This window comes from Aulonocara stuartgranti (genome assembly GCF_965226115.1).
Source record: "Aulonocara stuartgranti genome assembly, chromosome: 20".
NCBI lineage: Eukaryota > Metazoa > Chordata > Actinopteri > Cichliformes > Cichlidae > Aulonocara > Aulonocara stuartgranti.
The window spans coordinates 36,296,171-36,366,792 of NC_138956.1; the positions used below are offsets into that span (position 1 = coordinate 36,296,171).

At 42.1% G+C, this 70,622-nt stretch overlaps 5 protein-coding genes across 10 annotated transcripts in view; all 5 read left to right on the plus strand.

Moving 5' to 3' along the window:
- Window positions 1-2,565: 2,565 nt before the first annotated feature.
- On the plus strand, window positions 2,566-14,229 carry ccdc135 (coiled-coil domain containing 135; the record flags this gene model as incomplete). The annotated part of the gene is given in 18 exon segments (XM_082518633.1): window positions 2,566-2,632; window positions 3,579-3,660; window positions 4,133-4,271; window positions 4,387-4,512; window positions 5,392-5,586; window positions 5,678-5,830; window positions 6,272-6,490; window positions 6,570-6,704; window positions 7,868-7,934; window positions 8,085-8,213; window positions 8,536-8,664; window positions 9,396-9,610; window positions 9,734-9,946; window positions 10,058-10,168; window positions 10,293-10,388; window positions 13,032-13,178; window positions 14,114-14,168; window positions 14,171-14,229. Coding segments are annotated over 17 exon segments (2,223 nt in total). The 5' UTR covers window positions 2,566-2,632; window positions 3,579-3,625.
- Window positions 14,230-16,241: 2,012 nt separating this feature from the next.
- On the plus strand, window positions 16,242-18,926 carry LOC309696342 (neural cell adhesion molecule L1-like). The gene is made up of 6 exons (XM_082517530.1): window positions 16,242-16,301; window positions 16,626-16,785; window positions 17,418-17,545; window positions 17,635-17,742; window positions 18,099-18,139; window positions 18,443-18,926. Exons 1-6 carry the CDS (start codon window positions 16,274-16,276, stop codon window positions 18,560-18,562), a joined length of 585 nt encoding a protein of 194 aa, XP_082373656.1. The 5' UTR covers window positions 16,242-16,273; the 3' UTR covers window positions 18,563-18,926.
- A 6,673-nt stretch (window positions 18,927-25,599) lies between these two features.
- Window positions 25,600-31,236, plus strand: LOC309697900 (uncharacterized protein). 3 transcript variants are annotated; one of them, XM_082520106.1, is made up of 7 exons: window positions 25,600-25,755; window positions 27,091-27,426; window positions 28,083-28,382; window positions 28,948-29,040; window positions 29,338-29,439; window positions 29,961-30,001; window positions 30,305-31,236. In XM_082520106.1, the coding sequence occupies exons 1-7, from the start codon at window positions 25,716-25,718 to the stop codon at window positions 30,422-30,424; spliced, it is 1,032 nt and encodes a 343-aa protein (XP_082376232.1). In that variant the 5' UTR covers window positions 25,600-25,715; the 3' UTR covers window positions 30,425-31,236. The 3 variants fall into 3 exon arrangements, with proteins under 3 accessions (XP_082376232.1, XP_082376234.1, XP_082376233.1); XM_082520108.1 differs by having other exon boundaries at window positions 29,344-29,439; XM_082520107.1 differs by having other exon boundaries at window positions 28,951-29,040.
- An 891-nt stretch (window positions 31,237-32,127) lies between these two features.
- On the plus strand, window positions 32,128-53,115 carry LOC309697223 (PHD finger protein 20-like). Of its 2 annotated transcripts, none has more exons than XM_082518969.1 (18): window positions 32,128-32,280; window positions 33,454-33,533; window positions 34,488-34,659; window positions 39,870-39,954; window positions 41,020-41,093; window positions 41,200-41,440; window positions 41,566-41,655; window positions 42,544-42,603; window positions 44,004-44,190; window positions 44,275-44,366; window positions 44,458-44,583; window positions 45,756-45,842; window positions 45,922-46,064; window positions 46,332-46,431; window positions 46,846-47,041; window positions 47,131-47,347; window positions 48,955-49,210; window positions 49,803-53,115. In XM_082518969.1, exons 2-18 carry the CDS (start codon window positions 33,454-33,456, stop codon window positions 49,937-49,939), a joined length of 2,343 nt encoding a protein of 780 aa, XP_082375095.1. In that variant the 5' UTR covers window positions 32,128-32,280; the 3' UTR covers window positions 49,940-53,115. The 2 variants fall into 2 exon arrangements, with proteins under 2 accessions (XP_082375095.1, XP_082375096.1); XM_082518970.1 differs by having other exon boundaries at window positions 44,461-44,583.
- Window positions 53,116-57,444: 4,329 nt separating this feature from the next.
- LOC309697498 (protein NDRG3-like) overlaps window positions 57,445-70,622 on the plus strand; it is a 23,759-nt gene continuing 10,581 nt past the window's right edge. Inside the window, exons 1-6 of one of the 3 annotated variants that reach the window (XM_082519432.1) lie at window positions 57,445-57,630; window positions 63,991-64,062; window positions 64,270-64,302; window positions 67,643-67,697; window positions 69,699-69,804; window positions 69,905-70,025. In XM_082519432.1, the coding sequence (XP_082375558.1) occupies window positions 64,271-64,302; window positions 67,643-67,697; window positions 69,699-69,804; window positions 69,905-70,025 (314 nt within the window). In that variant the 5' untranslated portion in view covers window positions 57,445-57,630; window positions 63,991-64,062; window position 64,270. Of the gene's footprint in view, window positions 57,631-63,990; window positions 64,063-64,269; window positions 64,303-66,466; window positions 66,790-67,642; window positions 67,698-69,698; window positions 69,805-69,904; window positions 70,026-70,622 lie in introns of those variants that run through there. The other 2 variants (XM_082519431.1, XM_082519433.1) reach the window with 2 other exon arrangements.

Below are 70,622 nucleotides of genomic sequence, written 5' to 3' on the forward strand. Positions count from 1 at the left end.
TCTTGTCATTGTCCTCACGTTGATGAAGAGGATATTGAATAAACCTTCCATAATACTTGAGAAGTCCCAGATATTTGCACAGTTGACTCACATTTTGTGGAGCAGGCGAGTCCATCACTGCTTTGACTTTTGATGGTGCAGAAAAGAATAGCTGGGGCTAGTCTACAGTGTCTGTGGAGGCTCCTGTGAGTCACTGGTGTCAATAGTTCTCGTGTTCTCATCAACACACATTTGCAGGTATGCCTGACTGGGATCAGTTTTGATGAATTTCTTTCTCTCCAGCCAAACTTGCAAACAAATCATCGATGTGCGGTACTGGGTATTGTTCTAACTCCAACACTGGGTGTACATTGACTTTGAAATCCCCGTAGACTGTCACTGCATCATCTTGTTTCATTACAGGTACTATAGAAGTGGCCCACTCACTCTGGCTGACTCATTCCAGTACACCACCCTCAACAAAGTCTGTAATTCATTGTCGACCTTTGGCTTAATAGCATAAGGAGCAGATCTTGCTTTTACTTTCAGGTAAACGACTGTCAGGCTTACATCTTCACTGTGCAGCCTTCGGACTGCAGCCCAATCAAGTTTTATTTTTTCCATTCACAACTGACCAACCAGAGAACACCACGTATAATGGCAGTTCCAAAACTGACCATTGGTTCACCTCTATACGTTTTTAAAATGAGGTTGGAGGGCTGCAGTGGTAGGTGATGTAAGGTCTTTTTTTTTGGGGGGGGGGGGGGGGGGGGGGGTAATTTCGGAAGAATTATGTCATGAAGCTTGCCAGTTTTGTTTTTAGATTTATCTGTGGTGAATATAAAGTTTTATATTTTAAAAAATCCCTTAATAATAATAATAATAATGGATACTTTATTGATCCCCATGGGGAAATTACTTGTTTTTCTCTGCATTTGACCCATTCACTCTGTGAAGCAGTGGGCAGCCCACTAAGCAGGCGCCTGGGGAGCAGTGTGTAGGGACGGTACCTTGCTCAGGGGTACCTCAGGGTAGCCGTTAAGTGGATATGAACCGCCGACCTTCCGATCATGGGGCGACCACTTTACCTACTGAGCTATCCCTGCCCTTAAAAGTGTTGTTTAGTGTTTCATGGTCATATATTGTGTTCCCAGACACGTCTTTAACAGCACATACTGTTGTTTTTTCCTTTTAACTAGTTAGCCAGAAATCGACCAGATTTATTACTATGTTCAAAATTTTGCAAGCAAAGTCTTTCTACTAAGAGTCAAACCTTAAATACTGTATGTGTAGGTTTAGGATGGAGAAAGGTTCGGGCACGTGAAACACAAGGAGAGCACAGGCAGGAACTTCTGCAACAGAGGAGAGAAGTATCACTGGACTGGGAAACAAGTGAGTGGGTTGAGTTCAGTAGTACTTGTGGATGGTATGTCCTTACCTGTAGATGCAGGCCGACTGGCATAGGAGGGGTAGCTGTGAGAGTGTCCAGGGGAGGAGTATGCAGGTGAGATGGATCCAGGTTCCAAGGGGTCCAGAGGGGAGATATATCCACAGTTGACACGACGGTCAGGAGGGCAGGCTGAGCAGCAGGTGAGTGTGAAATCGTTTGTCTGCAGGTAGACCGATAAGCGCGACAGGAGATCGCTCTGGAGACAACTGGAGATGGAAAAACGTTAATCCAAAAACAGGGGAGCATGAATAACGAACACAAGGAAGTCCGAGTTACCACCAACGGTAGCAGGATGGCAGAGGGTGGCAGGCAGCGCTGGTTTAAGAACCCTCCAGATAATGGCCCGGAAATTAGGAACAGGTGATGTGCTGACAAAACTCCACCCCAGGGGACGAGGACGTGGAACTGGTCTCACACCCAACCAGGCACCGTTTGATCCTTCCATATACTTTTCATTTCTGATTACTTTCTCTAAGAATGTGCTTTCTCTTGTTGTCTCTTTTCACTCAGTATGTAAACTTCAGTATTTATCAATCACAGTTCAAAAGTTGGTTTCTCAAAAATGACTTATTCTGGGGTTTTTCAGCATAATAAAATCCAAAAGGTTTCTGTTTCTCTGTCTTTTTGGCTGCTCCACTTACCTCATACACAGGCCCTTTGTTAGTTCTGATTAGATTTAAGATTTGATAATAAATTAAATTATAGCAAGAATATCTATCATCCAAAGCACATAGATTAAACTCTGTCACTTTGTGGTACATTACACCCACAAAAGCTGAGTTTTAGGCCTTTTACTTCACCTCTGGTTGGAGCTGAGACGAGGGATCTCGGTCTTCTTGACATTTTCAATGCAGGTTCAAAGGGCAATAGCTTCACTTTCCAGGCCAAGCACCCCATCTGTAGGCACACATGTTCATCTTCGAAGTGTACTTTTATATAATTAAAGGGAGGATTTTGGAGTGGCTTGACTATCATACTGAGTTCAGATCAAACTGGCCCAGGAAACAGAATAAATTTGGCATCTCTGTTTCAAATCTTCTGAAGTTTTGTTCTGTTCTAAGCCTATTAACTCCGAGGGTAATTGAATGCAGCTTACCTTCACGTCGTGACGTGTGGCTGTTACCATGGACACGAGGCAACGACAACGAGTGAGGAGTGAGTGTCACGGATGTGAAGTAGCTAAAAACAGCTAGCGGAGCCCGGGTGAGAAAAAGTTTATCCAATTTTCAAAAAGTTTGTTTGTTTCTCACTTTAGTTTGATAGTTACCGGAAATTAAAAAGCACGTTTTAAACGAGGTTACTTCTGTATGTGGGACTGCAGGCATGGTTACCACAGGGAACTAAAACTGAACTGAAACGGAAATAGATGTGAATTTTATTTCAAAGAAAAAATAACTTAAATCTTGAATCTTTGAAAAACACACAGAAAAATAAAAATATAGAGCTGATAAAAACTCAAAACGACATTTTAAATAAAGAAAAGTGGAATTAATGAATAACGGGGGGACTACAAGAACTGTTGGCTTCCATTTATTCTTAAAAATAATTGAAAACATTTTATATAATCGCACCGAAGCTGCAGAGCGTGGCCAGAAGGTCCCACACAAACAGATGCTTCTACCCACGTGATGATAACATGCCCAGAGACAGCAGGGACACCGCCATGAAACTAAACTATTTATTGTATTCAAAGTTTCCTTACATTTTAAAAGTAAATGAGGTGTTGTCCAGCTCAATACGCACTACTCATTTCCAGAGCAGAACTCTGGCATTTTAAAGTTGTGTTTAAGTTTGTTTTTACAGAAGATTTTTTAGCCTCTTTTTTTAAACAATAAGAAAATACTGACAACAAGATCGAATTTGATTGAATTATTTTAATTGGCAAAATTGTTTTAAAAAAAAAAGTAGACAAGATGCTATTACAAGTGCTTCACGTGAGAATGTAAAATCATATCAAACAGGCAGTATAACAATATAAAGAAGGTATAAAATCAAATAAAACATATTACACATGAACGTTACCCAGATGCCTGTCTAAGCAGATGTGTTTTAAGCTGCGTAGTGGGGGAGGTAAACTCTTCCACAGCATTGGAGCTGGTGTGCTTTTCTCATGTTTTTTTTCATGTGTGTGTTTATGTGCAAACTTCAGGCGCACATAAACATAATTAACCTTAATCCAGGAGGAGCACAGCCCTGATGGAGCAACAAGTTGCTGCTTCCGAGAAGCTTCTGTAAGTTCTTTACACTCATTCAAAAACTACACACACAGCTGAAGAAAATACAAGACAAGCAAAGAGCTAGTTGTCTAGACAAGACTGTCAGGGAGTTCTGGAGGTTTCTTCCTGTTAAAAGGGAGTTTTTCCTTCCCACTCTCGCCAAAGCCTTTGCTCACAGAGGGTCGTCTGATTGTTAGCTTTTCTCTTTTTCTCTTGATTACCCCTTTAAAGTCTGAACCATGAAATAACTGACAGAAAAATCTAATTTATTTAAAATAGAGGTTTAGTTTTGTTTGAAATCTATTCTGCAATTTATTAAGATTTTTCTGAGAGAAAAATTCCCACCAATGATGTAGAAGTCTCAAAAGCTCAAATACGAAACATTAGATGTTCAGGGGTTAATGTAGGCTCTTTACCCTACAATGTAAAGCACTGTAGGGTAAAGCTGGTGGCTTTGAGGTCGTCTTCACCTGTTCTCCTTCTTCAGGCCCAAGTCCTACAGGAGCAACTCTCCAGAAGAGATTCGACTGTTAGCCATCGCAGAAAACTTCCAGCGTCAGTACTCGCACTTGTGTCCTGACCGCAAACAGCTGCTGCTCTGTCCTGTAAACGAATGTGGAGTAAAGGTAGGTTTATCTCACTCAACCTTTTTGTCTCTGAAGAACAGATCCCATCGGACCTTCACATCTGCAAACACCCTAAATACTTTCTGCATCGCCGTCTGTCTCTTCTCATATTCAGAAGTTTGTGTCGACGTCTCTTCGTCCAACGCCGACCATCCACTGTGAACTGTTCGACTGGCAGGGCTGTGCCTCTTTTGTGGCCGACTTCCTGTCGTTGGTCCCTCTGGATCCGCCCGTGGAGCTGGTCAGAGAAATGTTTGAGTTTTAGGAGCAAACCAAATATTTTTTGTATTCTGTGGTTGAGAGTTAAAGCACATGTTAGAGAGGACGTCTTTTATTCTGCTGTTTCTGATTTGTGAAACCGTAATTTTCATCATTCAGATAATTATTGCATATAATGTAATTCTAATATGACAGGCTGCTTGTGTTTAGCTGCACATTAACTGCGCGTCATCCTGTCATGTCTGTATGCAGACACCTCACATGACCAGCAACTGATGATGTCACACTCAGAGAAACGTGTTTCTGAGAAGCTGAAACTGGAGCTGGACTTGGTTCTGTTTGTACTCTAACAGAGATCATTTAGCAGACAGATCGGTGCAGCATCTGCAGGGATGAGGAGTGTTTAGGTGAAGAGAGAGTTCAGCCCGAAGGCAAAGAAAGTTCATCTGCACCCAGCAGCCTCTCACCTGCTCAGCTCCATGTCAGACAAACACATGGTCAAGACTTCCTCGGTCCTTGTAGATGAGACCAGAGGAGAAAGTTCAGACTGCTTTAAGCTGATAGAAAAGAAACAGCAACTCAGATTTGGAGTACAGTGACCCAGCCTGTGCTAACAGCCACTGCTGCTGTGCAGCATCTGGACATCTTCACCTGACTGTCATGCCTCTGAGAGACTCAAGTGCAGATTTTAGAGAATCAGGATGTTTTCCACAGCTTCACTTGTCAGACGCTCTTCTTTCTTTTATATACAGTCATTGTTCTGAACATGTTTCAGCTTTTCAAGATGGTGGATGACAAAAGAAACAAGGCTGCAGAACATAATCATATTCACATCAATAAATGCACACATGCGTGCACCTTCTCTCAGTGTGTGTCTGATTGTGCGTGTCTCCCATTGCAGCCGAAGGTCCTTTCCTCTCCCACCTCGGTGCTGCAGAGTCAGAGAGCCACGTGTTTTGAGTATGCCACTCTGCTGTGCAGCCTGCTGCTCGGCGAAGACTACGATGCCTACTGCGTCAGCGGCTACGCCGTCAAAGAGATGTGTCTGCTCGATCAGAGCATGCAGCAGTGCCCCCTGCTGGACCCCGAGGTCAAGGTAAGTGCGTGCAGCGTGCACATGTGGTCGACAATCAGATTGTTGACTGCCAGATGTGAAAGTGACTTCTTGGTTGTGTGTTTGCGTGCAGGCTGTGCAGGATGTGACCCCAGAACAGAAGGACCAGGATGATAAATACTCAGTGAAGCTGCAGCTGCAGCTCAAGAGTCGTTTTCTGGCCGAGCAAGAGAAGAAGAAGCAGGAGGCTGAAGCTGCGCTGCTTGTAAAACAAAAACAACAAGAGGTAAAGTGATCTTTTCTCTACAAGAGCGACTGCATCTATGCTGCAATAAAGGCTCTCATGAGATATGACATTTATAGGCTAAGAGTCACATGCACAGGATCTATGTAAGAACGTCTGTTTACAAGACGAGGTGGTGTTTACCCTGCAACAGCAGCTCATCCTGGGTGCCTTTAACATAAGCTTGTCTGTCTTTTACTTTCTGTTAATTAAAATTAAGTGTAAGATCATATAAAAGCATTTACATAATTTAATTTGACTTTTAAACTGTAGCTATTTTTCCTCCTTTGCGTTTTTCATGTTCATCGATGTATCTCATGTGTTTTCTGTTGGATTTTTGTGAGACTGGTTTGAAGTGTTATACAAATTCACTGAATATTCTGACTGAAGATCAGTAATGATGGTGTATGTTGTGTCATCACTATGAATTCTCTGTGCGAGCAGGAGAAAGATCGGCAGCTGGCCGACCCGCTGCGAGGCCTGCGGGTGCACTGCTGGGTGCTCGTGCTGTCGGGCTGTCGGGACGTCCAGGAGAACGTCTTCGTCGACCCTCTGACTGGGATCAGCTACCCCACCAACAGTGACAACTTCCTGGGCATCGAGAGTGTGTGGAACAACCTCAACTACTTTGTGAACATGCAGGACTGCAGTAACGGCTGTGCTGTGAGTCCATGTGCACGGTTAGAGTCAAAATAGCAGAGGCAGAACGGAGCAGGTTTGATGAAATATTCTGCGTGTGTAGGACATGATGTTTGACCTGGATGATTTGAAAACGTGGGAGCCAGTCTTGTTTGGAGCATCAAGCAAAAAGCAACTGATTCAAGAAGTCCTGAAGAGAAAAGAGGCTAAAATGATGGGCAAAGGGAACCTGGTGCAGGTACCGAATGCATGTGTGTTTCTCTGGGTGTCAGAAAGCAAAAACCTTAGCTGATTGAAATTTGTATGTTCTCCTCAGCAGGCCTGGAGCTCTTCTAGCTTTCATACATATAAGCCCTAATGTCCTGAAAGGAAAATCAGAAATCAAGAAAATCTCTGGCTCTTTGGGGACAAGGTGCATTAAAATGTGCTTCCAGGCTGTGATACACAAATGGCAGCAACAAGCATGGAGCAGGGGTCACCTGTATTTCAGTATATCTGATCCACAGTTAATATCATCAAAAAATACCACATATACCAACCCCAGAAGAAGTCAAAATACTGCTGTAGAAGCTGTAAATAGATTCATGATGTTACGTCTCCTGGCTAGCCTACGGGCTAAGAGGGACTCACATAAAGTCCCTCCTAATTTAAAGCTCTGGTTCAGACTGACATTTATAATATAACAAACTTTTATTTTCTAAATCCCTAATAGAAAAAAAAGGAACTTACCTAACTCCAAAGAAAATCAAATCTACAAAGATAATCTACCTAACGAGCACATAAACGTGAGAAAACGAGGATCACAAAACAAAAGGAGCCCACAGAGACAATCACAGCAGCGTGAGCCTGCAGAACCCAGTGAGTCGGCACGCAGTCAGAATCGCTCCACAGAGCGCTCTGATGACTGATCACCCAATCAGGACAGAGGAGGTGGAGCCTAATGCCTCATTTGGGATTTAACAATAAATACAACAATGTACGACCGAGACAGTCGTACATTTTTACTTCATTAAAGGAAATTTAAAGGAAATATTTGACCTCTCTGTCTGAATGACAAATGAAAGGATGAGGCTCTTAAACAGTTAGTACACACTTACTTCCTGCTATCAACAACTCTGTTAACAACAGTTCTTCTTTCAACATTAGTAATTTAAACACTCAAACGAGACTCTCAGAGTGAAACGCTGGCGTCCTGTGCTGCAAAAGTTATGCTGATATTTTCAGCTCTGTGTTGTCATTTCACTTCTTTTCATTTATTTTTTAGTACATTTCTATTAATTTCCTGAGACGAACTGATTCAGGTCATTTTGTGAATTTAAATTTAAATTCCAGCTCCAGCAAATGAAACACGATTTTACTGTGAATACAATAAATGTCAATTGAACTTTCTTTGTCTCGAAGGAGGGCGGGCCCAACGTTTTGGAGATGCCGAGATCCTGGGTCAGCTACATTGCCATCTCAACAGAAGGTAGGCTCTGTTTGTACGAACATTACCTTGTACATTGTTCACCAGTTTTACTTCAGCTTTAGGAGTTCAAGATTTAACCTCTAGAACCCAAACAGACGTCACCTGATGCTGTCAAACCTGCACAAATACTGCCTCTTCTTTATTATTCAGCCCTGAAGAACCGCTGGCCAGGAGGAAAGAAGGTGATCCGCTACAAACAAGCCCAGCTGGAGAGGTTTGCCACGTCCAAAAGGTTATACGGCGTTGTCACACGACTGATCAAATACAAAGACCGAGGCTGTGAGTGCCAGAGAAACACGCTTTTCTTTTCTTTACAAGGAAAAAAGGGGAATTCATGAGTTTCTGGAAAATCTTTCTCAATCGATTTGGTGCAGTTCTCCAGCAGGAACGTCTCCCAGCAGCGCTCCTCATGCACTCCTCAGACGTTCTCAGATTTCTGAGATTTTCTCAGTGTACTAATCTTTTTAAAGTTGGTTTGTAAAATATGTAGTTTTTGATATTTTTAATAAATTAGACAACTTCTTTTATATTTTTAGTTCGTTAGTGAGATGATTTATGGTTGTGTTGTTTGTAATGAGTAACCTGTGAGTGTGCGTTGAAGGCACTGAGGTCGCCACGGTGAAGGAGTGGTATCAAGGCAGGAGCGACTTCCTGGAGGAGAAGGAGGTGGACAATATCAATAAGATCACCACAGAGCGCTTCAGACATGGAAGAAAACGTCACCTGCTGTGTAAGCTGGCTTTCTGCAGCCGTCCTCAGAGGCGCTGTGTAGTAACATTTTTCATGTTAGGTCTTAATACAGTGCAGCCGAAGGCACCTAAAATACATCTGACAAACACCAGCAGCTGTTTTATTCTAGAAATCATCAGTTTAAGAAAGTTTGACTCAGCTAACATTACAGCTCGGCTCAGGCTGAACATCCTAGGTAACACGATGGCGTCATAATCTGTGATATAGATAAGAGCCGATGGGCCCTTTTTAGCTGCTCAGCGTCTGATTGTGGAGTTTGCAGACAAACAGACAAAGAGAGACTTCATGTGTTATACCATCAGTCTAAGTCGGGGGTATTACTCATTCCAGAATGACTTGTGATTGACAAGCCGTTAGCCAATGAGCATGCAGTTTGATGGTCATACCCGCCCCCTTGCTCATCATCCACTTTCAGAATACCAAAACAGAAACAGCAGTGTTCATCACGAGCTCTCAGTACGGGACTTCGTAGTCCAGTGGGCAATGTTATGATGGCGATGTCTGTCTTTTACACAGTCTATGACTGAGTTTTGGCGTCAGCTGCAAGCTCCCGAGGAGCTCAGACATGCAACTGAACGTTGTCACTTGCTCCATGTGTGAGCCTTCAGCAGCTTTGGAGTGAGCAGGAAAATAGTGACTCATTCTAAATGATAATGTCAGAGAAGTGATGAACGAGTGAGCTGAGAGTAGGTGTGTTTCTTTTTCGTTCAGTTTTGAGGGTCAAATCACTTACTGTGGGCACTGAGGTTGAAATGCACTTCAGCGGTGCTCGCGTTGACGACCTGGTGCGGAGGGTGCTGTCGCCGAAAGAATTAATCGAGCTCTTCGAAGGCCGGAGCGACTTCCTCCATTACCGGCACGTCTACTTCAAAAAACATATCCAGCTGCTCAGCGAGAACTCACACATGGAGGAAGTGCCCATACTGGTAAATGACAGGAAACAAACACGCAGATCACTTCGTAAATCTTCGTAAAGATTGCTTTGTTTTTAAAAGCCACAGGATGCTTATGTGGATGTGTTTGGTTTGTTTTGTTTATTGCTCATTCAGAAAGTGGTAGAGCGTTTCCATAGAAACGGCTCCAAACCAGCCAATGAAGACGTGGCTGAGCGAGTGTTCCTGATACCAGAGAAACTGATTGAGTTGAACTACCACTTAACGGAGGACCGATTGATCCCTTCAAAGATCAGCTTCATCAAGCCACTGGGCTCAGAAAAAAGGAACGCACAGGAAATCTCTCTTGACATGATCTCCACCTTCCAGGTACACGTCGCAAATGCATGACAATACATACAGCAGATATCACAGTTACATTTTTTCAGTCTAAAAGCTTCTAATCTGCCTCTGGGTTCATGCACTCCACTGATACTTAAGGTGGATCTATCTGCGAAGCCGTTTACAGCCGTAACCCTGCATAAGATGCTGGTGGAACTGATGGAGGTTGAAGAGAAGGTGACTCATCATGTTATGTGGTCGGTGAAAGAGGTAACCACACCCTGGATTAAAAGAGTAGTCCCCACAACGCCTTCATTCTTAAAGTTTTCCCAGGGTAATGAGGAAAAGTACCTGTAAGTTCAGTTAAAGATGTTCTGTATTGATGTGTGAACAGATGAGAGACGTTGTGACCCTCCGTGAAAAGGAGACTAAAGAAATGAAGCTGTGGAGCCGAGCAGCTGCCCTCGTCCACAGCAGGGAACAGAAAAAGGTGAGACACCAGCTGTTTCTTTCTCTGCTGCTCACATTCCCCGACTTTTGTTGCCCCCCTTCCACATTTTTGAGATGTGTTGCTGCCATCAAATTCAAAGCAAGATGTCCCAGTGAAATGCATTTGTATTTTATTTGGATTTCACACAACATTCGACCTCCTTCACAATAGGGGATATCTAACAGCTGTTTTTACAATCTTCGACTACTTTAAGAAAGTTAAACATTTGACTCACTGAAAATTTAGTAGATTATATATCAAATAAAGACTTTTACAAATATTTACACACAGAAATGTTGTTTAAAAGAAGACCAGGTCCCTCGAGATTCCAGATGATTCACATCTGTTAGTTTGATTTTTTCTTAAGTACAAGTAACACAATCAGTTTACATCCAGATTGTGCTCAGGCTTGAATCTGGATAAACGTTCATGGCTAAGAACTTCCTGGTATACTTTTTTTTAATGTGTAATAGACAATGATCTGTTGAACAAGATTGTGTGACTGGCTTTCAGAACTTCAGTGTGTAATGTGTAAATGTTCACATATATACAGATCTCTGTACTAGTGATGTGAATTCCAGCTCCTTCGGCTCCCAACCGACTCTTCAGGTTGTTTTGCTGCTTTAATTTATTTATTAGCAACAACAATATACAATTATGCACAAAAGGAATTACTAAAGTTTAAAAAAATGTGGTTTTATTTATATATGTTTATAAATAAATGCAGTGGCCCCAAGAGACAAACTCCAAAACACATTGCCAGCGTTAACTGAACTTCCAAAACAGAGCTGCCTAGATCAAATTCAATTACATAACTGAAAGCAATATGCATTGTTTGTGTATTTATACACACATATTCAAATGATTAAAAATGTTCATTTACCTGTTACTACCACACACCAAATCCAGTCGTTGGTACTTCCTGGCTTGTGTAGCCACGAGGTAACAAAAGCTAAACGCTGCGCCCGAGCGTCCTGGAACACTGCTGTTGTGTTTTCAAATTTGTACGTATTTTGGAGTTTGTACGGGCCATCGTGAATATACTTTTATTTATTTACTCCACATAAAATGTAATAAATAAGCTATATAATGCAAAAAACAACTATTCACATTTAAACTTTTAACTATTTAAATTTTCAGGTTTTTCCTTTTAAACAAATTTAAAGTGAAACAACACAAAATACTGCAAACCACAACACAATAACATATAAATTACAATATGAAAACAAAAAGAAGATGCACGTCCTCTGTCACAGCGGTCCTCAACCTTTTTTGTGCCACGGACAGTTTAATGTAAGACAATATTTTCATGGAGCCTTTAAGGTGTCGCGGATAAATACACCAAAATAAAATGAAACTGCAGCTTTACCTAATGTCAGCGCTACTGTTACTCATTTTATATTAGGATTTAAAAATCTAGCTGGTGTTGGCCTGGGGAGTAACCTTCAGTAATAGTAATAAATCACACACCAATACTACATTCAATACATTACAAAATACATTTTGGGGCATGTATTCTGTAATCTGTAGTGGAATACATTTTAAAACAAACTTCCCATCCAATTCTATTTATAAAGCACTTTAAAATACGCAGCACAGGACCAAAGTACAGAAAATAAGTTAAAAACAATAGAATAAATAAAAAATAAATAAAACACATAATACATAAAAATTAAAACAGCCCTATATTAAAAAAAGAACACAAGATAAAACAGCATAGGCCTTCCCAACACTGGTGGTGAGTCACATGGCAGGGTCAGATGTGGCCCTGCAACAAGGGAGAAGCTGAAAGCAGATTCTTCATTGTCATTCAGTACAGAGAAGGTCCGGAGAGAAGCACAACAGTCTCCACCTATCTAGACCTCCACCTAACACAGTGGAGGCTCTGTCATGGCATGGAGCTGCTTTTTTGCCAGTGGTGTTTGAGATCTTTTAGAGCGGTGGCCCCCAGGCTGTGGAATGCTCTCCCGCCATCATTACCTTGATTGGATTTATTCTTTTAAAAAGCAGCTTAAGACTCGTTTATTAACATTGGCTTTTTTGTATTTCTGTGAAGCACTTTGTGGTTTTTATGCTGTGAAGAGAGCTATATATTACTATAGATTGGCAACAGTTTTATTTTTTAGCATCGCAATCAACCCAAACACGCGGCCAGTGCAGGAACAACATAGGTGGGGAGGAAATCACCCAGTGGGTCACTATCAGTAGTGGACTGGCCTCACCAGAGCCTGGATCTCATCGTTACTGAAGCAGTGTGAGATGGTCTCCCAGAGAAAAGGACCAAAGGCAGAAACGTGGAGTCTGGGGACGGACTTGTTTTCTGAGTCTGCCTCAAGTGGCCATTAGAGGAACTGCAGCTTTTGATACTCAGGCGGTTTCATTTTTCAGCTCTGGAGTTTAATGATGGATGAGGCCCGCTGTCTATCTGTGGAACCTCTTTAATATCAAAACAGCATTTTAAAAAAATGAATTAAACATCTGTCTTTTAATTTGGAGTAATATTGTCTAAATCTCTTGCTGCTGTTATAGGTTTTGATCTTCTTTGTTATTTTTTTTATCTCAGGTGTTTGTTGCAGTTTATTTTCTTTTTTTTAAATGATTCTTGTTGCATCAATCCTTTTGACTATTTGTGCTTTTTTTCAGGAAAATGGTGAACTTAAAAACATTTTGCAGAAGTATCTGTCTGAGGAGATCGACAAAGACCAAGATGTGAAGAAGGAAGGCCTGAATCCAAATTTTGACATCGAAACAGAGGAGAAAATCAAAATCATTCAAGAACAATACATGAAGGTACCAGTGAAGCCTCACACAGTGACTCTGGGTGACCAGTCTTGTTTGCTGCACAGGTGGGCCTGTATAGTAAAATGGTAAATGGCCTGTATTTATATAGCGCTTTACTAGTCCCTAAGGACCCCAAAGCGCTTTACATATCCAGTCATCCACCCATTCACACACACATTCACACACACATTCACACACTGGTGATGGCAGCTACATTGTAGCCACAGCCACCCTGGGGCGCACTGACAGAGGCGAGGCTGCCGGACACTGGCGCCACCGGGCCCTCTGACCACCACCAGTAGGCAACGGGTGAAGTGTCTTGCCCAAGGACACAAACACCGGGACTGTCCAAACAAACTGGCAACCTTCTGATTACAAGGCGAACTCCCAACTCTTGAGCCACGATCGATGGTTCTGTTGTCTGGCTTCATAGAAGTCATTTTTATTTTTGGATGTTTGATAAGTAAATTCAGGTAAATACACTTTGCAGAAACTTGTTACAATCCGTCCAGGTTCTTGTCCTTTGGTGGACGGTAAAACCTTCTCGATGGGTGCCAGAATTCTTTCCTTTGATAAAACCCTGGACAACGTCTCATCTCAGACTAAAACAGTCATTTGATGTACATCAGTGTTTTCTTTTAGTTAGATTTGTAAGTACATACTGTCCATTGATGTAACAGGATCCAGAATCTGGGGTAAAAATGTGCCAAACTGAACATGTGACCCGGCATGCTGCTTTAACGGAAGATAAAGGCTATAACAGCTTGTTTTAGGCAGATAAACTAAGAGCTGTGCAAGATAAACAAGGACTGTTTGGACTGTGAGTCACACAAAGCTCTTCTAGTAAAGTACAACAATAATATGTGGCTGGAAGTCAGAATGGTGACAACAGAAGCAGCGAGGGTTCAAACAAACTAACATGGTTGTTAAAAATGTGTGTTCAGGACATAGCAGAGGTGGAGAAGAGGCAGGAGGGGTTAAAGATGAAATTGGACGAACTGAGAAAACATCGGGAGCGGGACCAGCAGCAGCACTGCAACGAGATAAGAAGCCAAGTTAAAGCCGCCCTGCAGCAGCTGCACATGTACCCACACCCACCTCAGCCCAATTTTCCAAGACACACCCAAAGATTCACGTTTAAAAACACAAACTTATTGTGTGTGTGTGTGTGCGTGTGTGCGTGCGTGCGTGTGTGTGTGTGTTTGTGTGTGTGTTCAGGGATATGCGGAGCGGAGAGGAGACACACAAGGATGTTCAGGAGGATCTCTGCCAGGAACTGAAGCTCTCCTCTCTGACGGACAGCTGAGCCGCACACACCTGTCGCCTTTTTGTTTTAACAGTAAAAACAAATATTGGTGTTTATTCGTTACACAACCAAATGATACAACTACACACGTGTCTGCTTTTGTTTGCTTTGTTTTTCTTCATCTTTTTATTTTTGACATTTAGATTTTTCAGGCCGTGTGTAAGACTTCATACAGGAGGGTCCTCTGTACACTACTGCCTCTAGATCTAATATTTATGGTTGTTGCTACGAAATCAATCAACAAATAAATACAAATCATAATGTTTCTGGGGTCCTGCGATTTCATGATTCAGGTGAAGCAAATATAATCAGGGAAGCAAAATGGAATACGTGTGTGTGAAAGAGAGGGAGACAGATGGAAACATTCAAGGAGTCAAGAAAGTGAATGTGGATGAGTTTAAATACTTGGGGTGGAGCGGGTGGAGATGAGTGTCAGGAGGGATTTGTGACAGAAGGAGAGCAGCAAGAGTGAAAGTTAAAGACCTGCTGTGATGTTTGGTTTGGAGACGCTGTGTCACCAGCTGTCGTCGCTCCCGATTCTTGGATTCTGACCCGGCGGAAACACGACTCAAGACGGGCGTCTCAGTTCAAGAACTTCCTTATTTACCCATGTATAAGAGGAGATGTTCACAGCGTGAAGCCTCCCGCAGATCTGAAGGGCAGGCCCTCGATCTGTCACATGCATACTTTTTCAAAGTTCCTCGTTCAGAGCCTACTTTTCCTGTTATGTAGTACTCTGTGTTCCTGTACCCTTCATACACAGTTTTTATCAAAACATCTCCTTATCTTTTCCTTTTATGGTCTCACACATCAGTTCATCTCTCCTTCTCTGCATGTCCTCATTTTCTATGCACGTGGGTGGCTGCATGTGGGGTCTCTGGATGCGCTAAGCTCTCTAGCTAGTTCAGCTTTTTTTATCTATACTTATCAAGATGTGTTAGTGGCAGTTAGTGCTGCCCTTTGCAGCCAGACTCTAATGCTGCTTCTACACTCTTTCCTATAATGCTGTTTTTTATTTGTAACTACTTGCTCCTGCAGTTGCACAGAGGCCTGCTAGCAGTATAATACTATATACAGTTCCACAGGTGGCACAAAGATGTTGAGATCCTCGGTGTGAGTGAGCAGTACATCAGAGGGACAGCTCACCATCAGGAGGCGAGGCTGAGGGTTACATACAGCCAGAATTTCATTCCAAAAAACACAAATACACACAAATAGTTACAAACTATGGCTGAAAATAAAGGGAAAAATAAATAAAAAATACATACATATTGGACAAAGGATGTTAAAGATGAAGCCGATTGACAGGAGGAAGAGGAAGGCCTCAGAGGAGATTCATGGACGTGGTGAAGGAGGACTGCAGAGGTTCTAAAGGGAACAGCTGAAAGAAGAAGGCTGAGAGAACCAGCATCCCTGTGCCGTGTCAGTTAGAGAACGACGGATCTTTAAGATAAATAAACGTCACTGTTCCTTCAGTGCAGCAGTTTGCAAATAAAAGTCCGATTGCACTGTGAGAATGTATTTCACAGGTTTAAAGAAAATAAGAACTTTAAAGACCCAAATCAGTTTTTCTTCTTTTTAACAGTAAATGTCAACAGGAGTGTAAATATGTGTAACATATAAGGTGGTACACAAAATTAAATTCAGCAGCAGCTCACACACATGACGCACAGATGGATGTAGAGGCGAGGAGCGTGGAGGAGCTGTGGTATTTGGAGGAGGGACTCTTTCAGAGACGTGAGTTCCTGCTTTCCAGTGAAGAAGAAGAGAGGCAGCAGCAAACCATCAGAGCCTCATCATGAAAGTGCGTCACTCCTCTCTGACCTGTGAGTACACTCACCTCTTTGTTCTGTCATGAATGTAAAAATTGCAGCACTGAAAATGGGCACAAACCTTCAGCTACATGGTGGATTTGATTAAAGTCAGACATTCATGATGCTGCCGAACTTTCAGAGTCAGAGTCTGACTTGTTTGGCCTCAACCTTCTCCTGGATTAATAAAAAAATTAGTGCTTGTGTTTTTTGTTTTTTAAGTTGGCCACAAAAAATAAACCTTCAGTTTGAATTACAACTCAGCAGTGCAGCCTTTACAGAAAAACTTTGTAAGCAGATGCTAAAAACACTCTGTCGTAACTTCTCTGTTACTTTCAGATCGAACGGTGATCCTGACGGGTCCCCAGGACGTTCGCGCCCTCCGAGGTACCAGCGTCCTCCTGGACTGTTGTTTCGCTGTAGATCCTCGGCTGAGCAGTTACCAGGTGGTCTGGAGGCAAGGCAACCGGAAACTATCAGAGTCTAGTGTCGATAAAAAGTAAACAAAAGCACACACTCGCTATGTTTCTGTCCATTCTCAGAACATTCTGAACACATTGCTGTGTAAATACTCGGCTCAGATTCTGTCAAAACTGACTGCACAGAGCTTCACATCCAAAAGTGAGACAAGTGAGACAGAGCGAGCCACAAACAAGCAGCAACTGAAGGCAGCTGCAGGAAAGTGAAGGAGAGCATCTCCAGAGAGGAAGCAGCATTTAGTGTGGTTCAAACGTCAGATTATTTTCATCCAAGTATTCAGCTAAATCCTTCAAAATCTGTTAGTTTGTGCAATTACTTTTAGCCTCAGTAGTCACTCTTAGAGAAATTGCTGATTTTTTGTTTCCGGGCACTTTCAGGTGTCACCAACAGTCACTGTTGTGAAACGGCACGGCTCTGCCGATGCTTCGTTTTTATAATCACAATCCCTGAGAAACTCTGCCTCTCAAAGAAGCTCTTATTTGTACCGAGCCATGTTACCGACCTGCTGGCAGTTAACCCAATGAGATGCAACATGTTCCTCCCACTTTCGCTCTTTCGTCTGTTCTAACATCTCCGTGTTGTTGCCATCAAAGTCAACATCAACATTTCTGGATTTGGGTTGTACACATGTGCTTCTCCGTCTGTGTGTAGGTACATGATCTTTGACAACGGTACGCTCAGAGTAACGGACGTCCAATTACACGACACCGCTGAATATTCCTGTGAGGTCATCACGGATGTGGACAAGGTTACCGCCCAGGCCTCCATCACCGTCATCGGTGTGTGTGTTTCTGCATATTTTGTAAAGGACCCTCGGCCAGAGTCTAATATTGTTTTTAATGACTCACCTTCTATTGTCTCACTTTAGACCCTGACAGATTCTCCACAAAAAACTGGCTGATAACCACCTGCACCATCGGGCTGCTGGTTCTGATAGTCTTCATCCTCACATGGTGCAAGCACAGCAAATACAGAGGTTATGTTTCCAGCATATTCACAATGTGTCACAGACACAAAAATTATTTTCAAATGTTCACATTAGTTACATATGTTCAATTAAAAAAAAGAGCTGCAATGAAATACAGTTTATTAATTCAGCAGATTTCAGCAGGAGGTAGCATCCACATCCCACAGTATACAAAAAAGAAACACTGGAACAGTTTTCAATGCTTTTTACACAACGACTCAACAGTCGCTATTTATTCAACTGGATGACGTTTAAAGGTTTCACAGCATAACTGTTACCCCTGCTTTACTGTTGTCCTCCAGCCTCACGTGCACTTTGAATGATTGGTCCCTCTAACAGAGGAACATCCTTTGTTTGTTCCACAGGGTTGAGGACCAGAGGAAACTCAGAGGGCACAAACATGGAGGTGACTTTCTTTCTCTTTGGTTCCTCTCACTGTTGACAGACTGCTACTGTAACAAAGAAATAAAGCAGTCACAGTGTGATGGTTCAGTTTGTAGACTGTTCCAGAAATTACAGTCCAAGAAGGTGAATTCAAACAGGTAGGTGACAAAAATGGCCGCCCAGACGGAGACTCCAACAACAAACAGAGACACTGTTGTCTGAGAGGTTCAACAAGGCAACGTGGAAATATTTACCAGCACAAATGATTTAACCAAGTCAGAGTCTCTTCTTTTTATGTGAAGAAGACAGTTTGTCTCTGTTTCAGGACGTCCACTACGAGAACTGTACTCCAGGTTCTACACGTGAAGACTCGACCTACCAGAGCCTCGATCCAGCCGGCAGGGACCAGGACCAGACCTACTCTACACTCACACACCACACATGAGACTCTCTGGATTCACACCTGGGTTTGTTTCAGTGCCTCAGGTTTAAAGTTTGAACACAAACCCTGAAAACTGTAAATATTGACTCACTTCAGAGTCAGCTTCAAGTGGCTGTTAGAGGAACTGCAGCTGCTGGAACTGCAGGAGGAACCAGCCCCACCAGCCCCCATCATCCTACACGAGTGCCCCGTGGACACTGTGAAGTCTTTCTCCTGCAGCGTGTCATCCATTTGTCTGAGAAGGTGTCTGCAGTCTTCCTTCTCTCCAACACCTCGACACCTCCAGGACCCCGAGACTGACACGAAAAATGTCTTCTGACCCCTCCCACCCTGGACAGAAACAGTCGCTCCCCTCAGTATCATGAAACTGCCAATATTATGTACATGTTATTAAAAACAACAAAACACATTACCTCCCCTGATCAGTCTGTTTTTTGTACACTAAGAAAAATAATTAAATGTTATAGATTTCATATTTTACTCAACCCTAAACAGAGACAACTTTGAATTCTTCTATTTTATTTGAGCGTTTTAAGTGAATCCATTGCATTAAATGTTCATTTGGAATCACTTGATGGATCTGCATCAGACTAATCAGCTGGTTAGCCACACAGAGCTAACAGCAAACCATATACAGTGGGGCAAAAAAGTATTTAGTCAGCCACCGATTGTGCAAGTTCCCCCACCTAAAATGATGACAGAGGTCAGTAATTTGCACCAGAGGTACACTTCAACTGTGAGAGACAGAATGTGAAAACAAAATCCATGAATCCACATGGTAGGATTTGTAAAGAATTTATTGGTAAATCAGGGTGGAAAATAAGTATTTGGTCAATAACAAAAATACAACTCAATACTTTGTAACATAACCTTTGTTGGCAATAACAGAGGTCAAACGTTTACTATAGGTCTTTACCAGGGGCCTGTTCTTCGTACCTCGCTAAGTGAGTTAGCTGGATTAGATTGTTGACGATTTCGCGTGATCCTGGATCGTTCGGTTCCCCGAAGCTCATCCGGGACTTGCTGTCATAGCAACAGAGCCGTAAGCGTAAACCTGCTCGGGAGCAGGTTTACTTTATGTAAACAGGATTAGATCGCGGCCACGCAGGTATGTCCGCTTCATTTATACGAAAGCAACAGTGATATTCCACCACTGTTTCACCATAAATAAATAACATCAATGTAACTAAAGATAATGCAGCACTTGATCCTTTTATTGATGTCACACAGATACATACAGGTCATTTCCTAAAAAAGGGAAATGTACTATTAACATTCTATTACATGTATGTGATTATTACAGATGTAATTCATATTTCAGAGTAGCAATTGTAAATTACTTCGTGTAATCAAGATGAGAGACCACGGCTATAAAAGCGAAGGTGGATTTGGGAAGTCTGTCGCAGCCATGTCCTGTCCGTATACGCGAGCCACCCATTGCGGAAGGTGCAAGATTGATAAGGAGAGTCCTCAGAATTCAGCGTATATTGCGGGACAGACAGGATCCTTTAGCTCAGCGCGACAGTGTGCTCATAGAGAGATATCGATATTCCCGTGAGGATATTATTTACTTAACCAACTTGTTGACGAGGGGGTGCAGGACCACCACCTGTCTTTTTTTCCTCTGCCCTTTTCTTGGTTGCTGTTATGAACAAACTAACAGAGTATTACAGGCCAGTATTACCTTGCCAAGAGACGCAAAGCAATCTAAGAGATAAATATTACCATTCTGTAGAATACTCCTGTATTCCACTTTTACTTGTTCCCATGTTCTTGTGGGTCCTGTTGTGGCTCTAATGTGAAAGGGGATATAATATAACATATTATAATATAATATAATGCCATATGATATTGGACAATATAGTGTCATATGATAGATCTACCCTACCGCCTACTGGTGTTGGCCAGAGGGGCCGATGGTGCGATATGGCAGCCTGGCTTCTGTCAGTCTGCCCCAGGGCAGCTGTGGCTACAACTGTAGCTGCCTCCACCAGTGTGTGAATGTGAGAGTGACTGAATAGTGGCATTGTAAAGCGCTTTGGGTGCCTTGGAAAGCGCTATATAAATCCAATATATTATTATTATTATTATTAAATTACTTACGAGTTTAATTTGTCAGCAACTTTCTGCCAGCCCTCTCTCCTTGCTTTTGCAGCCTTTGCAGTGTTCCCTTGCTTTCTGATTTAACTCTGAAACTCCTGAAATCCCTCACTCAGGAGTTCTTGCTCTGCTGCCGAAAAATACCGAGCCGAGCGCGCTCCTTCGACATTTTCGCCGACCAATCAGAGGGTTGCCGATCACTGTTTCTGCTATCGATGCGTAGCCCCTTTTACGGCACCCAGTGATCTCACATTACTTCATCCAGCTGTACTAATCGTCAACAACAGGTGTGTTCGGGGAACCGGATTAGCGCGCTCACGGTTAGCGCGATGGTTTGGTCTTGGATGTTTCATTTGATCTTGGATGTAGTAAGCGACGTACGAAGCACAGGGCCCAGGTTTGCACACACAGTAGCTGGTATTTTGGCCCATTCCTCCATGCAGATCTTCTCGAGAGCAGTGATGTTTTGGGGCTGTCGCCGAGCAACACGGACTTTCAACTCCCGCCACAGATTTTCTATGGGGTTGAGGTCTGGAGACTGGCTAGGCCACTCCAGGACTTTCAAATGCTTCTTACGGAGCCACTCCTTTGTTGCCCGGGCGGCGTGTTTTGGATCATTGTCATGTTGGAAGACCCAGCCTCGTTTCATCTTCAAAGTTCTCACTGATGGAAGGAGGTTTTGGCTCAAAATCTCACGATACATGGCCCCATTCATTCTGTCCTTAACACGGATCAGTCGTCCTGTCCCCTTGGCAGAAAAACAGCCCCATAGCATGATGTTTCCACCCCCATGCTTCACAGTAGGTATGGTGTTCTTGGGATGCAACTCAGTATTCTTCTTCCTCCAAACACGACGAGTTGAGTTTATACCAAAAAGTTCTACTTTGGTTTCATCTGACCACATGACATTCTCCCAATCCTCTGCTGTATCATCCATGTGCTCTCTGGCAAACTTCAGACGGGCCTGGACATGCACTGGCTTCAGCAGCGGAACACGTCTGGCACTGCGGGATTTGATTCCCTGCCGTTGTAGTGTGTTACTGATGGTGACCTTTGTTACTTTGGTCCCAGCTCTCTGCAGGTCATTCACCAGGTCCCCCCGTGTGGTTCTGGGATCTTTGCTCACCGTTCTCATGATCATTTTGACCCCACGGGATGAGATCTTGCGTGGAGCCCCAGATCGAGGGAGATTATCAGTGGTCTTGTATGTCTTCCATTTTCTGATGATTGCTCCCACAGTTGATTTTTTCACACCAAGCTGCTTGCCTATTGTAGATTCACTCTTCCCAGTCTGGTGCAGGTCTACAATACTTTTCCTGGTGTCCTTCGAAAGCTCTTTGGTCTTGGCCATGGCGGAGTTTGGAGTCTGACTGTTTGAGGCTGTGGACAGGTGTCTTTTATACAGATGATGAGTTCAAACAGGTGCCATTCATACAGGTAACGAGTGGGGGACAGAAAAGCTTCTTACAGAAGACGTTACAGGTCTGTGAGAGCCAGAGATTTTCCTTGTTTGAGGTGACCAAATACTTATTTTCCACCCTGATTTACGAATAAATTCTTTACAAATCCTACCATGTGGATTCATGGATTTTTTTTTCACATTCTGTCTCTCACAGTTGAAGTGTACCTCTGGTGCAAATTACTGACCTCTGTCATCATTTTAAGTGGGGGAACTTGCACAATCGGTGGCTGACTAAATACTTTTTTGCCCCACTGTAAAACCTTAGCATACGCAGCAGCTACAAGGATGGTGTTCTTATTCTATTATTATTACAGTGGTTGAAACATCATAAGTCTGCCTTCACTTTGTAATCCACATCAGTCCTGCTGCAAATCCCACATTTCCACAGCGTTCCTGTGACTTTTGGTGTTCTTTAGGTCAGCACTATGTTGGTGTTTGTATTGAATCAGATTATTTGTATGGAACAGACTTTGGTGTCACACCAGTTTGTACTACAGGATGGAGTAGGGAGCTGATGTGGGGTCCAGTCTGTGAAAGAGCAGCTGTTCCAGTTACCCTAACTTACAACAACAACACAAGCAGTGGATGTGATGAGCACGTTACCTACTGAACTGTAAACGGAGGAATTTCTGATCATCTGTGGATCATTTTTGTTAACTGCTTATTCAGCTGAGGGTCACAGGGGTGGAGTCTGTCCCAGCTGTCACAGGGAGAGAGGCGGGTCCACCTGCACAGGTCGCAAGTCAGAAAGGACAGAAACCACACTCTCTCATATACACACCTATATGTTTTGGGCACAACCTGACAACCGTCTCATTGGACCGTGGGAGAGCACATGAATGTCACAGAAAGACCCCAGCTGACCAAGACCCTTGAACCTGGAGACTTTAATCTGGGCAGCAGTGCCTGACATCACCTCACCGCCCCGACGTCAGGCTCTAATCTTGTGTTTGTGTTTTACTCCAGGGCAGCTGCCGTGACACCGTCACCTGGAGGAGTTTTAGTTTAGAACTCCTGTTATCAGATACATGGATATAAAGTCTTTACTTTTTATGTGTCTTTATGCAATACACGTGGATTCTGTCAACTCAGTATTAATATTCAAGTCAAGCCAGCTTCATTTGAACAGCACATTTTAAAAATAATTACTCCATTACTAAAATAATCAATAGCTGCAGCCCTACAGCTGTCCCCACCTGAGGAACTGGCGCGGGTGCAGGCCGGGCCCTGGTCGCTCTCACCCCGGGAACAGGGATGGGTGAAGGAGCAGGTTCAGGAGAAGCCCCAGGAACTGGAGGATAGACTGTGCTGGGGTGAAGCTGCAGAACAGGAGGGCCAATCTGAGCCATACTTGGGAGTGATAACTGCTATTAACAGCCATTGGATAGAGTGATAACCATGGTGGGTCTAGTCAGTATAATCAGCAGTAAATGAGTGTGTGGGTGAAGAAATGCTGCACACAGTGCTGTTTGATTCAAGAACCCAAAGCAAAACTCAAAAAGTGTCTCAGGGAGGGGAACCAGCCAGATGTTGTCAGTGTCACTGGTGGAAATCCAGCTGCACTAACCCTCCAGTACATGAGACCTGCCACACAAACAGGCCTACAGAAAGACAGGGTGGAGTGATTCAGCACACGGTACACAGGCGGCTGCTGGCTGCAGACAGGCTCATTACATACAGAGACGTTCTCTTCACACCGATGCAAATAAAAGAAATTATATGACAGATTTTACAGATGTATTTAGCAGTCAGTCAGCACTTTGAGGTTTTTGATTCCATAATAGTTGTTGTGAAATCAGAGTAAGAACAGTGGGCTGGACCTGTCTGGGAACTTTGTCTCAAACTGACAAAGAGCTCCATCGTCATACATTAGTCTGAAGGTAACAATGTTGAGAAATGCGAGAGCTTGTAGAATATTTCTAATGAGTTTGATTTGTTCCTTCATCCTGTTGATTTATAAAATTCATAACATGTGTGCTTAAACAACATTAAACTGTAGGTCTCCTGTCATAATCAGTTCAGTTATAATCATACTGAAATACCATTGAAACGTTTTTTTACCATGAAACATGAACCTGGGACAGTTGCCTACAAACACCAAGCAGGTAGTCCTCTGATTACATCAAACAGGAAACAGGCCGATAAACAGATAAACAGATAAACAGATAAACCCTCAGCCTTACACTGGAATTCAGTGTCGCGAAATCAGTTTTACCCCGGTTCTTTTTATTCCTCGAGCATCCAGAGATGGCACCGGACTCAGTAGTCATTTTCACAAAATCTTTATTCATCTTTATTCATCTTCATTTATCTTTACTCTTCTTCATTTAAGCATGCACTTCTAGAAGGGAAGATGAGGCCGGTGTCCCTCTGCAAAAATCTTCATCCCTTTGTTAGTTCCACCCAGCTTTATAGAAACAACCCCATCATAAAACCCCCCTACGGTGTGCTGCAAACTCTGTCTGTGTCTATGTGTGTGCACATGAGTGACTGTGCGTGTGGATGTGTGTGCATGACAGTTAAAACACTGTGGGTGTAGGTGACTCCCTAGAGGTCATAAAACCCCTCTCCCTTCTAGACCACAGTTACAAGTATCATAAATGTTGCAACCCCCACCCTAAAGCTTCCTCTGGGGAATTTCCACTCAGTGGGGGAGAAGCCTCCTACAGAGTGAGGCCTTTATTACTCTACACACAGTGTCTCTACAATAGTTCTATATTCTACAATAACACATTTCTAAACTCTAGATCAGCTAAATATTCTACATCAGCAACACTTCAAATGTTTCCAAACACATAAGTTGCTCTCTCTCAGTCTCCGGTAGGTCACAAATATCAGATTACAGCTGATTTATTTATTTAATTTGTTTAATATTAAACTTTACTCTGTCAAAAGATTTTTTTTTGGGTCTCAGGAGGATCAGTTGGCTGAGTGTGACAATAACATTCCTGCATTCCTGGAACTGGAATATTGAGCTAACTGGAATAATGTTGGGATGTCTCATGTCGGACTGAGGACGTACTGGATGCTACACTGACTCGTGCGTCACCTTGTGGTTCAAAGTGGTATTACATGAGGCTGTCATGTAATACCACTTTGAACCACAAGGTGATTGAAATGTTTGATATAATATCAGAACTGTTGTTCTTTCATATTCTGTTCATAGATGTATTTAAATGTTCAAAGATTTGAAACTCATGTTAAACAAACTGTGAGAAGAAAGAAAGTCTGACTCTTTTCTAACATTTGACCTAAACTGTTTTTCTAAATGATCCCAAACTAAAGTTCTTCAGATACAGTAAGAGAAATGATTTCATGATGAATGATGATCATTGTTGGAGGTTTTGGTCACTGTGCTGAATTTAACAGAGTCAAGTGTCATCATTGTATTTCCACTTTGCACATAATACTATAAATATAAGGAGGAAGCCTGAGGCCCTGCAGCAGACTGATAGAGGGATGCAGAGGGAAGGAGTGTAGAGGTGCTGTGGTGTTTGGAGGAGGGACTCCTTCAGTCAGAGAAGTGAGGCGTCACAAGTTCCTGGTTTCCAGTGAAGAAGAAGAGAGGCAGCAGTGAACCATCAGAGCCTCATCATGAAAGTCCGTCACACTCTGATCTGCTTCTTCTTCCTTTGTGAGTACATTCACTTGTTCTTTCTGTCACTCTCCTTCTTCAACATGTTTCTGTTGTTAAACATGATGATCAGAGTCAGCTATGAGTCACTTTCATGGACGCTTCTTCCATTCAAACTGCTTTTATTCATGATTTCATGGATGTGTTTGTGGCCATTATGGACAGAAGAAACCATCACAGTGAGACATTCATGGACATGTTGCTGCTCACTTTGGCTTTAGGATTCGTCCTTTCAAAGATGGTTTCTTACAAGTGTTTGTTACGTCCTCAAAATAACCTGTAACATCAAAGTACAAACTCCACCTGATACTTTCAGTTATTATTTGAAAATACAAACTTGTTGATCAAGTCAATGAATTTTTCTTTGAAAGACAAAAACACATTTTGTTGCTTTTACTGTTACATGTTCATGTTTCTTCACTGTGACTATTCACAGTTCACTCCCACAGTGCATATAGATTTGACAAAATGCCATCACTTCCTGCAGACAAATATAAACCTGTGAGTGACGTGAGTGAAATCTGTCAGCATCTTCAAACCCAGAGTTGTGTGAAAAGTTATTTGCTAATTCTTCCTGTTTGTCCTGTTGGAGCTGAACAGAAATACGACTGCACAGAGTTTAAATGCTGGAATGAACTGAAATCATTCACATAAAGTAACTGACTCACATCAGCTGCTGAGTTTGGCTTCAGAGCTTTGAAATAGAGTCATAAATTACTCAATAACATGTCGTTAATTGCAAGTATTTGTTACTTCCTCAAAAAAAACGAAGTGTCTTGCCCAAGGACACAACGACTGAGACTGTCCAAGCCGGGGCTCGAACCAGCAACCTTCAGGTTACAAGGTGAACTCCCAACTCCTGAGCCACGATCACCCTCAGTAAAACAGAGTTACAACAAATAAAAACTTCATCACTGTTTTTGTTGTTGCTTCATGAACTTTGACACCAGCAGTACATTTAAACTAAATGATGACATCACTTCCTGTGGATGAAACACATGAAAAACTTGCATGTTGAGCTGTTGCTTCAATCTCTCAACATATAATTACTACAAGTACCACACAGAGGAGTTATGAGTCATTTACATGTTTTGTTTATCTTCATCTTTTATTGTCATTTTATTCATGCATAGGAAACATGTTCAGATATATTTTGAGTCGTGTCGACTGGAAGAAGATTTTCCACCACTTTAGACAATGAAATGTATTTGACATGAATCATTGTTGTTATTCAGACTTTAGTCTCAGTGTGTCTGTGTGTGAATGTTGTGATCAGACTGCAGCTTCTTACAGGAAGTACAAACAGTAACTGTTGATGGTTCATGTTTCCAACAGCTCTGCAGGATGGAAACCCTGAAGTCACCGATGCTCAGATTCTTCACTATGGAGTCATTGGAGGAGATTTGAAAGCTGGATTCTCCTTTAATTCTCCAGGAACATGGAAGATGTTCTGCAGAGAAGAATGTGAAGGAGAAAACATTCTCATTAATACAACTGATGTCAGAGCTCAAACAGGCAGATACAGCATTGAATATAAAATAGAATCAGTTTATGTTTTATCTGTGAGCATCTCAAAGCTGACTGAGTCTGACTCTGGACAGTACAGCTGTGGTTTGGCTGGATCTTCATCATCAGCTTCATTCACACAGTTTGTGATCGTTGTTGCTGAAGGTGAGTTTCTGTTTCAGCTGTGGAAATGTTTAGTTTCTGTTTCTGAAGCAAAGTTTGAGTTTCACTGACAGCTGCTGACGGTTTAAAGAAGCTGAAGTTTGTTCTTCTGTCAACTGTTGGTTACATTTGGACTCCTCTAAGTAACCGATGAACTGCAGCTGGGACACGAGTGTGTGTGAATATTAGTGAGTGTGTCAGCTGATAATGATGTGAATGAAATGTTGATGTCAGAAACTGACGCTGATGAATGAAAGAAGATTTTCTGATGTAACTTTGATTTTCTTTGATGAGTTTTTGCTTCTGTGTCGTCGGTTTGATCTTTCCAAGAGTTCCCCTCACAGCAAAATGGATTCTTCCTCAATGAATGTGTGAAAATCACATTCACAACACAAACGTCCATCCAGACTTTAAATGTACTTAAAACCATGAAGGGTTCACAGTTTAGAGTCTATACTTGTCATAAAAGCTGATTTTCATGAATCCAATCAGTCTGATGATGAAGCCGTTTAAATCTCACTTAGTTCAACAGTTCCTCTGTCAGACTGGTTGAACTGGGCAGCTCCCAGTGTAACTGTGGATCAAACTGGAGTTATTGTGATCAGACTGCATCATCTTCAGCACAGATAGTAACTATTGATCGTTTGTCTCTTTAACAGCACTGCTGGATGAAAACGATGATCAGCTGAAACACTTTGATAAAGAAACTGGAAGCTCTCTCACAGTCGGATGTTCCTTTAAACAACCTGGAAACAGAGTGTTGTTCTGCAGAGGAGAGTGTGGAGGACACATTCTTGTTCTTACACTTGATAACAGAGCTCAGAGAGGCAGATACAAAATTGAATATGCTTCAGGAGTTCTGTATGTGAGCATCACACAGCTGACCAAGTCTGACTCAGGACGGTACAGATGTTACCTGGGTGGTTCATCCAGAGAGTTTGAGGTCACTGTCACAGACGGTGAGTTTTTACTGACATTAATCAAATGTTGTCAGAGTGGAGCTGTTCAGCTGTTCCTTATTTCCTGTCATATATCTGCTGTTCCAGTGGTGGATGTTCATGTTGAACACGAGCAAAGTTTCTAATAATGAGCTCAGTGTCTGTACAGTGATCCCTGTGAGCCAACAGCTCAGGCTGCTCTCAGCACTCAGTTTATCTCAACATAGAAACAGAATTATTTAGAAACAAGATTATTTAGAATGTGAACTTTGTAAAGTTACTGTGATGGAGAGCAGGAATCAGAGTGTGGAGCTGGAAATGAACAGGTGACCATTAATGTCCCTAAATGTCTTTATTGTTTCCAAGAACCTGATATTTCAACATACATTCATATTTTATTTCATTGTTAAACTATTTTAGTGCATTTTTTTAATCTAAAACTAAATTTTCCAAACTGTTTTTTTCTCAGTCAGTGGATCCATTTAAGGCTCGTTTGATTTCTCAGCTGATTTTTGAATCTTTGTGTTTTTCTTCTTCACAGCTCCAAACATTTATAAGTCAAACTTTCCTCTCTGCTCTTGTTCAGCAGCTGGACCATCAGCCACAACTACAGGAAGCTGCACACCTTCATTAACTTTGACTGGAAGCACTGAGCAGCCTGAAAGAGCAGCATCTGCAGGTACATCCATCTATGAGTCTGAGAGTAGAAACACTGACAGATTCTTTATAACCTGAGTGAAAACTGGTTTAATTATTATCATAATTACTCCTTAATGTGTCCTGTTATATGCTTTTCATTTAGTTTGACAAGTGACATTAGCAAACAATCTGAGGTGAATATGTTCTTTAGAAGCTGTAAAATGCTAAAATAACACAACCTCTATTTCATATTATTTCAGTCTGTAGGTGATGAGTTCTTACTGTACAGCTCTATATACTGTACGCATGTCTTCAGCTTGTTGTTCTTCTCAATCAGCTGCAGATGTGCTGCTGGTTGTGGGTCTGACTCTGGCTCTCATCATCATCCTCTCATCACTGACTGTTCTAATAATCTGCATCAAGAGGAAGAGCAGCAGAGGTAAGACAACAGAGACACAGAAACACACAGAACGTCTCGTTTCTAACCAAAAACTCTTTTTTCACTTCACTTGAAGTCTGTTCAAACAGCTGCAGTCAAACATCAAAATATTTCATCCTGCTTGTCCACTTTGGGCTCTAAGAGGAGAGTGGAGTGACTTGTAGAGATGATGTTAAACACTGGAAGTAACTGAATCCTAAACTGTGTCACACATGAACTCTGGACACTGTCAGCAGGATCAGATCCAGATGTTCTCTGCTTCAGACGTGTGAAGTAAAAACAGGAAAAATATATGAAAACTGTAAAATAGTATAATTATTGTGGATCACTTCTTCAGTACACAGGAGGAGACTCGAGCAAATGTGAGTCTTTGATTCTGAAGGCAAAGTCTAAAATGAAGCCTAATAAAGTCCAACTAAGCAGGATGAAAGAACAGGAGGGGCAGCAGTGATCTTCAGCCTCACGTGCACTTTGAATGATTGTTCCCTCTAACAGAGGAACATCCTTTGTTTGTTCCACAGGGTTGAGGACCAGAGGAAACTCAGAGGGCACAAACATGGAGGTGACTTTCTTTCTCTTTGGTTCCTCTCACTGTTGACAGACTGCTACTGTAACAAAGAAATAAAGCAGTCACAGTGTGATGGTTCAGTTTGTAGACTGTTCCAGAAATTACAGTCCAAGAAGGTGAATTCAAACAGGTAGGTGACAAAAATGGCCGCCCAGACGGAGACTCCAACAACAAACAGAGACACTGTTGTCTGAGAGGTTCAACGAGGCAACGTGGAAATATTTACCAGCACAAATGATTTAACCAAGTCAGAGTCTCTTCTTTTTATGTGAAGAAGACAGTTTGTCTCTGTTTCAGGACGTCCACTACGAGAACTGTACTCCAGGTTCTACACGTGAAGACTCGACCTACCAGAGCCTCGATCCAGCCGGCAGGGACCAGGACCAGACCTACTCTACACTCACACATCACACATGAGACTCTCTGGATTCACACCTGGGTTTGTTTTTGTACTTGAAGACTTCAGTCTTTTTACAGACCCTGGAAATTCACAGCAACTACACCCATAAATGTGCACATTTTAAGCCTTAATACAACTTAATAGGTTAAGTTTTAAAAATAAACAACTCCCTGAATGTTTGTTATAAAGGAGGAAATTGCAGATAGAAAGACAAAAACGTCTTGGTCTCTGTCTGTCACCCTTGTAAAACGTGTTTATTTCCGGTGTAAAGTTGGACATCAAGTCTATGGTTAACTCACTGGAGCCTCAAGTGAACATTAGTGAACTGCATTTTTTTTTATCATTTTAATTTGCAACAAGACTAATGAGAACATGCCAGATCAGCTCATTTTTGCATGCTTGTCACATCCATTTACTTCAGTGCTCACTCCACTGTGCTCCCATGTATTCATCGGCTGTTTCTTATGCTCTGCTTAGCTGTGGTTTTGATCTACTCTGCAGGTTATGTCCAAGTTACTGTCCTAACTTGCAGGTTTTATCTCAGGTTCATTGCTAGTGCATGTTTCTGTGTGTGAAAAGTGCATTTAAATGGCCTGCATTTGTATAGCGCTTTTCTAGTCCATAGGACCCCAAAGCGCTTTACACTACATTCAGTCATTCACCCATGCACACACACATTCACACACTGGCGATAGCAAGCTTTAGTCCCAGAAGTTCACAGTCTGATATGATTTTCAATAAGATTTTTTCTGCTGTTTACTTTGCCCTGTCGTTGACACAGTAATACTTATGATATGCAATTAAACAACTTCAGGCTTAGCTCGGTTTTCTTTATGAATGCCATTAAGTGTTATTGAACATATCTTATTTTCTTTTGTAATTAATTGATTTCTTTTAATAAACAGGCAGAACTTGTAACTGAAGCCACGTCTCTTCTTCTCCAAACCTCACTGTGTGCTGGTTAATGGCCGTGATGTGCAAAGCGAGGCTTCATGAAACACGAAACACGCCACGCATGTGTGCTGGAATTATATTCAGGCTTCGAGACGATCTGAAAACATCTCCACAGTGACACCTGCTGGACAATTTTACTATCGCCACATCTTGGAGATGCTGTTTATGAGATGCTCGCAGCAGAAGCGTCAGTGAGACTTAAGATAAAAGTAAAAAACGCATGTCGTGAAAATCGTTAAGAAGTAGGTCACCTGTATTCATGTGTTTTTCTAATATTTCTTTTACAATATAAATAAATTCTTTATGGGAGTTACAGGGAGCATGACGTCACTCAATCCTGCAAATAACATTTTCTGTTGAAAGAAGAAAAAATAAAATTAGAGCACAGACGGAGTCAGAGTCGAACATTTCTGTCTGTTTTATTTCTCCTTGAAAGCAGAAAGGAGGTTTTTTACTGAGATACTTTAATGAGTTTACAGAGCGCCGACGTCTCTTTCTCTGTGGATTCCCGTGTTTAAGTAATTAGATAATATCGGTCTCCATTAACCACAAAGAAAATAATAAAGAGAGAGAGGGCCTTGTTTTCTGTTACACGTGCGCGTGTCATAAATACAAAAACATTAATTCAGTAATTACAAATGACTCTGGCTCATTAAAAAAAATGTGAATCCTGACGCCTCGCAGTGCCCGGAAGCAGCAGGTACACCACCTGTCGGAACTGGGGCACCAAAGCCTCGTTTATTCGTGGTCATGTGATCTCTGTGTTCGGTGCAGTATTTTGAAACATCGCGTCGGAGCCTCTACACAGCGAAGAAACGCTTTTCAAGCGTCCCATCCCTGCCAGAAACTCGGCCCCCTTCGCGCATGCGCTCTATAGTCATCACAGTATGAGGAGTGCAGAGAACAAGTAACGTCAGAGGTAAACAAGCTTTTATGTTTCTCGTTTACATATTCCACGCTCATGTTTGTAATTAAAGTGCAGAGACATTTTATTAAATATTCCGCTGGCCGACAGGAGGCCTGCGGCTGCTCGCAGCGGTCAGTGGGACTTGTCAGCCTAAGCTGCTTCAGCAGCAGCGAACTGTTAGCTGTGTTAGCTTCTGTATTCACAGTCAATGGAGAGGCGATCCAACTCCGCTGAACTGCACCAGCTCAGAGGACAGCTTTAAACATGCGACTGTATCTTCTCTTACGCTGGTGTCTTTTACTGAAGTGTTCTTTTAAAGCACTTTCCGCTTCGTCCGGTGTCAATCTGTGCTAATATTTAGAGCTAACATTGATAGCATTAGCATCTTAGCCGCTGTCAAATATCTGTTAAGCTAGACAGGGGAGGGACATTTAGAGCGACTGACGACCGAGACAGCCAATAAAATTTAGAGTAGGCGTCCTTAGGAGTCTTCAAGACCAATTATCTTCTTCTACTAAGAAAGCTAAGGAATATCAAGCGGAAAGTCAAAAAATGTCTGTTTCATTCATTACAAACTGTTCGAGTTTAACATTCGCACATTTGTTCAGTCGAAATTCAGACTGCACCCGTGGAAAGCTGATAATAACTACACTAAAAAAAGTTGGGCTGCAACCGTTATCAGAGACGGGCGCAACGTCATCATATGTATGCCGTCATCACGCAACGTGACGTACAGTAGCGTTCGCGACCTTTGACCTTTGTGTGTTGTTGCTTATTTTTTTAACTTACAACAATAGTTTGCAAAAATAGAAGAAAAAAGAAAATTCAAACATTTATTTGTTAAGATAATAAATACAATATGGGGGAAACTGTAAAGAAAATAAATCTTTGGCATATCTAGAGTTTGAGTTTGTTTAGGAATTTGCTTAGTTCAACCTATACTCTGTTTATAAGTTATTAGAATGGACCGCCTTTGAGTTTTTATTCACCTTGTCCATTTACACTTGTTGTTCCACAAATAATGAAACATAGCAAATAGAATATTTATATCCAACATTGAGGATAACCGCTGTGCTCCATCAAAACAAAAGAAAATGGCTTAAAAATATTGAACTGTCAAATAAACTCTCCACAGTAAAATGACAGAAAATGCTCACATCAACACTTCCTGTGTTTTTGTACCAGATGAAGACACCTCCGGACCGATCAGGCATCACATTTGAAGTCGGAGCCAAACTAGAAGCTCGAGACCACCACAAGAACTGGTCAGAAGACTCCTCCCCACCACCTTCCACACACACACACACACACACACTTATTCTTTCCCTTAGGGGTCGCCACAGCAGATGATCTGCCTCCATCTCACTGTGTCCCTGCATCCTCCTCTGTTACTCCAACCACCAGCTCCATATTCAACAGCCTTTGCCCAAGATATCCACTCTCACTCTCCTACACACATCATAACCACCTCAGCCTTTCCTCCCTGACTCTGAGCCCTCCCTCTGATGCACTAATTTCTAATGCTGTTCATCCTGCTCACTCCTAGTCAACATCTGAACATCTTCAGCTCTGCCTCCTGTACAACCAAACATCACAATGGGCCTCACTACAATCTTTTAAACCTTCCCTTTCACTATTGCTGCTCTCCTTCTGTCACTAATCACCCCGACACTCATGTCCACCCTCTTTGCACTAACACACTCAAAATACCAAAAATTAATTGTTTGTTTTACTGAGCTTCTGCTGTTATGATGTACCACTCATTCAAGCTTTTAAAGTAAAGTGTGGGTTAGCGACTTCTTAATAGTCCCTTTGTTATGAGTCTGATCTGTGGAAATCCGATGAGTGGATGATTCATTTAAGTTCCCACAGCAGTTCAGCCAACATACAGGAAACTTTCAGATACTGGTGGTGATTTTTTTTCCAGGATTTTAATAAAGTATTTAACTTTTTTATGATTTTTAATCCACCAAATAACAACAAAAAAAGCAAAAGGAACAGACTTATATTAAATGAAGTAACACTGACTCATTGCCTTAAAGATATGCAACCAGCTGTGCTCATGTGTGAATTCAAAAAGCCCAACCTTTCCTGTGGTGCGTAAATATCCTCTAATTTGTAGCTAAACAAAAGCTAATTTTGAATGTGGAAATGATAAAGATTTTTGGGAGAACATACTTCAAATTTAATGGTGTACTAAAAGTTTGTCCTTCTTTTAGGTACACGGCCACCATTGAGAAGATTGATTATGACAAAGAGCGGGTCCTGATCCACTATCTGCAGTGGAGCCGTCGCCATGACGAGTGGTTTCAGTGGAACTCACCGTACCTGCGGCCGAAGGAGCGAGTCAGCCTGAGGAGGCAGGGCCTGAATCCAATGCGATCACAGCCGGTATAGAACATGTTAGACGTACACAGATGTTTCTTTTTAAATAGTTTTTAAAACATCAGTATCAGTGTCATGGCAGGGATGCTGATACTGAATAAGATTTTATTTTTCTAAGATGCATGAACTGAAATAATATATTTAATTCCTGCATATAAATCCTAGATACTCTGCATTTGAAGTAAATGTGAAAATATCAGAAGCCTGTACTACAACTTGGTTCATCGTATCCACAATATATTTCTGTTATCATTTACCCCACCATCAGTCAGGACGTGGACAGACAATGAGGCTATCATTTTAAATACATTTGAGGAGGTTAGGCTCATATTACAGACTGACAGTGAAGCAGCTGCTGTGGACAGAGCAGCAGAAACTGGGTGTGTGTTTTAGGGCTGCCACGATTAGTCGACTAGTCACGATTACGTCGACTATCAAAAATTTCGATGACAAATTTAATAGTCGACGCGTCGTTTGAAGCTTTGTAAGATCCAGAAAGACGCAGGAATAAGTAGTAGGATTTAAGAGTGTAATAACGGACTGAAACAGAAGGTGGCAGCACTGCATGTACAAAGATGCCAGCTGCCGTTAAACCCCGAAGAAGAAGAAGCAGTCTCCAGTATCATAGCTGGCTGTGTCCCAATAGACCCTGTGCACGAGAAAATGCTAACTTCCTGGTTTGAGACCGGATGTGGGGTTGTACATTTCCGGTAGCTTTACTTTGCGGTCAATCGCTACTGCGATGATATCCTCCAAAATCATGTCCAAAACTCGAAAACGGAAAGATCGCGTTAAGTTACAAAGAGCAGAGGCGGGAACACTCACCGCTGCTGTGTCATAAAAAAATGATCAATTTTGACGTTTAAAGCGTTTAGATCGATCAGTTGTTTACATCACTCAACACAAGCAGAACTGCATCACTGCAGCAGAAGAGACATCGTCCACACTCAGAAGCACATCTCTGTATAGTGACTGGTCTCATGATCTAAACAGGCAAATGTTCAGCATTCAAACTACAGGTGAAGAATAGTCAAACCAGATGTTTCCCCGTTATGTTGATATCAGCTAGTCAAGTACACACCTGCACAGCATGTTAACAAACCGTGAAAAAAGCCACACAAAAAATGAATGATTGCTGGTAACGGTTTCTATACATTAGTATGTACGAAGGTATGTTGTGACTTACCTTCAAAATTACAGCGGTCCCTCGCTATAACACGGTTCACCTTTCACCTCGCTGTTTTGCAGATTTTTTAGTGCAAGTTTGCATGCTTATTTTTTTTCTTCTATGCAAAATGGATAGAAGAAGGTGAAAAAAGTACTTCATATTTCTACAATCTGGAGAAACGGAGGCAAGAGAAGAAATCTATTAATACATTAAGTGTAAATGGGGAAGACTATAGCAGAAGAAATACATAAATTTTATTCAAATTTATACTCATCTAAATATTTAATTACTGATTCCTTTACCTTTTTTGATGAAACTTATATTCCAAAAATCGATTCTGCATTCAGAGAAATGTGTGATTCTGATATATCACTGGATGACTGAGATCAAGCCTTAAACAAACTGAAAATGGACAAAGCTCCCGGTCAGGATGGCTTGACTGCCATCTTTTATAAATTCTTCTGGAAAGAAATAAAAGAATTTTTCTTCAAAACTATTAGGGAAATCATTAGTAATGAAACATTAGCAACGACAATGAAACAGGGTCTTATCTCCCTTATTCCCAAACCTGGTAACCCATATGGAAAATAAATAGTAAAAACTTATATGTGATTACTCATGAAAGTGGCCACTTTCTCATTACTTTCATATATTGTTTTAGTAAGTATCCAAAACATACAAGTTTCATTATATAATTTTTCAAGGGATCTTATATCTGTTTTCACTCTTATATGCTTTTCATACAAGTTTCACACAAGACAGATACAAACTTTATAAGATTTATATATATCTTTTCCATATGGGAAAGATAAAAGATTAATCGATAATCTACGACCAATTACTCTATTGAATACAGATTATAAAATTCTTGCTCATGTTCTTGCAAACAGATTAAAGGACGGCTTAGATCAGATTATTAGTGAAACACAATCTGGGTTGCTTAAAAATCGTTCCACAATAATATTAGACTGGTTTTAGATCTACTGGATTATAATCACTTAATTGAAGATGATGGTGTGATTCTTTTTTTTAGACTTTTATAAAGCATTTGATACGGTCGAACATCCTTTCATTTTAAAAGCTTCACAGTATTTTGGTAAAAAATTCATAGATTTAATTTCTTTATTATACTCTGACTTCAATAGTTCTATTTCTTTACCTTTTGGAACGTCTAAACGATTTAACATCAGTTGAGGAGTCAGGGGTGTCCAGCTTCTCCGTTACTTTTCATTATTGTAACGGAACGTTTAGCTACTTTCATGAAACGCAATCCAAATATTCAACCACTGAATTTGATGGGAGCCCCATTGATCACAAGTCAATTAGCAGATGATACTACACTGTTTTTAAAGAACATGTCACAGGTTTCTCTCGCACTAAATGAAATTTCACTATTTTCAAAGGCCTCTGGTTTGTACCTGAATATTAGAAAATGCGAATTATTAACTATTCATGATTGTAAACCCAGTATCGCTCTTAACATAGCTATTAAAACTGAAATTAAATATTTAGGCATTATAATCTCAAAGAATGCAAATAATAGAGAAAATCTAAATTTTGAGCATATTACCCAGAAATCTAAAAAGAGCCTAATCAGCTGGTTACAAAGACACCTCTCCATCTTACTAAAACAGAAGGTATCTCTCCACTGATTTATCCATCACAATGCTTATGTTTCCAATAGACTAATCAACAATATAAATCAAATTAACTTTAATTACATTTGGAGAAACAAGCAACATTATGTTAGGAAGAATGATGTAGTGAAGTCATTTGAAGAAGGAGGTTTGACTGCGACTGATTTTGAAGCAATGATGGTTCCATCAAACTCAAATGGTTGCAGTCTTTCATAAATAACTCAAACAGTATTTGGTTTTATTTCCCCAAAGTAATTTTCGAGAAGCTTGGTGGCATTGAATTTCTCTTAAAGTGTGACTTTGAAATTTCCAAATTACCAATTAAATTATCCAATTTTCATAAACAGGTTCTCCAGTACTGGAAAATGATTTACAAGCATAATTTTTCTCCACATACAAACTCGATTTGGAACAACAGATGTATATTGATAAAAAGAAAATCCATCTTTTATAAGGATTGGATGGATCATGGAATTTGGACCGTTTTACACCTTTTAGACAATGACAGCAATTTATTATCGTATAATAAATTCATAGATAATTATGGCTTATCATGTACTCAAAGTAAATTCACTAAAGTTGTGAAAGCCATTCCCCCTGCAATGATTCAGATGGCTAAAGCCAGTTTAACCTGTTCTTCCTCTATAATTCGTGAACCGTCCTTAATTATTGATGATCGTCAATTTAAAGGAAAGACATGCAATAATAAATTTTTAAGGACGATTCTAACCAAACAACTTTTTCCTTCTCAATTAAAAAGAAAATATTTGTTTAAAGATTATAATTCGAGGTTTTTGACTGAGTATCTTTCTTTTCCAATTCCACCAAAAGCAAAAGAAAATCACTTTAAAATCTTAAATGCCATATACCCATCCAAGGACTATCTTCACAAGAAATTCAATATAGATACGAGCGCATGCACTTTTTGCTACACTGATATTGAGACTACAGAGCACCTTTTTTATTCATGTGAAAGCTCCAGATGTTTTTGGAATGATTTTCAGTCCTGGTTAACCTCTAAAAATATTGACTGCCCTTCTCTAACCTTTCAAGTAATTAGATTTGGCCTACAAACAGAAAATAAGAAAATAGAATTTGGGATTAACAACTTATTTATAGTTGCAAAATTTTTCATTCATAAATGTCGCTTCTTGAAAATTACTCTGATTTTTGCTGGCTTTAAAAATGAAGTCCTCCTATTGAAGGCTTCATTAGACAAGCATAACTTAAATAAAGCTTGAATTTTTGATGCTGCTTTTAGACTGATGTAGCTGGACTGTGCGTGCGTACGTTTGTTTTTGTTTTGTTTTCTTTGTTTTTGTTTTTTAATTCTTTTTTTTTACTTTATATGGAAGGTCATTTAATGTACTTTATGTTATTTCTGACCTATACTGTTCTTTGTTCGATGGCTGCTTTGTTCTTAACCACCCTTACTTGTACATATTTTTTTGATTTGTAAGATATGCGCTGTAATTGTTAATTTGTACAAATTTTTAAAAAAAACACTTCGAATTGGGGGACAGCCGTCGTTGCGTGGAGGTGATGTAACCGCACTCAAAATGCGTACTTCAAGCGTGCGGTCTCTGAATTGGGACACAGCCGCTGTGTCCAGATTTACGGGCTGCATCGTTAGGAGGCCGCATTTGATTACGTTACAGCGACGCGACGAAGGCTTTCCAAATTCGAAGATTTCTCCAAATGCGTCCTCCTTTTCCCCGAATTTGAAGGATGAGTCGGATGTATCCTTCGTGGCCCAAATGATCCCAGAATTCATAGCGCGACCCAGCCAATTCCTGTTTCCAACAATGGCGGCAGCTACATAGTTTTAATATTACTCTTTCTGGGTCACAAAGTAAACTTTTAACGCATTTTTCGGCGAGAATGTAGCTGTGCAAACTTCAAATGTCTGCTCGGTTTATCAAGACATCACAAATTTGTAAAAGTGCCCCGACGTTTTCGGAGACGTCTGCTACCCACCCACTCGATAGCTGGAGGGTTCTAGGCTCACTAGAGCCGGCGTAAAACACCAGACTCCCTTCACTACCTGTTATATTTTAGATGGCAAGGAGCAGACGGCTGAGTTTATTAAACTCCATCGAGACAATCTGCAAAATTCATTAAAAGTTTAATAAACTATCATCTTGTCTTTAGTTAGCACAGACCTTAAACACTTAAAGCTGTAAGCTAATGATAGTTATATAAGAGCAGATGCATCCTGGTGCAATAAGCTGTACATTTTACAGCCAATGGATGATGATCTGACTAGTCGACTATCAAAATAATTGTTTGTGGCAGCCCTAGTGTGTTTTAATAATGTTGGTCAAGAAGACTAGAAAGATTATGACAATAATAAGTTGAAGCTAGGAGAATGTTGACTGCGTAAGCTAACAGATGTTTTCTCTGCGACTCAGACGTTTGTTTCAGGCTCAAAGGTTCTGGCCTGTTGGACCGACTGTCGTTTCTACCCGGCCAAAATCCTCCGTGTCAACAAGGACGGTGAGGTTCAGCTGTGACCTTTTACCTCTGCTGTTTTTCTACTGTATTCTACTGCTGGTTGATTTACTGATTTTTGGGGGGGAAAAAAGGTCAGTGCAGCTGTTTATCACAAGGTTGTCTGATAAATCACTAAGCACCTACCATCTGCACCCCTCACTAACTTTTGGCTATTCAATGGACCCATGCATATGTTTTCTTTCATAGTTTATATCGTAACGATTCAGATTGCACTTAAGAAGTAAGGAGGTCTTAATAATACTGGGAAAAAATGAGGTGAGAGGCCCAAAATTTCAGCCCACCCCTCTGTGCTTCTTGTTCCAGTAACTTGACTAGTATGGAGGTCGGATTGTGTGTGGGTTCATTAATTACACTAAGTTACTCTACAATATAAGTCAGCTAATCCTGAGTGCTTTTCCTGATTCAATGATATTAATGATATAATGCTGCTTACATTATTTTTACAGTTGAAGCTGATACATTGGACTGTTAAAAGCGTTTCATTAAAGAAAAGTCAAATAAATCCTGATTTATTCATACTAAAAACTCTGGTTTGGAGTCGAGTTGCTGCCTCAGGTGGGAGAGGTGAGGTATCTCTGGGCTTTGTTGGAGGCACTTAGGTGGAGATTGAAGCAGGAGATTGACAGAAGGGCTGGTGCAGCTGGGTCCGGTCTGTTGTGAAGAGGGAGCTGAGCTTGAAGGCGAAGCTGTCAATTTACTGGTTGATCTACATTCCCTCTCTCATATGTGACCCCGAGCTGTGGGTAGTTACCAGAAAATAAGATTGTGCATTCAAGTGGCAAAAATTGGGCTCTCCCTTCAGACAGAGCTCAGAGCACAGCCGTGCTCCTTTGCATCAAAAGGTGCCGGTTGAAGTGGTTCGGTCGGCTCTGACCCAGATAAGCTCAGTGAATGGATGGGCGTCTTTTATGTCCTCCCTTCATGCTGTTTGACTCCCGCTGTCCGTCTTTGGGTTGTTTGTGCTGCGTTCCTGTTGTTACTGAAGCGAATCGGCTGTTTTTGGAACATGATTGATCTAAACCTGGTGTTTGTGTTTTCCTGTGTCAGACTCCTACACAGTGCGATTCTATGATGGCGTGGTTCGGACTGTGAAGCCCACCAAAGTCAAACCTTTCCAGGAAGTAAGAAATGCTTCTCTCTAATTGGTCCTCGTCTACTCAGTGTTTCACACAATCACAACGTCTTTGATCCTTAATGTGTTTGTTTTTGTTTGTTTGTCGTTCTTAGAAATCCAGATCTGAGAAAAGTGCTGTGGGAAGCGAGGGATGGGAGGAGGGTGAGAGTGAGGAGGAGGAAGGAGGAGAAGGACAGGAAGAAGAAGAGGAGGAGGAGAAAAAGGAGGAAGAGGAGGCAGATGAGAAGGTGACAACAGAAGAGACCGATGCAGCTTTGGAGAGGGAGGAGGACAGGAAGAGGAAGGCAGAACCTTCATCCTCAAATCCACCTGCCAAGAAGAAAACAGATGACAGTAAGTAAGATGACCTCTGACCCCAAGCGCCCGCACACTGTAGATCTGTCCAGATGTTTGGAGGCTCTGCAGCTCGTCAGCAGGAGCAAATTAAAATGGTTAACAATGGTCTGTCTCTCTTCCAGGCAGAAGCAGTGGAACTCAGAATCAGCCAATCACAGCTAACTCCACCCCCCCAGCAGCAGCAGCACTTAACCCTGCCCACATAGACAGAGGTACACTTATCTCTGTAAACAGATATCTGCACAGGAATATGGAGAATACATAAAGGGTTTCTGGTTTCCACTTGTAGTCCGGGTTGAGTATGCACGAAAAAGTGAGGTCCTGTTTGCCGAAATGAAACCTGAAAACCTTCAGCTACAATCTAACAACAACTTAGGCTTTTATAAGCTTTTCTAAATATGTCTGCATTAGAAAAGCCACAACTGGGGCAGGGGGCTGCAAGTCTCATCCAGAATATCAACAGACGACACCGGCGGCTCTGCACCAGCAAATCCTACAGCAGCAGACTCACTGATGGTGCCTGAAGTCGACAGAGGAGGACTTTAGACATGCGTGTATTGGTCCAAACATGAGAACTCCACAGAACATGTGCACATTTTACATGGTTCTCTTAGCTTTAAGACGATGTCTGTGGGGACTGTCTCACTCAGGAGGACAGCAGACATAGTTCTTATTAGACCTGGGTGAGATGGACAAAACTGGGACATGTTTTTCATACCAGTCAAATCACTATTTCTGTCCAGCTTAAAGACGACCTCTACTCCAAAGTGAAGATAAAATGTTAATTTTGACTTAAATATTAATTATTTTGTGTCACACACTGAACGTGACTAATGTGCTGTAGAATATTATACAGGTGTACTTTGAGTACATAGTGCTAGTGTATGTGAGCATATAATAAAGTAAAATCTTAATTTTGACCGGTAAGAACGTTCAAGCCAACCCGAGGATAAAACCACGGTGAATGTGAGAAAATCCAGTTCTTAACAGATGAAACACAGTTTAACTTTGTTCGCAGGTGCTTCTCTTATTTGGATCAGTAAGTGGTTATGCTTCTGTAACGTACTTGACCTGTTTGTTTTATTTAATCTTTGTTTCAGATGTCCTGCTGGAGCGTCAGGCTCACCTTCCCACCACACACAAGTTCAGCAGAGAACCATGTAAGTCCCTCAGTCCTCCACATAAACACAAAAGGTTAGAACGTCTCGATGCATGCTCAATCATCCAGGTAAGTAAATCCCAGGACTGCTACGACCAGATGAACAGAATCAAACTTTGGGGACAAAAGTTTAGAGTTTAAAAGTTGTTTTTTTTGTCTAATGAAAAAAGTAGGACAGATAAAGACTGTCGGCTGCTCAATCCACACTTGTAATGGAGCGGGAACAGATTGAACATGAAAGGATATCAAATGTTTTAATTGAGAAAATTTGATGGAAGCGACGCCTCTCAAGAGAACATGTACAGGGTGATGTTTCCTCTGTGTCTTAAACATCTCCGAGCCAAGGAGACCAGCAGCTGGACTCTTGGAAGAGGAATCTTGTCCCATTTTTAGGTTAAAGCTGCTCAGCAGTCCTGGCTCTTCTTTGGTGTCACCATGCTCCAAATGTTTTCAGCCGTGCTGTTGGAATCGATGCTTTATGTGATTTTAGCATTGTTGTGCTGAAACATGAAGAAGATGTAGAAGTCAGAGATGCAGGCTTTTAAACTGAGCGCTGATATTGAGCCACAGGGTCTCCCTTCTCTTTTTCCAAAAGTCATTAAAACATTTGTCTGACATCGGAACAGTTTTCTGTGAGTTTTGGTTCAGAGAAGACGACGTTGTTTCTGACCGTGTTTAGATGTGGCGACGTGTTTGCGTGATGGAGCTTTAACCTGCTGCCTGAAGATCACGAGCATCGATGCTGAATTTCAGCCTCCATCCGCACGCAGATACTTCTCCAAATAATCTATAATAATAATTTATGATTTTATTTTATTGTAGATGATGAGACATTTAAAGTCTTCACAATCTCACATTGAGAAACATTATTGTGAAATTGTTCAGTTTGTAGACAGTTCTTTGCAGATTGCTGAACCTCTTTAGTTCTGAGAACGTCTGCCTCTCTTTATACCGACCTGCTGCTAATTAACCAGATGAGGTGCAACACGTTCCTCCAGCTGGTCCTTTCTTACTGTCACTCACTTCTCCAGCGTTTTGTTGTCTGAAGCATTTAATGAAATGGTAAAATGTCTCAGTTGAAATATTTAACTTGTTTTCTGCTTTATTGTGAATAAAATTCATAAGATTTGCAAATCATTGCACAGCATCCAAACTTTTGTGGAACTGTGGTTTTTCTTCAGCTCCAGAGGAATTTTAGATGCCGTCTTAAATTGACAAATTGTGCTTCTGAGCAGACATTTAATGTAGCTTCCTGTCCTCTCTTCGTGCTTGGGGTTACAATACAAAGGCATATTATCAGTGTGCAGCTGCTCCCTTCTTCTTTCTAAGCATGAAAGTGCTGAGGTTTCCTAATCCAGTCCCACAGCAGTTAGAAACACTCGGTGTGTCCTCTCCTCTCAGTGTACAGGGTGATAAAGAACCAGCCTCCACCCATCCTCTCCATTGAGCTGGACCACAACCCCTTCAAGTGCCCTGCTCCCGGGTGCACTAAGTCATTCAGGAAGGCGAGCCTGCTGCACTACCACATCAAGTACTACCACACCGACCAGCAGCTGGAGGAGCAAAGCAGCGCGGAGGAGGCCGTGAGGTCGCTTTATGTCCCACGGATTAGATACGGTGAGCAGAGGGCGGTGAGTTTAACGCTGACTGGAGCTATTTTGGGTTGTTTTAGGAGGAAGCGATCTTTTTCAGAGGGTGGCGACTTGGTGTCAGACAGGAGGAGTGAGAACTCAACCAGCGGAGAACATGGCATCATGGGAACAGGTACAGAGCAGAGCACAACATCAGCACATAGGAGCAGAAAACCAGGCCAACCAGCAGCGTTGGTGTCATTTCTCTCATGTGTGCCTGTTAGTAGAAGCCAAGAAGGATGGGGGGAAGGAGAAAACGGGAGGACTGGATAAGAAGGAGAGGAAGAACTTCCTGCGAATCAAACTGAAGAAGAAGAAAAAGAAGAAGAAGAAGAAGAAAAGTCAGACGGGTGAGACTCATTGTGTCTGTTGACCTTCTTAAACTGAGATTAACAGGTTTGTAAGATATTTGGAGCCTAAAATCAGAGGTCTGCTCTCATCTAACAGTTTGAAGTTCGCTGTAGAAGTGTCATATTTTACCATCCATTTTCTTTCACTTATCTAAGTCAGAGTCATGGGGGAGGTCAGGTTGTCCCAGCTTCCACAGGGCGAGAGGCAGGGTACACCCTGCATAGGTCACCAGTGTGTCGCAGGGCTGACAGAGACAAACAACTATCCAGACTCACATTCACACCTGTGCCCAGTTTAGCATCACCAATTAACCTAACCCCACTAACTGCATGTCTTTGGACTTTGAGGAAGACAGGACCCCCCAAACACGGGGAGATCATGCAGTCTCCATCCATTTCAGCTACACTGGCTTCCTGTTGACTTTCAGTATATTTTAAGATCCTGGTCTTGACATTTAGAGCCTTGCATGGACTGGCACCAGCTTACATCTCCGATCCGCTACAGCCCGATGTCCCCAGCAGGTCCCTGAGGTCATCTGATCAGGACTATAAAACAGACTAAGATGAGAACTAAGGGTCACAGAGCTTTTAGCCACTGTGGACTCTCTCCCTCAGACATTAAGACTGTGGACTCGGTCGTTGTTTTTAAAAAAACAACTCAAAATTTCTGCCTGTTTTATATTGTCTGTTTTACATTTTTATTATTTGTTATCTTATGTGCAGCACGTTGTGATTCTGTCTAGAAAGGTGCTACATAAATAAAATTGTATTTATTATTTATCTTCAACTCACATTTTATCTGTTATTGCACTTATTGCATCCTCAAATTTAAATAGAGTCCCATCTGACAGAAGTGTGAACCTGCGCATTAGTAACACTGCAGAAAATGAACTGCAGCGTGTTTGGCTCAGATTTGCTGTTGAGGGCGTTTTGGCTGCTCACAAACACGAGTGTAACGGGAAAGTAAAAACATTTATGTTTTGTTGGAAACGCTGCAGACGAAGCTAAAGCACCTTCACCACCTGTTTGTGATTTAAAACTCCTCTTTTTCAGCTGCTTCTCATTAGTTGTTGTCATTACTGTGAGTTACTGAGCACCAGAACAAGGTTGACAGCGTCCATGCGAGCACCGAGCGTCCAATCATTTTGTTGCTTCTCTCTTCTTCTCATCAGGTTTCTGCAGCAGCGACGATGAGAGCTCAGACAGACCTCCGATCACTCTCAAGCTCTCAACTGAACATCACAACACACACGTGCAAGGTGGGAAAACACACACACATTAATATCACAAACACTGATACGATGTAAAAATTCAAAAACTGAGTTTCTGTACTTTTAGCCGACGATGGCAGCGATTGGTCAACGCTGACAGCAGAGAGTGGAGAGGACACGCCCTCCTGGCCTGTTGGCACGGAGACGGAGGAGTGTGAGGTGGTGAGGTGTGTGTGCGAGGTGGACGAGGAGAATGACTTCATGATCCAGGTGAGACACACAGGAATGATTTGTCTGTAGCTGCTTTTAAAACGAATCCACAGAACTGACAAACAAGTCTGAAAGGAGAGAAATGAATCATGGGAAATATTTTACATCATTCATGTCCATCAGGTTCTGTTCAATGTGAAAATTTTGTCTTTATTAGGACTTGTTTTGTCACTGAAGGCCTTTGTGTCAGGAATGCTCAGAAACACAGGATTGTTTCGTGATGCTGCTGTGACGTGATCCCAGTGTTTTCTCTGTGTGTGTCTGTAGTGCGAGTCGTGTCTGTGCTGGCAGCACGGGACCTGTATGGGTTTATACGAGGACAACGTCCCACACAACTACATCTGCTACTACTGCAGACAGACCGCAGGTAGGATTCACACTGTGAGCACTTACTGCTGTGCCGAGCCTGTGAAAGAAAGCAGGTAAAGGTGGATTATTTGATAGTTGGTGTAATATAAAACTCAAAGCTTGCATTTTATATGTTACAGCAAAGGCCTGGAAAAGTTCCTCGACCCCTTGTCGAGTGGTCGTAGGATAGCTCTCTGTGTTTAGGTGAAAGTCAAAGTGTGTGTTTGTATTGTAACCTTTTCTGACTGGTTGGAGAAGGACATGTGACTTATGTGTGTTTGTACCTCAGTGAGTGTGTGAGGCTTCGACGACACGAGCTCCACAGCTCAGGCTGAAGCCGTTTTCAGAGACCTGCTGGCTCTCTGTGGGTTCCTGTGTGGTGCTCGTGCTTCTCCTCTCATCTTGTTTTCATCTGTAATCCTCATTGGTCCAGGTTGGCGGTGTGCTCAGCGTTTCCGGTCTGAGCCCGACTTGTTGAAATCCGGTCACATGTTTGGCCTGTCGTGTGTGAAGGAGAACTACTCGGAGGTCAACGCCTCCAAGATCTCACACACCAGCCACCTGCTGGCGCACACGTACGGCATCAGCCAGGTCCTCAGCGCCCTGCAACTCAAAATCAGCCTGCTGCGGTGAGTGCGATCGCTCCGGCGGCTCGGCTCATCTGTTCGAGCCCGCAGAGACGTTAGCTCGGTCTGACTGTGGCCGTCTTTCCCCGCAGCTCGCCGTCCCACCCCGACCAGCAGCTGTGGAGGTCACCGTGGAAGCAGGAGGAGAGGCACAGACTGACGTCCAGCCCGAGAGGAGAGCCGCCCGTCTGCTACGTCAGCAGCGAGCACTGCTATCAGAAGCCTGGAGCATCATGGGAAAAAGGAGAGGAGCAGGAGAAAGAGAGGCCGATGGTGACGGTGAAGCAAGAGCGCAGTGGCGAGGAGAAGGTAGAGACTCAGCAGACACTCGTGTAGCCTTTTAACTGTTCACACGTTTCCTACTCAGAAAGCTGAAACAGTCGTTCACAAGTGCTCACCAACTCGCTCCACTGCCCGAGGTAACAGGACACAAAACATTTTCATTTATTTGTGCTGTTCACACTGATGGGGGGGAAACGGACGACCGAATGAGTCGTACATGAGCAATAAACTCTAAGCTCGGATTTCACTCCTGCATTAAGGCTGAACATCATAAAATCAGAGCTGATTATTTTGAGCAAAGACGATGAATCTCTTTTTCTGTCTCCTCAAAGCTCTTCTCTGCTGTGAATTTGAGACGCGTGAATCTTCAGCTGTTGGGAGGTTTAGGTGTAGTAAAAAAAACAAAGCCTGGCTCACTGAGACCTTGAGCAGAAGCAGCGCCTCACGCTCGCAGCGCTAAGCTCCTGCTGTTGCTATGAGACCAGTGAAGACCAGTTAGAAGCTCATTCTGGTGAACGTGGAACTATTTTTACCTTTTACTGAGTGTGAGGGGGGGGGGAGCGAGAGCTGCAGAGGATACTCTGTGAAGATACACCAACAGAAAAGCTGTAACAGGCTTCCTCTGCACAATCACACAGCCAGAGATTTTACAAACGTAAGGCTCGTCGGGTAGATCATGAAAACCTGTCATCTGTTTGATTTCATGGGGACTTTGTCGTTTTTCAGACCAGTTTCTGATCCTGAATTGTTTTATTTCTCTTAACTGTTGTAGAATTCTTGTAGAATAGAAAGAATACATCATTAGTAGCAACGAAATGGAGCTAAAAATAAACGATTGATGGAGAATCAATAAGTGAAACGAGCAGATCACAGTGAATTTACTTAAGTGGACCAGAAGACAAGATGTGAGATGTAAGAGAGATTCTTACATCCAGAGAGGGTCACGGAAATAAAAGGTTTCGACAGGTGAGCCTGTGGAGGGATTGTACGCTCCTCCTGTGATTGGCTCATGACTCTGTTGCCACCGGTGTCTTTTTCCTGCAGTAGAGGCTGTGGCCGTAAACTGTCTTTGAATTTTTATCTAAATCTTAAGGAGATCACCTGTAAAAAAGAAAATAATTATTTATTTATTACAGAATAAGCAGGCCATGACTTGTAAAACCTAAATTTCATATTAAATTGTAAAGTTACTGAAATATAAACTGGAGATGTAATCTAATAATATTCTAATTTCAGTTCGGCTATTAGATGAAAATCGATAAAAACTGAAAAATGTCCACCTGACCCTTCAGAATCAGCTGATCTCTTTGAACTTTTTAAATACAGCAGAAACTGCAGGACTCAGAATCCAAAGCCAGCTTCATTATCTGTTTAACCAACTCTGAGCATCACGGCTTGTATTGTAGCTGCAAGAGGTTTAACACTGTGATGTAACAGAAACAAGGACCTGGGGTTCTGTGGGGGCGAGGGGGAGGCCGCATTTTCTCCAGAAAAGGGAATTTTCAAGCATCATTGGCAGAGTGTCGTTATTCAAACCTGCTCTCCAAGTTTGTCAAATTCACTGAAAAACGAATTAGTCTTCGTGTGTCTCTGGCTGCTGTTTGTTAAAAGCATCTGTCATTCTCTCCGTGTAGGAAATAAAACCTGAAGATGTCAACAGGAGCGCAGCTCACACCGCCGCAGACAGAGACGCCACCGCACTCACAGATGTGCACAACATAAAAACAGAGAATCACGCAGGCGGCGGCGAGCAGGCGCACACTCGGACGTGCGCAGCGGAGCCTCGCGCGGCGTCGGTGGCCGAGTGTCAGCTGAACCTGCTGGAGCACATCGAGTCCCTGCACCAGCAGATCAGCGCCAGGATGGACGTGATCGAGAGAGAGCTGGACGGTAACGCACACGTTGAATGTAAAAGACAGAGTTGCACACAACACTCCACATTAATCATCATTCAGTGTTATTAAAATAGTCACGGTGGCTTCGTCTGGTTACGAAAGCAGAGAGAAATATTTAGAGAAAGAAGCAAGTAAGTAATTATCCACCGCGAGTTAGAGCCATTCTAGCTGGAGGAGAATAATTACTGAGGCGTGGGAGGAAGAAGAGAGAAGGTTCGGTTTTTGCGTCGCTTCACTTGGAGGGGTCGTGAAGCTCATGCATCCTGATCGCCGTGTTCCTGCCTGCTGCTCCACTTTCACCGTATTGATTATTTAGACCTGACATTATTGTGAAAAAGTATCTATCGCATCTTCATTGCATGTTTGGCCTTTAATTTAATTGGGATTAGAGAGGTCTCGCTTCACTGCTGTACATCATGTATCTTGTGTGACTGACAGCAGCGCGTGCCTGAGCGTGATACAGCAACGCTGGGTTGGACGTGATGAGGCGTCAGAGTCGTGCTGTGCTCCTAAGTTACACCTCGGTGTTAGTTTGTGTCCACATGTGCTCGCTGCTGGTCGTAAAACTCGCTCTTCTCTGTCTTCAGTTCTAGAGTCCTGGTTGGACCACTCCGGCGAGCTCGAGCCTCCTGACCCTCTGTCCCGCCTCCCGCAGCTCAAACAGCGAATCAAACGGCTGCTGTGTGACCTGTGCACCGTGAGGCGCCTGTCGGTCTGCCGCTGACCGCCCTCCCTCTGAACTCTGACGAGACAAAGAGCGTGAAACTCTGAGTTGACTGTGGTTTGTTTCCCTGCAGTTACAGGACAGCGCCCCCCTGTGGTGGAGAAAAGGTGCTCTGCAACAAGATGGTGTTTTGTTTTTTTTAATACAACGCGACTGTTCCTGAAACGCCTCCAGCCGGACTTGAGAGCCCGTGTGAGCACCAGGCGAGGACGAGTTAGGTCATTGATCAGCTGTCATCCGTCTCATCGGGACGGGATGATGTTTGTCTCTGTGGAGGCTGAACGGACGCGTCGTCTGCCATCAGCTCGTTGTTTTTCTGCCAGCCAGCATCGAAGTGTAACAACGCACACAAAGGATTTGGATATCGTATATTTTCTAATTGTACTAATATTGCCAGTACTAATAATTGTTTGTTTGAAAGACTCTTGGAGGGTTTTACAGTCTGGTGAGACCAGGAGGTTCTTAAGGGTTGGTGACCACTAACTGCCTTTTTTTTTTTTAATGTTAGGAATCAGTGCGATGTGGAGCAACAACAAAACGGCTTCAGTGTTCCTCAGGAAGGATACCCTTCAAGCAGCTTATTTTCCTACCCACACATATTTAATCTGACTAATTTACTGCAGGACATACCCCTTACTTTTATTTTGAAAGTCACTGCTTCATTGTTGTGTGGTTCCTGATGACTGATGTCATCACCGCTGGGGTGGGGCAGCACCACAGGTTAATTAATCATTGATCAATAATCATTATGCCCAGTGTGAGGCCAAACACCTTTAGTTTATTTGTCACTTCCAGCATGAAGAGACGTTTACACGTTTGTGTAAAGCCACGACTGATTATGACGACTCGTGAGCGTCTGTGGGACTCTGCAGCAGTTTCAGGTTTCAGCGTTTTTGCTCAGCATTGGACTGATTCCAAGCTTTTTTGTCTTCTGTAATAATTGAAACCCAGAATGGAGCAGCGGGCTTTGTACCACACTGTGAACAGTGAGGCATGTTTAGGCTGGTGTTATACAAATCTTGAATATGGTTCAGTTTTCATGTACGTAAAGCTCTGAACCAGTCAACAAAGATGCAGGAGGTCATCACTGTGCAGACTGCAGCAACAACCAGGCAAAGCCTACTGGGGACTCAGTGGTGAGCAATGGCCTTGATCTGTCCCACGGGCCATGGTTTGTTCCTGGTCTTTGACTGAAGGAATGATGTCACAGATACATGCAGCTGAAAGAACGTGTGGGCTCAGCCGTAGAGCGGACGAGGGGCTGTGGCGTCCCCGAGGGAGCTCAGAGTAGTCGCTGCACCTCCACGTCTAAAGGAGCCCGGTCATGAAAATTGCAGAGGGAGTCCACGCCTGGAATACCTACTTAGCCCACTGCCACCAGCAGACGGGCAGAAGGAAGATGGAAAAATCAGCCGCAGGTTAACAGATACTGAGGTTTTCCTTTCACGAGCTGTTTCAGTTGCTAATTTGAAGTTGATGCGGTCAGTTTAACCGTTTCAGACAACTAAAAATTCTGCTCCTGCATTTTTCACTCATTCAGAATCAAACAGTATATCTTTTAAAAGCACAAAAACTCGACACCAAATGGTGTGAACCACTTATAAAGAGCACAGAAACAGTAGCTCTTTGTACTAATCTGTCGTTTCTCACCTCTGCTGAGCGCTGTTTTCACTACAAGTGTCCAACAAACGAAATGCTTCCAGACTTTCAGTGTCTTCAGTGGAAAAACAGGGTTTAAAAACACGCATGTTTAAATGGATGTAAACGGCTAACTGCAGAGCCGATCACATTCAGTTCTGTTAGAAAGTTATTCGGGGAAATTCTGGGAATCATTTTGCAGGAGGAATTCATCCATTCGTGGTATGATTCACTGCTGGCTCGAGCTGTGAGAGGTCACCCAGATGAGGTTGTGGTGGCAGACTGTCATTACAGTGTCAGCTTTGGCGTCCTGTTGGTGTTTCTCTGTTAAAGCCTCATTGAGGGAACAGTTTTCTTCCCCTCCTCCTGTCCTCGTTTATCTGCTTTTCTGCATTTATTTGTTTGTTCAAATAGACAGTATCTTGGGTTGTGAACAGCATGATACATTTTTTATTCTGGACTCTTCAGTGTTAGCTTTGCTTAATTCACAGTTAATAATTTATCTGCTCTGTTTGAAACTGTTTCAGCTCGTCTGCCTTTAAGGCTACTCTTTCCTAATTGGTTGCTCCTCTTAAATAGAAGATTTGGACAGTAGGTGGGTGGGGCTTATGTGCCTGAGATGACCATATTAGTAATATCCTCTTTCTGTGACATCATACAGATCCAGGGATAGAAAAAAAGCTGCCTGATATGTGGGCTCACAGCAAATTGTTCTTCATGTTAAACATGAACTTCCACGGCTGGCCCCAGAAATAAGGAAAAGCAGAGTATGTCCCCGGCTTTTTATTTTTTAACAGCTGGCTCATAATAAGTTTTATATGTATGAGTTCTGAACCAGACTGTCCTGCACAGAATCAGATGGAGAAAACTGCAGGTGCTGTTGTTGGTGCAGTCTGCCATTAAAGCAAACAGCCTACTGTTAGATTAAGAAACCCCAGCAGCTTTAAAATGTACATATGTCTGAATGAAGTTTTATATTCTTGAACAAGAAGCTAACTGTATATAGCTGTAGATTTTATTTTGATAGAATGGCTTGAAAGTGGAACTTTCCAGGAAAACAGTTCATTTCATGTTATTTTCAGTTTTTCCTTCAGCGTCTCGTTACACTCTGAAAAACTTACCTGCTTAACGCTGATGTGTCTTTAATCCAACCTGTTGCTTCTCTTCAGTTTTTTAAAGTTTTATTACCACGCCGGCTAAAGATGCTGTGTTACGTATCGCAGCCCGCAGGGGCGTCTGACTCAGACCACATGAACTGTATATAAAAGATGGACACATAACATAAAGTCACCAGAACAGCGCTTCCTGAGATTGGCAATATCAGGAAGCGTCTCATAGACATTTCATCCAATCAGACAGCTTTTCACAGCCACAGTCGCCGCCCTCTGCTGGTCATCAGAAAGCAGGTTTAAGGCATTTACGTCTTTCTTTCATATACAGTCCCAAGTTTTCATTTTTATATTCATACTCTTGTTTAAAGCACGAGGAAATGTGTTTTTCTGAGGAGTTGTAGCTTTGAATAAAGGTATAAAATCCCAGTCGGTGTGGTTGTATCACATTCAAGTGTCTGGATTTAAAGACCGCAGTGCTTTCCAGATTGAATACGTGCCCACGTGTTCATTACTCCTGTTTGTGGTTTGAGTTATTTTTAAAGATTTATTTACTATGATCAACTTTTTAGTTCAACAAATGAGCACATCTGGATGCTTTTCAGCTATTTAAAGATATAATTTGCATTACTGAGACGACTTTTTAGGCCACATGTATCCCAGCATTAATGAGTCACGCTGGGCGAAGGAATTATACAGATCACACAAACAGAACAGCTTGGAGAGCTTTTTTATTTTAACTGGAATTGAACGGATTAGAAAAGATTGATACTTACTGAAGAGCTGAGATTATGCTTCAAATATAATCTAAAATCCAGTCTTCAAATATGAGATGAAAATTATCCATAAAACTGGCAAATATTTATCATTTCAAATGTAATATAACTGACCCCGAGATGTTTACAAGGTAACACACAGAGCACGAGTTACTCCCTAACCCAAAGCATATTCCTGTTTGTTTCATGCAGTTTTTGTTGTCCCGCTGAGACACTGATGGGTTTTTCTTTGTGTTTAAACCTAAAATCAGAGGCTTTAATCTGAATGAGAGGTTTTCCCAGGCGAAATCAAAAATGTAATAATGATAAAGAATAAAAAGGTTGGAAAATTAAACAAAAAATGTGAGTGAATGGAAAAAACCCATTAACATACAGAAATGAAAAGATGGAAACTGTTAAATGTGTGATCGTCTCTCAAACAGCATCTACAGATTATGCTGATCCAGACTTTAGGTCACAGATTAGTCCTCAGCAGAGAAGAGAAAACTCACGTTTAAACCTCTGACGTCCATCATCTGCCGCTCTTCACTGTTGAAGTATGCGGTGCCGTCATGCTCTGATCTCAAGAGCAAACCAGCGTCATTGATACCTACGAGTGAAGAAGGGATATAAATGGCCTGCAATCTTCAGCAGTTAGTTTACTAGATTTGACCAGGATTTCATCATTAAGGGACGGGATGACATTTTATGGTTCTTTCCATCCCATGATCTTCACTTAACTCGTGTTCATGTTAACAATGAGAGAAAAAATGGTGAAAATATTCAGGACAGCAACAGTTTTGAGACACCTGTCCTTTGATAGATGTGTCAGTGTGTGTGCAGTGACACAGAAAGTGTTGTGTTCAGGTCCAGTCAGCCAGATGGTCTCACTGTGCGTCCGCAGACCACCGGGACATTTCCTGTTGGCACAGACTGTGTTACACACTACAGTCCACTGAGCAGCAACATAAAAATGGTATTTCCAGGATTTTATAGACGAGCTGGGACAGTAAGGATTGCATCATTAGTCTGATAAACAGGCCTGTAATCTCCACACAATTTCCAAAAAACCCAGGACAACAGCCTGTAAGACAGATCAGCTGATCAGAATATAAATGCAAAAACACAGTCCTGGTGGATAAAGCTGCTCAGAGGAACTAAGGTCTTTGATCCATTTGTTTCTGCATGGTGACCAATATTTGAGCTTAATCTCATTGTGCTGGACGATTTTCAGCTGCTGCTGAAATAATTTGGACTTTAATTTGGTTTCATTTCATCTGTTTTTACAACATGCACAAAAAGAAACCATTCTTTTGTTTTTTCAGTTTGAAACTAAATGCCAGGATTTTGTTTCTCTTCTTGCCAGAAAACCGAACATCCCATCTGGCTTCCTCACTGGTTAACTCTCCATTACTCCTACATTAATGAAGAAACTACCAACTCAAAGTTGGTAGAGAGATAAAATGTAATCCTGTGTTTTGTCTCAGACTGATTATTATTTCCTGTTCCAACAGGACTGTGCACAAAGCAAGGTCCACAAAGGCATGGATGAGTGAGTTTGGTGTGGAACTGCGCTTGTGGAAGAATGTTCAAAAACTCTAATAAACCTGCACAAAGCCTTCTTAGAAGAGTTGAAGCTGCTATAGCTGCAAAGGGTGGTCCGACATTATATTTGACCCTATGCATTAAAATTGGGATGTCACTCAAGTTCACATATATGTGAAGGCAGACAAGCGAATACTTTTGTTAATATAGTGTGGCATAAATATATCGTAATATAACATAAAGTCATTGCAGGTGTGTTATTAAGGTTTATTAAATATTTCATTCTTTTTTAACACATTTACAGTAAGAGGAAGAACAAACCAATGTCTCTACATACAGTCATGAAACAGAAAGTACACTCTTTGAGTAACAACATTTAATATATCAGGACATAATAAAAAGCATTGTGTCTATTTCAGGACTTGAAATGAGGTAAATCCAACCTTAAACGAACAACACGTGATATATTACACTGTGTCATTGTTTACTCCTCAAGAGGTGTGTACAAAATGTAGTAGTCCCTTACTGCTCCCATAAAAGTTAAGCAGGCCAGTTGGTTTGATTAACCGATTATCAGGATTTGGGAGCACCTCTGTGATAGAGAGGTGCTGTACAAGAGCATTCAGGTGTGTGAACACAGTGCCACAATCTTTAAAGTGGTCGATGTTCCAGCAAATTCCCCTCAAGGTCAGACTATACAATGCTCAGAGAAATGTAAAAGATCCCAGGCCGCATTTAAATGTTTAAGATCAGGACAGGACCATTGAAAGACTGAATGTTAAACAAGTACAGTTTATTGAGCAGATTTGCAGAAGAAAGTCTCGTCTCTCTAAAAAGAACATGGCAGCACAGCTTAGATTTACTGCATCTTAACAAACCACAAGACTTCTGGAACAATGTCCTTCAGACAGATGAGAGCTAAATGCAGATGTTTGCATATATAATGCACAGAACAACACTTGGAGTAAAGCAAACACATCAGTACAAACACCTCACACCAACTGTATGCACGGAGGCTGAGGGTTGGTGATTTGGGCACCTTGCAGTTATTGACCATGAACTGTTTTCTATACCAAAGTACTCTGGAGTCAAATGCGAGGCCACAGCTAAAGCTCAGATCAAATTAAATCATGCAACATGACTCAGTGTTGGGAAGGTTACTTTTAAAATGTATTCCACTACAGATTACAGACTACATGCCCCAAAATGTATTTTGTAACGTATTCCGTTACGTTACTAAACGAGAGTAACGTATTCTGAATACTTTGGATTACTTAATATATTACCATGCTTTTACAACTACATGAATGTACTATTGCCGTGTGATTTATTACTGTTACTGAAGGTCCGCGGCTCCGAACCGTAGTAAAGGGACCTCTGGCTAATTTGCTAATTTAATCAAATTAAAAACTACAAATAAAGTTTAGCAGTAAAAAAAAAAAATATATATATATATATAGACTTTGTGGACTGGTGCCAGCTGAACTACCTCCAGATCAACGCCAGTAAAACCAAGGAACTGGTGGTAGACTTCCGCAGGCACAAGCATTCTCCACTGCAACCACTGAACATCCAAGGTATGGACATTGAGGCTGTGGACAGCTACAGGTACCTTGGTGTTCATCTGAACAACAGACTGGACTGGACTCATAACTCAGACGCCCTCTACAGGAAAGGGCAGAGCAGGCTGTACCTGCTGCAGAGACTCAGGTCATTTGGGGTGGAGGGCCCACTCCTGAAGACCTTCTATGACTCTGTGGTGGCTTCTGCTATCTTTTATGGTGTGGTCTGCTGGGGCGGCAGCATCTCTGCTGGGGACAGGAAGAGACTGAACAGGGTGATCCGAAGGGCCAGCTCTGTTCTAGGATGCCCTCTGGACCCAGTGGAGGTGGTGAGTGACAGGAGAACGGCGGCTAAGCTGTCATCCCTGATGGACAACATCTCCCACCCCATGCAGCAGACTGTGACAGCACTGAGCAGCTCCTTCAGTGGGAGACTGCGGCACCCACGGTGTGGGACGGAGAGATTTCGCAGGTCTTTCCTCCCCACTGCTGTCAGACTCCATAATAAAGACTTTAACTGAACAAACACACACATCCATACATGTGCAATAACACTAAGTGCAATAATCCTTTCTGGCATCGTTGTATTTTTACTCAGTTGTATATAGCATTCGTATTCTATTTTTATCTTATTGTATATTTTTATTCTATTTTATTCTACTGTATATAGTATATTATTTTATTCTATTCTGTACAGCTGTGTACTGTATTTATTCTTATTGTATTCTAATTTTTGCGTCATAACTTTTGCACTGTCCACTTCCTGCTGTGACAAAACAAATTTCCCACGTGTGGGACTAATAAAGGTTATCTTATCTTATCTTATATCAGAAACAAAGCTTCTGGTGCTCGTGGAAAATTTTGACACCTGTTGAGAATATGGCGGCTGATCTCGTGACCTGTTGTTTACGCTGACGTAGCTCCGCCCCGGACTGTCCGCGTGCTGCTGGTTGCGAGCTCAGTCAGTGAGAGAGGATCCTCGCGACCACGTCGATCTTAACGGCTGTCTTTGACGTTGAAACGGTCACAGGCTGCTGGATTAAACCGGTAACCTGAGCAGATTCCGGCGTTAACAATACACGGTGAGTAGCGTCTGGTCCGACTCGGCTCGGCACGAACTAATGACTGCTCTTCAGGATAATTAACCAGTTAACGGGTAAATGAGCGGGTTAGTTTCAGTGTTAACTCTTACTAGTTAGTGGTGGAGGTTATTAGCTCGGAGAACTAGCTTACATGGCGGCGGTGTGTTTGGTAACAGGTGTGTGTCGGTAACGTAGCAACGGTCGGTCTGCGGCTTAGCATCCGCGCTCATTAACGTTAAACGTTAAAGATCCTCCACAGTATAACTCCTGCCACTGTGTGTGTGGGCGTGTGGGCGGACAGCCTCGGTACATCCCGTTCAGCCCAGCCTCGCATCTATTGTTGTTACACGTTAATTAGTCGGATGGATGTCGGCAGGTGCGTAGCTGTTTGAGGCGTTTACAAGAACGTCGTGATGAGGCTTGTTTATAGAGCTGGGATTAAATAAATCCGCTCATGATGTCAGTCTCCTCACTTTTGCTAGTGCCGCACGTCCTGATCATTTACCTTTGATTTTATCAGCTCGTTTTCAGCCCCTTCTGATATAAAGCTGCAGTTCATTCCATTTGTTTATAGTCTGGGCATAATCAATCAATTTTATTGATTTCTTTATTGAGGTTCCTGGCTTAAATGGGGCTGTTCTATATACAGTTAAGGCAGAGGGTCTGTGTTATCTGACATAACAAATGTCTGTGCGGGTTCCTGAGATTTATGGCCATTAAATGTGTTTCAACAGCATTTTCATAAACCCTGCAAGAATCACCGATAAATATTAATGTGTAGGACAGGGGTGTCAAACTCAAATACACAGTGGGCCAAAATTCAAAACTGGAACAAGGTCGCGGGCTAACATTAATATTTATGGAGGAAAAAAATCTTCCTCCAGATTTAAGAATGAATCTTTTCTTTTGGACTCAAACAAGTTTTGCTGAAAAACTGATTATGGAACAAGCAAAGCTTAATACTAAACGATATATATATTAGCTGTATAATACCAGCAGGCCAGCTCTAATAATAATTTGGTATGGCTTCGCGGGCCAAATGTAATTAGGCTGTGGGCCAAATCTGGCCCGTGGGCCAGAGTTTGACACCTATGGTGTAGGATGAGACCATGTATGAATCTGTAGATGAAGAGCTACAGAAACGCACACAAAGGCACTAAAAGAGCAAATATATGATGACTTTAAGGACTCCTGTGTTAGGCTCACAGCACAGCTTTCTTATCAGTTTCACAGTCTAATAATAGTAATAATATAATAATAAGATCACCATATATCTCTTGGGTCATTGGGAATTTTGAATTGGTCTTTTAGAACCTATTTCGTTGGTCAGTCCTTAAAAAGCAGGTGGACAAGCAGAAGCCCACAGACTGGGAGGCAGGGATGAATCTCCAGAAGCTGATATAAGCCTCTACAGTCACTATATCACAGAAACATGTAAAAAATAATAATAAGAGAAATAAAAACTGAAGCTGCGAATAAATGAAACACAAATTTTTACTGTACTGCTGGTACCTTGAGCTTTAATGTAGGAGCGGCAATGCTCAGCCTCGCTCTCATGCTGCAGGCATCGCTGCTAGAAACTGAGAGGATAGCAAAGTTTAGCATAAACTTATTTAACCTGTTCTTTGTTTCTGTGTTAAACAAACCTGTGGTAGACAGGAGCGGCTCGAAAAGTCACTTCTTCATATTTCAGTTGATCACACGGTTTATTAAAGGACTCTTAATGGCTTTTCCCCCACTGAGCTTTTAATCACAGTGACGAGTGGTGCTGCTGTTGCTTTGAGTCCTTTTCTTTCACTCCACCTGGGCTCGCCGCCTCGGTCGTGGCTCCGCCTCGTTGCCACTTGCTGTGAGAGAAGAGGCATCAGCTCACCATAAACTACCACAGCACCATCTGTGCTGCTGTTTTAGTCACAGGTGTGCTGCGAAACACATTTTAAAGTCTGCACTCCATTTTTAGACACATGAATGAAACCGTCACCACAGACACCTTCACTTGTGTTTACCACACCACTAATAACAGCCTCTGTGTTTCAGTTGCCTCACACGCTGCCTTAATACAACACTGAGATACCATCGGGAAAGAAAAACTGTTGGTTAGTCAGGGTTGTACCAGTCTGTTTGCTGATTGGAAACAGCATCAGTGGCAGGAACAGACCAATGGCTGGCCAGTCAGCTTTATTGGGCCTGGACCATCAGGTCATCGGTTTTGTTGCAGACTGTGGATGCAGCAAAGAGCCTGGGGTGGACACAAACCCAGATTCTCACTCCCAGCTCATCACATAGTGGCTTTTATATGCGAGGCCCATCATTCTCAGCCAGATGAGCTCTAAAAGCGTGCTGTGATGAGCCACATTTGAAATAAATCATGTTGAAATCAGATGGATTTTTACACTAATTTTGAATTTTAATTTTGCACTGAATTCAAGCTCTTGTTGGACTTTGATATAACTTTGATATAATAGGTAATGTCTATATTTTTCCTCAGAATGGTAGTTAAAATAAAAACTGCAGCATGTCTAAGTTGAGGTGTAGTTTTTGGATTCGCCGCGTGTCTCATATCAGGTTGCTGCAAATGTTCAAAAGGAGCCTCAACTACTGCATAGAAACAGTCATCCTCCCTGGTCTCTGATCCCCGGTCCTGAGAAGACATTTTCTTTTAGAAGACGCATAAATCTGTTTCACCTCAGTGCCGCATAATAAGAGTAAAATCTAATTGTAAAAAAGATCAGTTTAATTTCTGTACCGTTCATGTTTGGGTTTGGGATTGAGCTCGTTTTGTTTTCAGTTTGAGCTCCATCTGACTCGCACGCCGATTGTGTGTTTGGGTTGGAGCCAAAGTGCCCACAGGAAGCTCAACATCCATCCAAACCACTCTGCTGAAACACTGTTACCCAAGCTGTCTGCCCACACACACACACACACACACACACACACACACACACACACACACACACACACACACACACACACACACACACACACACAGGAGGATGGCTTACTTCCAGCCAGAGATCACTGTTTCCATTAGAGTCACACAGGGTGAATTGTCCCACAGGTAGACTGTGACAGAGGCACAGAGACTGGGTTCATCCATCCACGGATGGATGGAAGGATAGAATGTCGGTCCAATGGAAATCAAATTAATTCACACCATGACATTTTCTGGTATTAGTGAAAGTCGATTCCATTCATCTGGATGTGTGATTTTGGGTGGGAGGGGTGTTTCGTCGCTTGTCCGGGTGACCTCTGCACTCTGAGCCGACTGCAGGTTTCCCCAACAAACGGTGCAGTTGTGTGGTTACTGGAACTAGCATTATTTACTAGCAATGTAGGATTGTTAATATGCAATCCTACATTGCTAAGATGGTGAAAGATGTACTCTAAGACCTCCTCCTCATTTCAGAGATGTTTCTTTTTCCTTTTCACGTAAGCGTCATCCTTGATTCTCTGTTTAAACCAACGTTCCTCTGTGTTGGTTTAACACCTGCACACTGGCTTGCAGGTGTTAAATTGACTGACGAGTCCCAGCCTGATAATTTCTGTGTTCTGCTCTCCTCTAATTTGGTTGTTTGGTTTACCCAATATGTGATTTACGGTAGAGCAGGGCGATATGGCCAAAAATATTTATCACGATATATATTTGAAACGATATAACTGACGATATAATTTATGCGAGACAAGATACAACTCCACGACTTTACTAGCGCAAAAAACCCCATCCATTTATTTTCATTTAAACAAGCAGCTGTTTTTTATGTGCATTAAAGCTATATAAAAATGTAACAGTGCAAATGCAAATTCCTTGCTGAAAAGCAAGGCATTTCCAGTAGAAATGGGCTGGCATATCCTGAGTTCACCATGTATAGTATCCACTAAAGTTAAAAAGAGGTGCTTTGCTACATTAAGTGCAGTGTGCCAAATAAAAAAGTCAAATATGTATTTTTCGGACTATAAGGTGCTCGGGATTATAAGACACATTAAGCAAAACAAAGCAGTCAGATAAATCAAACTTTACTCAACTCATTCTTCTTGCTTCCTCCACTTCTGTACCATTGATTCATTAATGCTGTATTCTATCACAGCTGCTCTATTCCCATGTTGTTGCAGTATATTAATGATTAACCTCGTATTGTGGATGGATTATCTCAGTTGTTCTCCTGACTGAAGTTTGGTCCGTTTACAGCACATTATATAGCAGCTAGTCCAACTTCAGTAACCCTACAAACGTCACTGCTATTTAGTTTTCTGTCTTCATTTATGTTGGAAGTCAGAGAGAGGAGCAGAGCTGTACGTTTGAATTTTTTCAGAAATCTCTCAGTCAGAACATGCTATATCATGCTTAGGTAAATAGCGAAACTAGCGAGCTAACTTCCGCTAGCTTCCTGCTAACTTCTAACTCCGTTAAATGTAATAAATTTTGTTTTGATGGATGCCTGGATGCTACTTCATAGTTACACCTGGCTGGCAAAGCAGCAATGCTGATCCTTTTATTAAAGATGAAAGAATTTAGACAGTTTTTAACGCTCAGTGATGCTGCAGTGATCATTTGACTTTGGGACCTGAAGTGGACGGCGTTTTGGACCCAGATTACTCCCAGATTTACGAGCGCCTTAGTCCGACAAATACGGCAATAACGACGGCCGCTTGCATGTTCTACAAAAAAAAGTGCTTTGTTGTGTATCTGACGGACAAACACCAACACAGTTCCACATCACTGAAGTTGCAGCATTTTTACAAACAATTCTGGTTCATCGGTTTCACTCAACGATCCGCTGTCCCTCATTCTCCGTCGCCGCCATGCTTTTCGGCCACGTGCGTATGAAGACAAAGACACTGCACATGCAAGTTTTACCCATATTCTATCGCGATATTTTATTTTCTTATCGTTGCCTAACATTGTACCGGTATTACCGTGAACGGTATAATATGGCCCAGCCCTAATTTGCAGTGTTGATTTTGGTACATAACCGTGTACGCTATATTAGTTTGTATGAGCTCACGGCCCGTTGTTGGTTAGTGGACAACTGTACTGCTGTTGGCTGGGACTGAGGAGCTCACTTAGATGGGTGAGGAAGTGTTTCTTCCACTGATAGAGCTCCACCTCCACTCTCATGCATCATGGTATTAGGTATTTCATTTATAATATTGTTTTTAAAATAGTCATGAAAATGTTATTTTTAATTCCATTGAAATTAACCAAGTTAATTTGAAAATAAATTAGATAATTGTGTCATGAATAAGACATCAAAAAAGAAGAAAACAATGTTCTCACAACTGTTTTATTACATGATGAAACATATCTGTTCCACACTCACACACGTCATGGAAACACATTCACAAAAATGAAATTGTCTGTATTAAAGGAAACCTTCAGGAAGAAAACTGTCATCGTTAAATACTTGTGACAGTCACACCTGTGAGATCTTCACAGCTGCTGGATCATAAACTTTAATGCCAGCACTCATTTATAAAATCCATTGAATTAAAACTTTGAAACTCTTTAAATTCTTTGTGAGTCTGTTCTAACATTTTATGTGCTCATTTAGCTCACATGTACCAACTGAAACCAAATTCAGCTCTTAGCAAATCTTTATCTTAAAAACATGCGTGTCCGAAGTTTCTTAGTGGAGTTGTAGCTGTAGTGCTGCAGTCCACGCAGGGCAAACTAAAGAGACGGGCGCAGCCAACAGAAAGTGCAGCAAAAATGAAAGTTGATGCTGAAGAGAATTTCCAAGCTAGTTGAGAAACTGGGTACGTCTCCAGTCAGTGTAAAGAGAAGCTGCCGACAAAGAACAAAGGGGTCAAGGCTTTGGCACAGCGGGCTGTTTCTTTGAGTCTACTTTCAAAGCTGGATATGAAAGTTTCACGTTTTTGTGCTGGTAAAGTTGGCCTGAAGGGTTACAGGTAAACTACAGAGCTGCCATGTTCAGGCCTGAGGGGCTTTAAGACACATGCATGGATAAAATTGGATTAAACATTAGCATCTTGATGTGCCACATACGCCCAGCAGCTTCAGGTCTGAGGCTGTGTGGTTTCCTTCCTGCAGCACAGGAATCAGAAGGCTTAGTTTTGGTGAACTCGTTGTTTTAAAGGCTAATAAACTGTAGTAAAATGAGTCAAGTTTTACTTCCTACACAGTTTGTTCTTAATGTTTGTTTGTTTAAAAGTTAAATTGTTGTGGATGTGAAACAGTGTCAGCTGTTTTTTATTTACTTACTTTTGCTTCCTCTTATGCTTCTGACCACCCCCCCAAAAACAAACAGGAACGTTGTTTTTATTTATATATGTATTTATTAGAAGTCTCGACAACTGCAAGTAAAACAAACTGTTCCTCTTCCTGTTTGTGTGCTTTAACAGGTGGATTGTCCTATGATGGAGGAGCTACATGATGTCCAGCTCACTGAGATCAAACCACTGCTGACAGGACAGGTGAGGGGGCGGGGCTTACAGGGTGCCCTCAGACCTGGAGTCCAGGAGTTGGATGAAGTAAACTGTAAACTTTTATTAAGCTACTTCTGAGGAAAATGATTTTCTGTCAAATGAATTATAAAATACAGAGGTACAGTCGTCTTTGTGTTCAGTTCCTGGAAACTGCGATTGACATAAAAAGTGACAATTTTGTCTCTGTCTCTTCAGAATGGGAGGAATCTCCAGGATTTCGATTGTCAGGTGAGTCATCAGCAGAAATTCTGTTCATATTGTATTCATGGACAACATTTAACTGTTTCTGAGATGTAACACGGCCACCAACCGTGAGAGTTCTTAGTAATGACCCCAGCAGGGTCTTCTTTAAAATTCTTAGAGTGAACAGTACAAGTTTATTTGATAACCTGTAGCTGAGAATGAAAGTGACTCTGTGTGAGAGAAGTGGATAAAACCTCAGAGATACTTCATCCTTGTGTAATTACAGGCCCATCAAACAGTGTTTGCTGTTTGATGGCTGCTGTGTGTTGTTGAGCAGAATCGATTTAGGAGGAAACAAGTCCACACTGATCAGTCACGTTCAATATTAGCTATTATTAGAAGCGGCGCTGATGGAGGCACATGTTTTATTGAACTGTTGTTCACCTTTACATGCGTGGAAGCAGAGGGGGTGGAAGCATTTACAGAGCAGCCTGTTTTTGTATCAGCACCCAGCTGTGGTATGTGTTTGGGCTATTTCAGCACTCTAACTGTCCAGAACTGGAGGTTTTCTTCATTTTGGAGTGTTTATTTCCCCCTCACTTTGATCTAGTTCTTGTGTTTTAATCTGAAGGTTTGACTGTGAAAGGGGCTGTTCAGTTTTTGGACTCTCTCAGCTGATTTAGCTGTGGCCCTCTGGTCCAACCTCAGTGTGAGTTTAGGGTCTTCTAAACCTGCTTGGACCGATCCTGAGATGACATGCATGATGTCAGCTGATGTGATAATACACTATGCATTCTTCCTGCCTTGTAATAAAAACAAAGGCTGGTCCAAAAAAAGACAAACAAGCAGAGTTTAACTGTATGGATGGAAAGTGTCCCAGTCTGTCATATTTGAGGAGAACTGTGAGGCTGAAGTCAGCAGGACTGCACATGGATCGATCCTCTGGACCCGTCATATTAACGTCACAGCAGGTCAGTCTGCATCAGCGACGGGGTAAATGTAGAGCAGTGAGCTGCTGCTCGGACTGTTTGTTCCCCAGCTGTGTTCGTGTCACGGAAATCGACATTTTCCTCACAATTTAAAACAAAAATAAAAACGCCAATAATACAGTAGATGACATTCAGTGTATTTCATATCACCCACTGGTTACAGACTGGGTATTTTTGCTGTAGATCAGAATTAGTCAAGTGGGCACAGTGCTAAGTTATTAGCTAATTCTAGCTAGCTCGGATATCAGCCTGCACCCATAAACTGGACAGCTGCGTCACACAGATACCTGCTAGATAGTGCTCCACAACATCTGGAGAAAAAAATCCTAGAACTTCCCAAATCAGCACAACAGCACGGTCCACAGGTCCAGACTCAGGTGTCTGTGTGTTCTGTTAGAGGACTGAAGATTAATCAGGACAGTAAATTCTCAGCAGACTTTTAAATTAGTCAGTTTCAAGAGAAGGAGATGAAGTTTAATTAAAAAGTTCCACAAACGTCTCAGGTGGTTCACTCAGAGTGTGCAGCTGTGAGTCTGCTTCTTTTCTAGTGATCTGAGCTTTTCTTAAAAACAGCCAGGTGGATAAATCCACTGATTTCTGGGTAATGGTGTTAAATCCACCTGTTGAGCTGGCAGCTAGGGCTGGGCCATATTATACCGTTCACGGTAATACCGGTATAATGTTAGGCAACGATAGGAAAATGAAATATCGCGATAGAATGGGAGTAAAACGCGCATGCGCAGTGCCTTTGTTTTCATACGCACATGGCCGATTGTTGAGTGAAACAGATGAACCAGAATTGGTTTGTAAAAATGGTGCAACTTCAGTGATGTGGAACTGGTTTGGTGTTTGTCCGTCAGATACACGACAAAGCACATTTTTTTGCAGAACATGCAAGCGGCCATCGTTATTGTCGTATTTGTCGGACTAACATGCTCTTAAATCTGGGAGTAATCTGGGTCCAAAACGCCGTCCACTTCAGGTCAAACAACACTGCAGCATCACTTAGAGTTAAAAACTGTCTAAATTCTTTCATCTTTAATAAAACGATCAGCATTGCTGCTTTACCAGGTGTAACTATAAAGTTTAACTTCCAGGCATCCATGAAAACAAAAGTTATTACATTTAACGGAGTTAGAAGTTAGCAGGAAGCTAGCGGAAGTTAGCTCGCTAGTTTCGCTAGTTACCTAAGCATGATATAGCATGTTCTGACAGAGATTTCTGAAAAAAATCAAACGTACAGCTCTGCTATCACTTCCAACATAAATGAAGACAGGAAACTAAACAGCAGTGACGTTTGTAGGGTTACTGAAGTTGGGCTAGCTGGTATATAATGATGTGCTACGTGATCGCTAGCGACACAGCTATGTTAGCATAACATAAACAGTGAAGCTGGAGGACGAACACTAACACTTTTCCACTTATAAAAGTTAACGTGAAGGTTCCTCATGGTTAGAGACAAATGCAATCGCATGGCAGGATGCTGTAAACGGACCAAACTTCAGTCAGGAGAACAACTGAGATAATCCATCCACAATACGAGGTTAGTCATTAATATACTGCAACAACATGGGAATAGAGCAGCTGCCAGAGAATTCAACATTAATGAATCAATGGTACAGAAGTGGAGGAAGCAAGAAGAATGAGTTTAATAAAGTTTGATTTATCTGACTGCTTTGTTTCGCTTAATGTGCCTTATAATCCCGTGCACCTTATGGTCCGAAAAATGCGTACTGCACACTGCAGTTTAATGTTGCAAAGCACCTCTTTTTAACTTCAGTGGATATTATACATGGTTATGCTCAGGATATGTCAGCCCATTTCTACTGGAAATGCCTTTTGGTTAAACTTTCAGCAAGGAATTTGCATTTGCACTGTTACATTTTTATAAAGCTTTAATGTACATAAAAACCAGCTTCTTGTTTAAGTGAAAATAAATGGAAGGTTGTCTTTTTGCGCTAGTAATGTTGTGGAGTTGTATTTTGTCTCGCATCAATTATATCGTCGGTTATATCGTTATCGCAAATTTTCAAATATATATCGTGATAAATATTTTTGGCCATATCGCCCTGCTCTACTGGCAGCTGCACCTGCAGTACGCCTGTGTCGTCTGTGTGGTTTGTATGAGTGGAGGGAGCTCTCATCAAACCTCCTGCAGGTAGAAATAAAGTACCTTAAGCTGAAGGGGACTGCAGATAGAGAGAGGGCAGGTTCGACTGTTTAGACTTTAAGACCTTCCACTTCTCGGCCAATGACCACATGGATTATGTCTCTTGATCCAATCATACCACCCCCGCTTCCCGTCTCTGTGTTCACTCAGCAGAAGGCTGAAGGACGTCAGCACGGCTGACCTCCATCTTTCTGAAACCTTTTCTCTTCCTCCTGTCCTCTGTCAGGATGTCTGACTCTCTGGATCTGCACCAGATCTTCTGTTCTTTAGAAGTTGGGGTGGTGAGTCAGCTGCTCATTAGCTCCTCTGGAGTCATGCTTCACCAGCTGATACCTTACAGCTGCTGAGCCAGTTTGCTTCGTAGCTTGCTCTCTGCTTTTAGTTGCCTCGAGTTAGCTGGAGAGGAGTTGGCTGCTTTTCCATGCTGTGATATTAATCCGTTAAAATGTTACTTACAACACGTCCGTCTATGTACAGCGCTATCGTGTCTGAGGACTGTTCTTCATGACTGTGGCTGCGTGTTTGGGCTCACTGTCACTGCTCTGATGGTACTGCATGAGTAACAGCATTGAGACCACTATTTCTGATTGCAGGGAATTCACTTCCTGCCTCAGACGGTTCAGAGGTCGCCGAAGTGGACCTCAGAACCGTGTGAGGTCCACTTGAATAAAGCGTGCTGTCAAAGCAGAGACTCAGCCGTTGCATTGGAAAACTGTGAAAACTAATTTTTGAGTTCAGTTCAGTATAGAGGCTTCATAATGTGTTTTCTTATTCTTTTAAGATACACTGTTTCCCCAAAGTCAGGAACAGCTGTAACACTTTAGCTAAAGCACTTTGTTTTAAACATGCTTGGAGCTTCACTCTGCTGCCTGCAGACTTTCATCCTACAAACTTCTGCTAGAGGAAGTATCACAGTTTGACTCACCAATCCAGAGAAAAGCTCTCACACTTTCATACAAAGGTGAATCCCTCCACTTGTTTTCCACATCACAGGTCCTGAGCCCGTCTGACCGCACTCCTGAATAAAGGTCTGCATGAAGCGAGTCCTCAGATTCACATCATCAGCCTAATTTATTTCCAGTCCTCACGTTGACGCACGTGTCTTGTTGCTGTGCTCACTTGTAGAAATGAGACTCATCAAAGAAACTGACTTTTCAAGCATCCTCGTGTTTACGTGCACTGAACCTCACACATGGGCTTGTACTCAGCCTGGTTTCACACAGGAAGTTTCAGAAGAGTCGTCCTGGGATCTTTTCCACAGTTTTCCTCTCTCACATGAAGCACGCAGCAGGAAACGACCTGCTTTAGACACGATTCTGAATTGATACTGATAGTACCTTAAATCATTTGTACAGAAGTCCACGTACTATGGACTTGCCAGTGATCACGATTATTTAACGAGGTTTCTCAAAGACTGGAAAAAATTGAGAGTACATCAAAATAGAAATCTGTGTTTTAATTAAGTGGATTTGCTTGAACTTTAATTACAGTTGAACTGGAAAAGCTAAATAAGTAAATCTGTGTGTACTGAAGCAGTTATTCCACAGCCTGGAGGGGGGAGAGTTTGGACTTTTCTGGAAAAAGTAAAAGAAAAATGTGCTGAAACAAACTTCTGTTCTTGTTCTAATATTAATTGGAACCCAAAATTGTAACTGAAATTAAAAATTGATCATTCATGCAGACTTTTTAAAATAGAACTGAAGACCTGGTGTTACAGAGCCGCTGAGGTTAATGCAGTGCAGGTGTGAAAATGGCGTAGTCACGTGTCACATGATGTTGTTTATTAGCACGTTTATAGTATATTTACTTAGTGAGGTGCTCTTCTGTGTGTCCGCTGACTCTGTGCTTTGAGTAAAAGCATACGAATGCTCTCACTGTGCCGCAGATCCAAACATGTAAAACTGTGTGTGCATGTGAGTAAGTATGAACTTCAGATCCATTAATGGGATCTGTCAGGTGGTTCCATGAGTCAGTAATGAGATTACAGCACCCATGAATCCATTCACAGGTCTGTGCGCCTGCCTGTGTTTCCATCTGTTACCAGATGAATGTGGATGATTTCCTACACAGCCTGTGACAGGCTGAGAGTCGCCACGCGTTCGTGTGGCGTGGTTCCTGATCACATGAACATGAATGATCTGTTCAGAGCTGCTGACACTTGTTTACTGTTTTAAAATGACTCCAGATATTAGAGCCCCCCCCCCCCCCTTCCGTGCTGCAGTGCATGTTTGTTGTCGGTGCTGACAGGGCGGGGTTTGTGTGTTGTTCGCGATGCTGCTCAGGAGCACGATGTGGAGACGGCCCACGGCGTGCTGCACGTCACCATGAGGGGGGCCGCTAAAGGCAACCGGCCCACGATCCTCACCTACCACGACATCGGACTCAACCGTGAGTAAAACACGGACACGGTTAATGAAGCAACGAATTATGTGACAACAAAAACACAACACATTGTTTTCTTTGTGTTTGTGTGTGTGTGTGTGTGTAGATAAGTCATGTTTCAACAGCCTCTTTAACTTTGAAGACATGCAGGAAGTGACGCAGCACTTCTCAGTTTTGCATGTTGATGCTCCGGGACAGCAGGAGAACGCTCCTATATTCCCTACAGGGTAAAACACACACACACACACACACACACACACACACACACTCAGCATGCTCTGTTGAGTATTAACACACACACACACACTCTCACACACACACTCACACACACACACACACACACACACACACACACTCACACACACACACACACACACACACACACACACACACACACACACACACACACACACACACTCAGCATGCTCTGTTGGGTATTAACACACACACACAGGTGCCGTTTTCCATGGTGTAACACTCACCAGTGTTTTCTTGTGGCTGATCTGCTGTTAACACAAAACTGTCCCCATTGAACAGCTGCTGTGTTTCTGTGAGGCTGTGTTTTTAAATCAAGAAAACTACCTCGGAGGATTGTGAGGACTCTGTTTAGTGTCAGAGCTGACGTTAGTCATTGACTTGATTTTTATTTTGAAATCAGAAAATGTATCAGATTTGTTTGAATCCAGAATATCAGAGATATTAAGTTAAGTTGAAGTTTTATGTCGTTACTGTGCAATAAAACCTTCTGGAGTTCAAATCTTAGTCTAAACCTCAAAGACTTTATGCAAAAATAGATTCTGCAAAGAATAGAAAAAGACTATATT

Coding starts and splice junctions, on each gene's coding strand:
- LOC309696342 (XM_082517530.1), top strand. CDS start 16,274: ATGAAAGTGCGTCACTCCTCTCTGACCT. Junction 16,786..17,417: donor GAGTCTAGTGTCGATAAAAA/GTAAACAAAAGC, acceptor GTCTGTGTGTAG/GTACATGATCTTTGACAACG. Junction 17,546..17,634: donor GGCCTCCATCACCGTCATCG/GTGTGTGTGTTT, acceptor GTCTCACTTTAG/ACCCTGACAGATTCTCCACA.
- LOC309697900 (XM_082520106.1), top strand. CDS start 25,716: ATGAAAGTCCGTCACACTCTGATCTGCTTCTTCTTCCTTT. Junction 29,440..29,960: donor CAAGAGGAAGAGCAGCAGAG/GTAAGACAACAG, acceptor TTTGTTCCACAG/GGTTGAGGACCAGAGGAAAC. Junction 30,002..30,304: donor CAGAGGGCACAAACATGGAG/GTGACTTTCTTT, acceptor TCTCTGTTTCAG/GACGTCCACTACGAGAACTG.
- LOC309697223 (XM_082518969.1), top strand. CDS start 33,454: ATGAAGACACCTCCGGACCGATCAGGCATCACATTTGAAGTCGGAGCC. Junction 41,441..41,565: donor CAAGAAGAAAACAGATGACA/GTAAGTAAGATG, acceptor TCTCTCTTCCAG/GCAGAAGCAGTGGAACTCAG. Junction 42,604..44,003: donor CAAGTTCAGCAGAGAACCAT/GTAAGTCCCTCA, acceptor CTCTCCTCTCAG/TGTACAGGGTGATAAAGAAC.